The sequence below is a fragment of the Pinus tabuliformis genome, chromosome 8 (genome assembly GCF_031772625.1).
Source record: "Pinus tabuliformis cultivar Carrire ecotype Pingquan chromosome 8, CPIR1, whole genome shotgun sequence".
NCBI lineage: Eukaryota > Viridiplantae > Streptophyta > Pinopsida > Pinales > Pinaceae > Pinus > Pinus tabuliformis.
In genome coordinates, this window is record NC_142294.1 from 1,250,100,038 (window position 1) to 1,250,172,126 (window position 72,089).

Below are 72,089 nucleotides of genomic sequence, written 5' to 3' on the forward strand. Positions count from 1 at the left end.
CTCATGAAAGTGAACCTTAAGATTGCGTACATGCATATGAAACCTAACCAAATGAAGAGCAGCATTGTCTTTCTTTTCATCTTTGAATATCGGAAGATCCTCTAACCAATCAACCTTTGGCATAGGATTTGGAAAACCAGGGATATGAGACCGATTCATAGGAGCATACCTGGCATTCATTCTTGCAATGGAATTCATCTTGAAACTTCATCAAGCTACTGATCTTCTAGCAGTGGAGTCACCTTCCAATTTCTTATTCGATGTGTGGAGTCGCCAAGGTAGTTTTGCAGCCTCAAGTAGATGTCTGAGCTCCTGCTACCTTCAGAAGTTCAACCTCTTAATTTCGGGAATGAATAGACTTCAGGCTCCCGGCAGACACACCAAAATGTTATCTCAAAATCAGATCCTGATAGGCTGCTGGTCAGGTTGACTCTAAGTAACTATTTCAACCTACTTTAGGCTAAGGCTTAGCCTCCTCAACCTGAGAGGGCTCTCTCTTGATGGATTAATGATTTTGATTAAAGATAAGATGGCTAACTCTTATAGAACAACTGTGAAAAATATGAATGGTGGAAACACATTAAACAAAACTATCCATTGGGCTTATGGAGTCAACAACACCTCAATATAACAATGAACTCAACCCTACATGGAATTCAGGGCATTCAGCATTTAAACATTCAGAACATAAACTCATATGGGACCACACAGTTTATAAATGTATACAGGAAGTCAGAGCACATTCAGTGAATTCTGAGTGATTATACATCCATACCACTGTAAGAATTAAGAAAAGGACAACATCACATATTCTGAACATAAAAAATCCTTCATGAATCCTGAGAAGTAAAGTCAAGCATGTATTACTGAAATGAGTCTTACATAGGCCAAATACAAGCTTTTCCATAAAATTTCCAACCCTGATTACATTTCTGTTTCAGCTATATATAGAGCTCTTATTCTAACTGATCGAGATTCCTCCTCCAGCATGAGGGGAATTCGAAAACTACTTCTATTAGTGACAACTCTTAAACTCTAACTACTTAATAAATACAACAAAGTGTTGACTGGAGTTTTTAGAGATCGAAATCAACTATGACTCTAACTCCATATTACATGCATGATGGCTATAATTAAGATGATTCCTTTCTATGACATCTGGTTCTCTTTCAGTTTGGCTGAGATGGGTGTTTAATGCTCCATGTTAACCTTGGATGTTGTATCTTCTTCACTGTCCAGAAAAATTAGGAGACTATCCTTGCTTCTCGGCTGTATGATCTTCGAATCTTCATAAGTCGGTTTTTTAATTGCTGTCCCTCAAAATATGACGGTGGCCACGTTTTGATGTGCTGTCCGCTGTTATGAAACCTGTGTGATGACAAAACCTTTCAAAAATATTTGCCGCTTTGTCAATCATAATTGATCAACTGAATTGTAACATGCAGCTACAGCAGTTTCGTAGCGCGCTACGAAATTGCTGTGTAATTTCAAAAGCACAGTCTTCCTTTCATAGCTAAATGATCGCCACTGTTCATGGCTTAAGCACCCTACTCCCTTGATCACTTTGACAAGATTTGCTTGCAACTTTTCAAGAAACAGATATTTCTCCTGAGGAAGAGATGCAATGACACCAATAACACCATTGACTGTTCCAAATATAACTGTATGAATCTGGTTAATACCTCACATCCAAATTGTATAGGCATCTTCTCTTCAGGTGCAAGGGGATGTGCTAATATAGTTCCCTCTGGGATCTCCCCAAAGAAATAGTCCATTCCTCCATGTAATACTTTCTTCCATGACATTCTGACATCAATATCATTCTCTCCAGGTCTAATCACATCAAACTCAAATCCTAATTTCTTCCCTGCCTTTAAAAATTCACTTCGCATAGTTGATGCTTTAGACAAGGTTATGGGAACAACCTGTAAATGAGCATGATTATTAGCCTCAACTTTTCTGCACAGCTTTTAACAACATTTACGGCTAGTGCAAGGGCAGCTGGTGAAGCTTTTTGCTTGTCTCTTCTCGTGAAAGCGCCCGCCTATGGTTTCGTTCCTCCTCCACCTTCCTCATATAGTTTAACACCTTTTTGAAACCATTCAGATGTTGAAGCTCAGACAGATATTGCCATTGACAGTGCGTATATGACTGTCCTTTCCACTTAATCAAGAACTCCATTTCACTCCAATCTAGCTCCCCATCCATTTGCATGTTCAAGACAACCAGCTCAGGCTGTTCTTTTTCTGCTGGTCTGCTTTAGTCCATTCCAGAGTCTTTGTCAACATCAGGCAATTCTCGGTGCCATTTGCTTTATGAACCATAGGACCTGCACCAAGAACCCACCGAGGAATAGACATGGCAAACACACCCTTGTTCTACATCCTGATTAAGAAATTGTCTTTGCGCATGATACGCATTATAAGATCATGAGCTGAAAGATCTTTGACAACACAGAGTCGCTGAATGCTTTGAAATTGAACGGCCTTTTCCAACACAGATGACCAGGAGATAGTTTGCATTTCCCAATCTGTAATTTTGAGGCTGTTCTTATAAAAATCGCGGATCTCAAGTGTGTCTTTCAGCTGGGTGAAAAATCTCAGAAAACAGAATATCCAGTACAATGAGAATATCCCTGAAAACGGAGCTCAAGATTGTTTACAAGGAATAGTTTCAGACTGCTCCAAATTCAAAGAATAGAAGCAAAACCCACAAGAACATTTCCCCGATTGCTCTGATACTATTTTGAAAACCTTGATTGAATGACCAAAACCGCTGAGTAAAATACAACTGCAAACATGTGCCAGTACCAAGACACCTAACGACCTAATGATGAGGATAAGCGGTCGGATATGATAGACGAAGTGTATAGGCTGACAACTGTTGATGGATTTTGATGGATATGACAGCTGTGAAAGAATGTCTATGGATTCAAACAAATCCCCAATTTCGTAGCGCAGCCAGTGCAAAATATGAATTATGCGCTACGAAATCACCTAGACAATTTCGGCTTTGAAATGAGTTTGGACATATGATATCCATGTGAGATGTGAGACCAATGATAGACTAAAACAGAGAATTGACCCCTTTATACATACCAACAATACTCTTAACAAGACTCCTATTCAAACTATTTAGACTCTAAAACCAGATGAAAAGACTAGACCCAAAATTGACACCAACCTTTTGGCAAACAATCGAACTGATGTGAACAATTTTGAAATTTTTCTTGAGTGATAACACATGTATAGAGGAAGAAATTTTTTTGCAGTCATTTCAATAAGCGTAGATATCAAAGACCCACATTTTGGAACCTTCATCCAAAGAAATGACTGAAGGACCAGCAATAACCTTATAAGGCACCTTTCAGTGAAGAAAATCAATGATAATGTCAGCTTCAAGAAGAGAGTCCACGAAGCTAGTTGGGAAAGATATTGGTAGTATTTTTTTGTAGTTGAAGAAGGCCACATTTATAAATGGCATTTTAGAAAATGACTACAACTATCTATCATCACTTATGAAAAGAAACATGAGGATATTTTTGGCCCTTTAAGTTTATAGATTTGGTATTATTTTATATTATGGTTTGATGTAAACTTGACCAAAGAGTGTGTTATAAATGCTTGGCGAGTATGGGATTTGCTTGGGTCGTGATGGGTCATGTAATTGAGCATGTATTTTGCAAATATGTAATATAGGTTTGTAGAGGACATAGGTGTGGGTTCATCACTTATGGCTCTGAAGAACAAAGGTGAAGAAGAAGGAAGTTTGGTATGTTAGGGAATTTATTATGTTGACAAGTGAGTATAAAAAATTGCAGGTCATGTTTATGGCTTTGGGGGACCAAAATCTCCTCAGTGAAAAGGAATAATCCAAGTGGCTCCAAGGTCAAAGGTGGCTTTGGGAAAGCTAAAAAATGAAAGTATTTAGATTTCTATGAAAACAATATCGGATCGAATATCTAGTCACAATCTTTCCAACGACAAAAATAATATCTCCATCTAAGTTCGTATGTCAAAGATTTGGTCAGTCAAAGTTCTTGTCAACTACCCACTAACTAAATTTAATAGAGCACCATTCAAACTTGGAGATTCACTAAATCTGTAGGTCCCACTAAATTTGGCAGCAACTAATGAGATGATAAATTGGCACTTAAGTTGGAGACCATCACCATTAAGTGGCAATCCAAAACTTCTTTCGAAGAGGTTTTGACCACTTTGTTTATATATATATATATATATATATATATATATATATATATATATATATATATATATATGGGGTGGTGGCTCCCCAACTCCGCTACCCCCACTAGCAATGTTATATTATCATTATAAAAATGGTTAGGGCAAGCGCTGGCCTGGGACATCACCCACAGCCCACGACTATTACAACATACAAGAACCACGTATGAAATATTGCTAGTCGGATTCGAACCCACCAAGCAGATCAGGTCAACCTGCACAATGGGCAGCCCCTCAATTCAGATCAAGACATAAAGGTGGTGAATGGAGGAGACCCACGGGCTTGACCCCAAGACTTCCACCCTTCAAATTTAGTAGTTTTTTCAATAGCCCAATGGGCTTCACATTGTAATATTTGCCCACAAAAAGATATTTAAGCCAAATTTCATTTTTTTGATGGGTAAAAGGGCCACAAAAACAAGTATTCCAACCATAGAAAAACTTTGAGTGGGAACATAGCATAAGAAGATGGAACCCTGACATAGAGAATATGAAAAGAATCTGCAAGAATCCTTTGGGGCCAAATGTTAATTGTGATAGAATTATGTTAAACTTATGCTCAAATCAACCAGAATTTCACCAGGAGTCTTACAACATGATCGTTTTTCCTATCTATTCATCGAATTTCTTAGAAGAATAATGTTGACGGTAGAACCATCAAGTTTTAACCTTCATGCACTAATCAAGATGGAAACTGGAAGATTCCCTTGAGGTCCTGAAAATGATAGTTTCAGTACTAGACCAAAAATATATTCATTTTTCTTAGTTTTTTTTCCTAGTTTCTTCATTTCAGAAATCAAATTTCAGTCAGTCTAAGGAAGAGAATATTTGAGGAATCTCTGAGATTCATGAGGAGCACAGATTTGAATGATTCATAAAGGGTTCAAGTCTACACTCAGATTTCACAATTTTTCGCCAAGAATTCAACCCTATAATCCATTTTTCAGCAATGCTATCCATTTTCAAGCCATATCCAAAAGTGGAGGTAAAATATGCATTGATGCCATGTACTTTTTTTTATCTTTGGTGAGAGAATGATTTGAGGTTGATATCCTTGTTTTCCATTTTGTTTCAAGACCCTTGTATGCCACTTCATGTGGCATTTTTTTATTTTGTCATCTTCAAGGAGAGCTTATATGAGTGAGAGTTCTTGATAGAAGAGCGTCTTGTGGAGAGACATGCCATCCTAGCTAAGGGAGTTCTTCCTTGTATTCACAAAGAATAAATCATGTACTCATCCTCATCGAAACAATCAATAAATTAGCCTCCCCACTCTTAACACCTGGCCCAAAGATGTAACCCACATTTGATGAACTCCATTATCAACTTGTTTTGTTCCTATGTATCTCATCGTAGAATTTTATTTCCACTTGTTTTATGTGATATGTTTCATGGTTACATTCCCTTCCTATATGTAAATTTGTATGTATCATTGAAGTGAAAAGATGCGGATCAAGTTTGGTATCAGAGCGGTCTTCTTAGTGAGGCGAAATTTGAGTGTGAATGATTGAACATGCAACAAGAAGGAAAATCAAGGATTAGCGAGATATCTATGAGGTCCACAAGATGGAAAGCATGGTAGGTTTAACATACGAAAATTACTAGGAGAAAATGGAAAAACAGGAGCAAGAAAATGAGAGAGCGAAGGATGATGCCTCATCTCCAGCTTCGAATGGATATAATTATTCATCTTCTTCTCATCACTCAAATGAAGAGATCAATGAAAGATTTCAAGACAAGAATGTTGAATTCAAGAGACTTCTTGAAGAATCAAAAAAGCATAAGCAGAGATTGGAGCTTCAATTACGATCCATGGAAGAATCCTTGGAAAAACTGAAGTGAAATGAAGACTTAGCAAAGCCATCATCACCATCTTCAGAATCAACAACCGACTTAAATAATGTTGATAGTTCTTTAGTTTTATTTTCACATGATGTTACTTCTATTGGAAGCAGGAATTACTCAACCATTGGAGGTTATACAAAGATGTTGATTTCCACGATTGGGGTACAGTGGAGGAGATTATTCAAAGGAAACAAAATATTCCAAGCCATTACCAAAACCATGAAGGAAATAGGATGTTGTAAGCATATCACAACATTCGCATGACCATGAGCATTGCAAAGGAACAACTAAGGAAATTTATTCTCACCAGGCTTGGACTAGACACAATCATACAAGCTATACATGGTCTTGGTATTATAATGTTCCTTTTGATTATAAGAAGATTGTTAATCTTGGAAATAATATATGCCATAGAATACCATGTAATTTTTATGACTTATATAACCATGTTGTTGCCAAGTTCTAGAAAACAATGGCAGCAAGAAAGAGAACATGATGTGAAATACCTTCTCGACATTAGGGAAAGAAGAAGGTTAAGAAGGTTTTGAGGAAGAAGAAGTTTTTCAGTCATTGCAACAAGCATGGAAATCAGGGAACCACATGTTGGGAGCTTGATCTAGAGAAACATTTGAAAGAGAGGAAATAACCTGATAAGCAAGCTGTTAGTGAACCAAATCAACAAGAAAGTAAACTACAAGAAGAGAGCCCATCAATATGGTTGGGTAATATACATGCAACATTTTTAAGTAGTTGAGCATGGACACATTTGTAAGTCCCGTGTCAAGAAATGATTGTGAAAGTAATGAATTATTTTTCCATCACTTATGAAAATCACCATGATGATATTTTTGGCCTTTGAAGTTGATAGCTTTAGTATTTTTTTTGTTATGTTTTTTTGTAAACTTGACCATAGAATTTGTTATAAACTTTTGGAAAGTATGGGGTTGACTTGGTTCATGATAGGTCATGGAATTGAAAATGTATTTTGAAAATATGTACTATAGGTTTACAGAGGACATAGGTGTCACTTCATTACTTATGGCTTCGAGGAACAAAGGTGAAGGTGAAGGAAATTGTTGAGATTTTCTGTTAGTTAAATTTGGAGAAAATCTCATGAATGTGACAACAATAGGATTTGTTGCTAAATTAACTCCATTTATTCCTGAAGAGGAGTTATTGCATCCTATATTTGTTGTGAGTAAATTTATGATGCAGTTTTCTACTCCCAGCTATAAAAATGTAAGGCCGTAGAGGATATGTGTGATGTGAAGGTGTGAGGAAAAAGAATCTCAGATGGGAAAATCTGGTGTTGTAATCTCCCATTGAGTAATAAGATTGCCGACGCCTTTGTTTGGTGGACGTAGCCCATATTGGTTGGTTTAACCACGTTAAAACCTCTGTTTGTTTCATGGTTGAATGTTGTGTGTGTCTTATTTGTTTTTAAATTTTCGTTGTGTTATCTCTAACACTTGGTATCGGAGGAGGTTGTGCTGCCTGTTGCAGTGATTCAATATGACAACGCTTTCAAAGGTGTTGTGGTGACAATCCTTGTGGTGTTGATCGGTGGCCCACTGTGGATACAGTGTTGAATTTTGCTCATTTACGTGGAAGTTGCTTGATCTGCAGCGTGAAGGAAAGAAGCGTGCATGAATGCTCAATCGAGTTTCATGTAGATGAAAGCAGTGACTACTGTTGTTTTTTATTAAAACATTACGCTAAAGCCAGTAGTAAACTATGAGCTGGAGGGTGTATGCCATGGACCATAAACTAGATAGTTGAATGACTCAGGCAGCGTCAATTTTGGGTTCATACGTAGGCTGAAGTGAGATCTGCATATCAAAGACTAGAGCTATGCAAAGAAATGTTTGGAGAAGGTTGTTAACTGGTGTTGAACTGAAGTAGCGGTGAAAGGTGAACTGCACGGTGATTTCACAGTGATTTTTGGCTGGTTAAGGCTGCGTTAAAAGCAGCGTTGAATGGTGAATTTTCATCGGTGAAAGGTGAGTTGCACAGTGATTTCGTTTTGCATTTAGCTGAGATTCAAATCGACTAGTGAATTTGTAGTGGTGAAAGATGAGCTGCACGATGTCTTCAAGTTTTTCTTTTACATCGATTATTAAAATGCCACGTTGAACCATTGAAAAATTGATATTTGATTTGGAACGTTTTTGAAATGGGTCTTTAAAAACGATTTCAAATGGGTCTCCTGTTTACATAAAAAAGTCGATTTGAAGTTTTTTATAAAGCTATTACGAAATGCCTTTAAAAAAAATGATTTGTATTATAGATGATATTATATCTTTATTAAATTTTTTTTTTTAAATGGTAATATGCCATGATATTATAAGGCGAGGGCTTTTTTAATCAAAACTAATTCATTTTGAAATTGGAGATTTTTGTGACATGAGCTACTAAACATGGCAAAAACACAAAGTGCTCGGTTTGAGATCGAGACGTTCAATGGAAAAAACAACTTCGAGATCTAGAAAGTGAAGATGTATGATCTACTCGTGCAACAAGGCATGACAAATCTGCTATTGGGAAAAGCCAAATAGCCTTACAACATGATAGATGATGAATGGAGCGACTTGGATGAAAGAGCAATGGGCGGAATTCAACTATGTTTGGCTGATGATGTTTTCTTTAACATCGTGTCAGAGAAAACTGTTGTTGGTGTGTGAAAAAAGCTTGGAAAGCTGTCCATGACAAATCCTTAACTAATAGGATTCTTCTGAAGTGATAGTTGTACAATTTGCACATGAAGGAAGGTACATCTATTACTGAGTATTTGAATACCTTTAATACTCTCTTGGTGCAATTAGAAAGTATAGAAGTAAAATTTGAATCAGAAGATAAAGCTATAACTTTATTATGATCATTGCCCGAGTCATGTGATCATTTTGTTACTTCTATAAGTCTTAGTTCATCAGAAAAACTTGATTTTGATGATGTTGTTGGAGCTTTGTTATCTGAAGAAGCAAGGAAAAGGTCAAATTTCGAAACCTCTACATCAGAAGCAATCATGGTTAGAGGTCATTCTAAAGAAAGATGCTTCAGTAAGCACGACAACTCGCGGTCAAAATTGAAAGGGAAGAAGAGTAAGGTAAAGTGCTGATTTTGTGGCAAAATAAGACATTTGAAGAAGGACTGTTGGAAGAGACAACAAACATCCAAAACAGACTCTTCGACAAAAAAGAAAGAAGCAAACATGGCAGATACAGGTTCAGCGTTTGTTTCAGGTATGAGTGATGAAGTCTTATCAATTAGTTTTTCTAATCATTATCAACATTGGTTGTTAGATTCTAGTGCGGCAAATCACATGTGCATTCATAGAGAATGGTTTAAAACTTATAAATCAATCAATGATGGAGTAGTTTACATGGGAAATGATGTCACATGTAATATTGTGGGAATTGGAAGTATCCAGATTAAAATGTTTGATGGGACAAATAAAATATTAACTGATGTAAGAGACGTGCCTGAACTAAGAAAAAACCTCATTTCACTAGGAGTACTAGACACTAATGGATATAAAACCTTTATTCAAGGTGGAGTAATGAAATTTTATAAAGGACTTTTACTAGTAATGAATGCAAATAAGATTGGAAATCTTTTTCAGTTAGAAGGAAGAACAGAGTCAGATCATGCTTCTATAGTATCTGAAAACGACAAGAATTCTACTCATCTATGGAATCAAAGGTTGGGCCATTTGAGCGAAAGAGGATTAAAAATTTTATTTGATCGTAAGTTACTTCCTAGTTTAAAGTCTGTTAAGTTAGATTTTTGCAAACATTGTATATACGGGAAACAAAGCAAGCAGAAATTTAAAACTGGAAAGTATATTAGTACGGGAATCCTTGATTATATCCATTCTAATGTTTGGGGTCCTTCTCCTACAAACTCATATGGAGGATCATCATATTTTGTATCTTTTATTGATGATTTCTATAGAAAAGTGTGGGTCTACATGTTAAAGAAGAAGTCTGATGTATTCACATTTTTCAAACAATTTGGAGCATTAGTTGAAAACATCACTGGAAGAACCATTAAATGTTTAAGAATTGACAATGGTGGTGAGTTTAATTCAAAGGAATTTGATAATTATTGCAAGGATGCTGGGATCAAAAGACATAAAACCACTTTATATACTCCTTAGCAAAATGGAGTTGCTGAACGCATGAACATGACTCTTTTAGAGAGAGCAAGAAGTATGCTTAGTAACGCTAATTTGCAGAAGGAATTATGGACAGAAGCAGTTTCTACAGCTTGTTACTTGGTAAATCGATCACCATCAACTGAAATAGGATGCAAAATTCCTCAAGAGGTATGGAAAGGTTATCCATGTGATTATTCTAAACTGAAAGTTTTTGGTTGTGATGCATATGCTTTAGTTCTGAAACATCAGCGTTCTAAATTAGATCCTAAATCAAAAAGATATATCTTTGTTGGATATGGTGATGGGACTGAATGATACAGGTTGTGGGATCCTACTACTCACAAGATCATCATTAACAGAGATGTTAAATTAAATGAATCTTCACTCAATAATCCAGATGTAGATGATAAATTGAAACAGGGTAACGTACATAAGTTTCAACCTATTCAGTTTGAAACCAGTTCAAATACTGATGGTAGTCAAGATGAACAAGTTTCAGATGCAGATCATGAACAAGTTTCAGATGCAGATGATGAACATGTTTCAGATGCAGATCATGAAGAAGTTTCAGATGCAGATCATGAAGAAGTTACTACAGATAATAATCAACAAATTATGGAAGTACCAGAAACATCTTTAAGGAGGTCCACGAGAATCAAACGTCCTCCTAAAAGGTATGATGATTATGTTACTTTAGTTTCTTTAACTACTAATGATGATGAACCTTTGTGCTATCAGGAAGCTATAGAAGGTTCTAGAAGTGATAAGTGGAAAGAAGCTATGAAGGATGAGATGATGGCATTAGTCAAGAATGCCACATGGGATCTGGTAGAACTTCCTAAAGACAGGAAAATTGTGGGATGTAAATGGGTTTACAAATTGAAAAGGGGTGTTCATGATACATAGGATAGGTACAAAGCAAGGTTGGTTGAAAAATGTTTTTCTCAGAAAGCAGGCATTGACTTTCATGAGATATTTTCACCAGTTGTAAAAATTGTTTCAATTCGAATTGTGTTAGCATTATTTGCTTTACTTGATTTAGAATTATAGCAACTAGATGCTAAAACTACATTTTTACATGGAGAATTAGATGGAAAAACCAAAAGGGTTTGTTCAAAATCGAAACAAGAAATCTGTCTGAAAACTCAAGAAATCATTGTATGGTCTGAAGCAGTCACCTCGACAATGGTACAAGAAATTTGATTCTTTCATGATGAGTCAAAACTATATACGAAGTGAATATGATCATTGTGTTTAGTTTAAGAAATTAAGTAATGGCATGTTCATTATCTTAGTGTTGTATGTTGACGATATGCTTTTAGCAAGAAAAATCATAACAAAGATCAATAGGTTAAAGGCTCAGATGGCTAGACTGTTTGATTTGAACAATCTAGGAGCAGCAAGACAAATTTTGGGCATGGAGATTTTTAGAGATAGGAGAAATGGTAAGCTGTGGCTATCACAACAGAAGTATATTGAGAAAATACTATTGAGGTTTGGTATGAACAATGTGAAGCTTGTTTCAATCCCTTTAGCTTCCCATTTTAAGCTTTCTTCAAGTTTATGTCCTAATACAGATGAAGAAAAAGAATATGTGTCTTGAATTCCATATGCCAATGTAGTAGGTTGTTTGATGTATGCGATGGTTTGTACTTGACCAGATATTTCACATGCAGTTGGGGTTGTCAGTAGGTATATGGAAAATCCAGGAAGAGAACACTGGTCAGCATTGAAATGGGTGCTTCGGTATTTGGGAGGCACACGTGATTATTGTATCACTTATATCAGAAGTAGTGAATTTGTTTATGGATATGTTGATTCTAATTTTGCAGGTGATTTGGATAAAAGAAGGTCAACTTCAGGATATGTCTTTACTCTTGCAGGTGGAGCTATAAGCTAGATGTCAAAGCTACAAAACATTGCTTCTTTATCCACTACAGAAGCAGAATACATAGTTGCTTCACGTGCTTGCAAAGAAGTCGTTTCCTTGAAAGGTTTGTTTGGTGAGTTTGGTAGGTTATAGGACAACATCAAGTTATTTTGTGATAGTCAAAGTGCAATTCACTTGGCTAAAAATCCAGCCTATCATAGTAAATCAAAGCATATACCTATCAAGTACCATTTTGTAAGACAGGTTATCACTGAGAGGGGAGTCTCTCTTGAAAAGTTGCATACAAAGGGAAACTGTGCAGACATGTTCACGAAACTAGTTTTGTTAGAGAAGCTATGATGGTGTCTGGCTTCTCTTGGCTTGCAAAAAAGATAAAAATAATAATGGAATAGGGTATTAGGCTAATTGTTGTCAAGGTGGAGATTATTGAGATTTTTGTTAATTAAATTTGGATAAAATCTCATGAATGTGACAACAATAGTATTTGTTGCTAAATTAACTCCATTTACTCCTGATGAGGAGTTATTGCACATCCTATATTTGTTGTGAGTGAATTTATGATTCATTTTTCTACTCCCAGCTATAAAAATGTATGCCCGTAGAGGATATGTGTGATGAGAAGGTGTGAGGAAAAAGAATTCCAGATGTGAAAATCTGTTGTTGTAATCTCCTGTTGAGTAATAAGATTGCCGATGCCTCTGTTTGGTGGACGTAGCCCAGATTGCTTGGGTGAACCACATTAAAACCTTTGTTTTTTTCATGGTTGAATGTTGTGTGTGTCTTATTTGTTTTTAAATTTCCGCTGTGTTATCTCTAACGAAAATGTGGTTTTTTCAGGAAATTATTGTGTTGATAAGGGAGTACAAGAAATAGGAGATCGTTTTTATTCTTTTGTAGGAAAAATATTTCTTCAGTGAAGAGGAATTATCTATTGACCTCCAAGATCAAAGGAGGCTTTAGAAAGGCTGAAAAATAAAATTCCTTGGATTTCAAAGAAAACTATATAATATCGAAGAGCACATTTCAATATTTACCAAGGCGTAAATAACACCTCAATTTGGGTTTGTATGCAAAATTTATGGCCAGTTAATGTTTTGGTCAACTAGGCCTAGTAATTAAATTTAGTAGATTCCTAGTTAAATTTGGAGGTTCACTAAATATGGAGGCCCAAGTAAATTTCCTGGAAATTAACGAGTCAAAAATTGGAAGTTAATGGTGATCGTTTATAATGATCGGAAAGGGAAAAATTTCTACCTACTTAAAATTTCCAGTGACCCCAAACTTCATGCTAACAATTTTTGAATGCCTTGTCCTTAAAATAATATATATATATATATATATATATATATATATATATATATATATATATATTGAAAAGGTGTGGCGGGTCCCCAACCCCTCCACCCCAACACTAATTTTATATTATTATTACAAAAAGGTTTGGGGCTCGTGGATGACTCTTGACCATGCACACGAACCACGACCATTACAACACACAGCAACCACATATGAAATAGGGATGGTGGGATTCGAATTCACTTGGCTGACCAAGCCAGTCCACCCAATGGGAAGCCTTCCAATTCTGATAAAAGCATAATGATTAGTAAATGGAAGAGGTTTACAAGCTTGACCTTAAGACGTCCACACTTCAAATTTAGTAGTTTTTGCAACAAAACAATGGGCTTCACTTTGTAACATCCGCCCACAAAAAGATATTCAAGCGTAATTTCATTTGTGTGTTGGGATAGAGGGTTGTGAAAAAAAACATGCCAATTGAGGTGTATCATCCTTGAGCGGGCATGTAGAATGAGGAGATTGAACCCTAATGAACATAATATGCAAAGAATCTTAAATATTCCTTTGCCGCCAAATTGACAGTAGCGGAACTATGAAAATTTTATCTCAGAGGAACTAGAATTTCATGAGTCTAATTACGCGAAAAATTTTATGATCTAAGAAACATATTTTTTAGAAGAATAATGTCGAGGGTGGAACCTTGAAGTTCGAACATTGATGCAAGAATCTGCATGGAATCTTAAAGATTCCCCAGAGGCCCGAAAATGATAATTTCAGAATTAGGACAACTTTATACTAATTTTTCTTAGCTTTTTCCAGCATCGTGATGGTGAGATCAATTTCTTCATCTATGAAACAAAATTTTAGTCAACCCACAAGAGTGAATCTTTAAGTAATATTTAAGATTCGTGGGGAGCCCAAATTTGATTGAGTCAAAAAGGGTTCAAATTACAATCAAATTTCACAAATGTTTGCTAGGAATTCAATATTGCAGTCCATTTCTTTAGTAGAGGTGTTGATTTTTAGGCCACATTCAGAAGTGGAGTTATAAGATGCATTAATTCCGTGACTTCTTTTTATTTTTTCTTAGATGATGATTTGAGGTTGAGATCATTGTTTTCCATTTTGTTGGAGGATCCTTGTATGCTATTTCAGTGAGAGTTTTTTCTTTTTTCATGTTGAAGGAGAGCTTATATTAGTGCAAGCTCTTGATAGGAGAACATCTCGTGGAGAGACATGCCACTCTAGTCAAGGGAGTTCTTCCTTGTATTGACAAAGAACACATCATGTACTCATCCTCATCTTGCAACAATTAATGAAGCGACCTCCCCACTGTTGAAGCCGGGTGCAAAGATGTAACCCGTACTGGGTGAACTTCGTTATGAACTTATTTTTTCCCTTTGTATATCATGGTTGCATTTTATTTCTACTTCTTTTATGTGATATATTTCCATGGTTATATGAAATTTTGTATGCATCATTGAAGTGAAAAGATTTAGATAACTAATAAGTCTCATATTTGGTCCCCTAAATACCTCCTAATTTTACTAAATTTTCCTTTCAGATGGATATTCGTATGTTGGATCTTGGCACGTGGATGTTCTCTAAATTTTTCTAATTTATTAATGTTTATTTTAATTCACTACCCTCTTTTCTTAATGAAGTTTAACTATTTTAGGATTAAACTTTACAATTAACTCTATGTCCCTCTTCCCCTATTTTACCTATTAAAATACTTATGTACATCATCTACGTAATATTTTTCAATATGGGAAGGGTAGACTTCTCAAGGTACAATATTTCTATTATTTCCTATTCTCCACTTACCCCAAGTTTTATTCTTTACTTAATTACCTTGGTTTTAACCTCATTTACCATATGATGTGAACTATTAAGATTTTTATATATTTATTATATTTAGTAGTTTCTTTTTTATGTCAAGGGTGTCAAGTTGGTCATGCCCTTCAGGAACTTCCTTTCGAAGTTCAAAGGGTGTCGTGTCTAACAATTTCTTCTTAATACCAAAAGTGTCAAGTTTGTTGTGCCCTTTAAGAACTTCCCTTAAATTTCCAAGTGTGTCATGTCACTCTCCCTTCAAACTTCCTGTGGCTATGAAGGGAAAAAGTAGGTGTTATGATAAAGACCGCTACAATCTCTTGTGTTTCTCACTATAGTGAGACTAATTTTGTTGGGGATCAAGGAATTTGCCTGGATGCATGCCCCCTAGTAAATCCTCATGACTGACACAATTTGGGACCTTCCCCCAGGGCATCATGATATTCAATGCAAAGGTATCCTAACCCTTCCATCCCAATTCATAGCGTCAGTGCTAGAAGGTGAAATCAGGGACACTGTCCCACCCCTACCATGTAGTTCCATCTGTTTATACAAATCCAATGCCCATGTCTGAGTCATTCATCCAGGGAACTAACTCATTGTTGTAATCACTAACATGTCATTAGAAGTTTTAGCGAGATTTAAAGTGACCTTCAAAATTCCAAAGACAAAATATTCATTTCCATCAAACCATGGGTTGTCAACTCATAACATGAAATTCCATCTAGTGATCTCTTATCATACTTGATATTTATGAGTAACAATGTTTCACATTGTTAGTCATTGACATATTAACATATGTTAATTCATCAACATGACATATTCATCCACATCGTTTTTTATTGTGAACCAAAATTAATGTAAGTAGCCAACATAAGGAATGCATCCATCACATTTATCATCATCATAACATCAGTGGAAAACATGCATGTCCATGAAATTTGTCATCATAATAGCAAAAATTAGGAAATAAACACATCCATCACATCCACTAATAGTAGATAAAGTGTGTGAATCCTCAACCCGGAAGACCCCAAAGAATAATGGCTCGTCCTTAAGGCTAAGTCAATGTTAATGTGATATCAATATCAGTCAACTAGGGTGGGGTACTACAAATGTAGTCAAATAAAGTCAACTTTTAGAGTCAATATTAAATAGTTAACCATGATAAAACTTGTTTAGCTATATTTAACACTAGTCAACCATGATTTTTCATCCATAGTGGTCCTCATTCAGTATAACCAAACCATATTCAATTATAGTCAACATGGCTAACAAAAGTCAAACATTGTAAACCTTAGTCAACTAAGGTCATTCTTGGTTGGTCTTAATCAAGATTTAAAAATATTTAATAATAACAATCTTTATAATAATAAAGTTAATTAATAATGACAATAATAATAATGTTATGTCCAAATAGTACAAATATCTAACCAACATTGCAATGGGACAAACATTATCGTAATGTTACATCACATTTCAATTTAACCAACATTGAATGCAGCATTACAAAATTAGTCAAACACTACGATTTATCTAAATTAATCAACCATACTTCCTAATGTTGTTGACTATGTTGGGTTGCTTGATTATTTCTTAGTAACAACGCTCATGAACTTTATTCAAACATGATCTCATTTTAATATAATTGATTAATATTAATAATCGAACATAGTCAACCACATTGGTCAATCATAGGAAACCATAGTCAAATAAATACAACCATTAGTGAAACACAATCAATCATAATGGTCAATCAAGGTCTATTTTGTCAACTTTCCTCAACCATGGTCACCCATGGTTAAGCATGGCCAACAATGGCTAACAATGATCAAACATGATAAGAAATGGTCAGCTAAGGTTAACCAATCTCTTTCAAGATGAAGGATCATTATAATGGTCAACTATGGCTGATGATGATTGACCATGGCTAACCAAGGTCAAGAGGGTTAGAATGGTAAAAAATGGTCAACGAATATCAACTATGGTCAACCATGATCAACCATAACAGGAAAGCAATATCTCTATTGTTATAATAGTAGAAGATGGTCGACCAAGATCAACCATGGTCAACCAAGCTCAACTAAAGTCAAGCATGTTCAACCAAGATCAACATGGTTAAAATGGCCAAAGATGGTCAAGAAAGTTCAACCATGGTCAAATATGATTAACTATGCTCAACCATGGTCTATGATGGTCAAGAATGGTCAGCCATGATCAACCATAAATGTCAATCAAGATCTCTATGGTTAGGATGGTCAAACATGGTCAACAAATATTAACCACGGTCAAGCATGGTCAAGTATTTTCAACCTTCTCCTGCAATGGTTAGACATGGTCAACCATGTTCAAGTAAGATGAACTTTATTAGAATGGTGAAAAAATCTCAACCAAAGTCAGTTGTGATCAACTATAGTCAATTATGATTAACCATAATGCTTAGTTAAAATCTATATGGTTAAAATGATCAAACATGGTCTACCAAGGTCTCTGTGGTTGAAAATGGTCAATTATATTGGTAAATCAATTTATCTATGGTCAATAATGGTCAACCATGATCAACCATGACCCACCATGCTTAACCATGATCAATCATTGTTAGTAATGGTCAACCATGGGAAAACATGTTTGAATATGGTGATCTGAACTTATGAAAGAACGCAACAGAATACACATATAAAAATATATAGAGAGATTCAATATAAATAAAACTTCATTTCATTAATATCAAAGAACTAAAATATGCTTACTTACATAATGGAAATAAACTAGCTCGGGCGAGGTTAGCTTATCTCTAAGATGAGATGTGGCAGCTACATGACTTTGAGTTGTGTTGCAATGAGACTAAAAGGCATATTTATTTTTAAGGAACAATGGAAAACCCTAAAAATAAAAAAACCTAAACCTAGGAGATCAAGCACCAAAACTATGGGCCATGTTGGGGTAAATTGGTACATCAACTTCCCAGTGTCGTAACTTTGCCATACGATCTCCATTTGACGTGCACAATACCTCATTGGAAATACCTATCCAAGGACTATAAATTTTGATAGAAATCATCAATTAAAGCCTCACATTTTCCTATTTTCTTAAAAAAAATCATTTACGGCCTCATACCTGCTCTAGAATTTCAGGACCCAAAAATAGCCAAAAATAGTAAACTATACAATTAAGAAAACTGAAAAACTAAGAGAAACAATGGTGGGGTCCCAGTGAAATAGGTAGGTAGCCACCAGTATCCACCTATATCAATCCTCCCCCATTATAAAGTAATGGTCTCCATTGCGTTGAGTGCCTCCATGAGATGGGGAAACTTTTGCTGAACTTGGTTCCTAGTTAGCCACTTTCCTTGGTGTAGGAGTTGGACAGCTTTGACAACCTGATACAACTTGATATTATAATATATTTCAATGATATGATAAGTTGTGGAATGTTACATGACGTCTAGGTTTAAATCTCTTGGTGCGAGTTGTTCAGAAATGTTTGGTGTGTCCAAAAATGGTGGAAAGTATGGTCAAATACAGTCCACACTAAGCACTCGGTGAAAGAAAATAAAAGAGCGAATGTTCAACTCAAAAGAACTATCTCCCACCACATTGGTAATGGTGTAAGGCCCATATTTGAGGGTTCAAAGATTTTGATGGGCTCCAGTAAGGTATTCTTTCTGTAAATGTAACCAAACTTTGTCGCCCACCTAAAACTTGTGTGGCACCTGATGTTGATCACGTCGCTACTTGTACTTTGCATTGGACTTCTCCAAGATGTCATGACCCTGTTGGCGAATGTGTTGGATGCATTCAATAAATCTGGTTGCTTTATCAGCCTTAGACAATACATGTGTGGATTTTGTCTGTGTACTCACATGGTGCATGGTAACATCAATTAGAGAGAATCGTTAAAATCCTACACCCACTTGAAAGGTATTGTGACCAGTCGAGTTATGGAGAGCTCCGTTATAAATATGTTATACATAAGGGAATTTTCTGATCCCATGTTCATGGATGTTTAGATTTGTACATGCGGAGTATGTCTACTATCATCCTATTGACGACCTATGTCTAGACATCAGTCTAAGGATGGAATGTTGTCAACTTGGTGATATTGGTGTCTAATAAAGTCCAAAGGCTTGACCAAAATGTGCTCAGTAACATGCTATCCCAATCTGACATATTGTTCTGTGGGATCCCAAAATATAATCACACTTTTTCTAACAAGAGTTTGGAAGTGTCCTTTGATGTGATACTCTTCTTGCCGGCCCCTAATACATCCATGTTAGAAAATTTGTCCACAACATAAATACACAGTCATTGCCATGCTTAGTAGGATGGAGGCTAGACATATAGCCCATGTGGATGGATTCCCAAGGCTAGACGGGAGTAGGCAGAGGAGTGTATAGGCCTTTCTTCCTGATGGTTTTCTTCGCGATCGCACAGACAGTGCAAGATCTAATATATTTCCCAACATCCTGTCCGAGTTTTTCCCAATAAATGTAGTTTTTCAGTACAACCACCAAAGTGTGATGCGACCCAACTCTAGTGCGCCTCCAAAATAATATTGGCACACTCACTTAAGGCAACACAAAGGTGGCCCAGGTAGCATAATAATGCTTCTTGGAGGTGAAAATCAAGAACTTTCTTGCAATATACTAGCATATGGTATGTGGAGGTGAACTCTAGATTAATTTTTTATAGTTGCAGCCATCTAGAGGTATCATGGCACAAGAGTTCGGAACACTAGTCAGTGCAGAAACTGGGTGTCGATTGAGGTAGTTTGCAACATTATTGGTGTTTCCTTTTTTATATTTAATTTTCAAGTGAAATTGTTGCATATATATTGACCACATCTGATGGTGATCGTTTTGCAACTTCCCTTTTGTGTATATAAACTGAAGAGGTCGATGATTAGTGTGAATGACCATCTCCTTTCACCAGAATGTAATGCTTCAATTGTTGGTGGGCCTGGATGATGGAATACATGTATTTATCATATGTGGGGTACTTTTAAATGGCATTGGAAATTGTCTCACTATGATAGGCCTCTCTATTCTCGTGTCGGGTGAGGACTACACTAATAGCATAGTTGGAGGCATATGTCTCAATTTCAAATGGCTTCTATAGTTCTGTGAATGTGAGTACCAATGCAGTGCAAAGGTGTCACTTCAACTCAATGGACAACTTTTGTTGGGACTGAAACTAGGAAAAGTTTTCTTTCACTCTACCCTTGGTAATCTTAATCAAATAACAAGTTATATGGGAGAATCCCAACAAGAGACTCTGATAAAAATTTGAAAGGCCCAAAAAGCTATGAAGCTATATTAGAGTGCTTGGGGCTCACCAATCCTAAATGAATTAGATCTTAGTCATATCCACATGCATGCCTTTCTAATCTATGATGTAACCCAGATATTGGACCTCACTAATGCCAAAGGTGAATTTCCCCAAGTTGGCACATAGTTTGTGTTGTTGTAGTGTTTTGAGGACCTGCCGAATGTGTTGCAGGTATACTTCCCAACTCTTATTTAAGATGAGGATGTCGCCTAGATAAACAACCACATGTGTTGGTGAAGGGCCGCAATATGTCATCCATTATCCTCATAAAAGAAGTAGGGAAATTTATCAACCGGAAGGTCATAACTAACCATTCAAAAAGGCCTTCCTTGGATTTGAAGGTGTTCTTCAATACATCGATAGGCTCTATTAGAACCTAATGATAGCCATACTTTAGATTAATCTTGCTAAAATACTTGGACCTCCTTAGTTAGTCTAGAATGTCATCAATCCATGGGATTGGATACTTGTTCCTAACAATGATTTTCTTTAGTACCCAATAATTAATGCAGAGCCTCCACGTCGCATCCTTCTTTTTTACAAGTACAATAGAGCTCCAAGAATGCGAGGAACTCTTGGATTTCTTGCTTGATCTGTTCATTTTCCATAATTGAGTGGCGATATATCGACCCATACGATAGAGGTGGTTTGGGTGCAAGATCAATCGAAACGCTGACCTGGCAGTGCACGGGTACCCCTATGAGTGAGGAGAAGATGTTCCTATATTCTTCCATGACCATATCCATAATATTTTTTGGCATGGAGGAACCCTTACTAAGGGTGATGAATGTGGCCACAATCTTCCACTTACTTTTAAATCGAATGAGAAAGAAAAAAAAAATCTCAGTCTCGAAGATGATCTTACTTCATTTCTTAGTAGAGATCAAAGAGATGGCAATAGGAAGGGCTACCTTTGGTATCCTGCATAACTTATTATCCAAAGAAATAATAATAGTCTAAGGCCTCAACTCATATATAACATGAAGCTTATGTAGGTATTGTTGGCCTAATAATACATCACAAGCTTCAAGAGGAGAAACATCACATAACACGTCATTTGTGAAGGGCTTGATCTTCTATGAAAGCTGGCACTATTGGCTGATGCGCAAATCTCATCCTTTGTGAGGCCACCCAATGTTGTATGGTTACAAGTGTGGTGTGGTTAGTAGGGTCAATCGCTTCATGAACCCTATTGAAACAAGGTTCGTTTCACTCCCATTGTCGAGAATGAATTGAAATGGTGAAGTTTTCACCCACATTTGTGAGTGAAGGAGATGCCCCCCTCCTCTAGATCTTTAGGCTCAATCTTCTAGATCTTGGTGGTGGAAATAGTGGCGCTGGGCTCTACACCAATAATCTGCTTCCCTTTTTTATTCCCCTTTTCGGGTTCTAACTTAGAATCAAAACATGCATCTAATTTTGAAAGCTTCAACTCGATGACCAATGACCTCTTAGCTTGACACTCACTAGTGTTTTGAGTATGACTCTTATGGAACTCACACCGGTTTCCTATATCCTTCCCTTTTTTTTGGTGTTGTTCTTTTCTTCCATCTTTGATGGGTTGTCTAAGGTCACCCTTCCTTGGATTTTTCTTTTCTTTTGTTGTTTAGGAGAACCTTTCCCTTCCTTGATATTTGTATATCCAAAGTATCACATCTTCTGTTTAAACTTCTACTAGATTTTGACAATGTATTAGTAGGCATCGCCAAGCAAGGATACGTCTAAGAAATCCATCTCATCTTCAATGTATTTGTATAGGGAACTGCAATACTTAGGTACCAGTTGTCGCTCAGAATTCTTCATACCAAACTTTGTGCATAGGGTATGAAAAATATTTGTGAATTATGGCACATCTTTGTCCCTTCCCTACCATAATGTGGTTTAATTGATGTACCTATCTTCATAGCTACCAACAGGGTAATACTTCTCCTTGATGGCATCATAGAAATAGTTCCAAGTTCATGTAACTCAAAACAGTGAGGGTTTTGTCTCATCCTTCTCCTCACATTAGGTTTCCCACCAGTCCTTGACGTTGGGGGCATCTTTAAGGAGTGAAAAATAATCTTTTCCCTATTGGAAAAATCATGAACCGAAAAATAATCTTCCAATAGATTTCACCACCTATCCTATGATGTATGCATCTGTATGGCCTTCAAATATGGGAATATCAAAGTTGACTTGTACCTTGGAGGGAGTGGTGCCTTCAGAGTCACTGTTGGATGAAGATGAATTACCTACGGACAACCGCTAAAGGATTTGGGAGAAGTTCTCCATCATTGTGTTCCATTGTCACTCAAAGGCTTCTTTGAGAAATATTTTGAAGGGATATCCTACTATCGAATCTTAATTTTCTTTCACTATCGAAGGTCGTCGGGGTTTGCGAAGATTGTCTTGCAAAGGTTCAACTAATTTGAGACTTAACTCTTTATAACGGGACCTCGTTTGGGACATGAAAATAAAAACAAAGAAAGAGCTGACTGCTATAATACCAATAATCCATACTTATGAACCAATGCAATGCAATACAAATATAAACATAAACCCATAGATTGAACACAAACAAAACTTCATTTCATTAATATCAAAGAACTGCAATATGCTTACATATGGAATGGAAACAAACTAGCTCTAGCGATGGTAGCTTATCTTTGAGAAGAAATGTGGTGGCTACATGCCTCTAAACTGTGCTACAATGAGGCTCGAGGGCCTACTTATTGCTCAGAAATAATGGAAAATACTAAACATTCAAAAACCTAACCCTAGGAGATGAACCACCAAAAGTATGGGCTCTGTTGTGGTAAATTGGAATATCAACTCCCTGGTGTCGTAACTTTGGCATTCAATCTCCATTTGATGCACACGATACCTCGTTATAAATATTTATCCAAGGACTATCAAAGTCTCATCTTTTCCTATTTTCCCAAAAAAACATAGCTCCGGGCTTCAAAATCGCTCTAGAAGTTCGGGTCTGAAAAACGGCCAAAAACAGTAAATCATGCTACAATTAAGAACACTGAAATACTAAAATAAAGAATGGTGGGGATCTAAGTGGAATACCCAAGTGGCCACCAATATCCACTTGGACCATATTGTTAACCATGGTCAACCACTATCAACCATGGTTTCATATTCTCATTCACCATGGTTGACCATCGTCAAACATTATCAATGAAAATATGTCAGCATCAAAAATTACTAACCATGGTCAATCATTTTCAACCACAATCAATCATCATCAAGCATCGTCAACTATTGTAAATCATTATTGAATATGGTTAAGCAGGGTAGAATATTGTCAACCATGATCAAACATGGTTGAATATCGTTAAGAATGATTAACTGTAGCCAGCCATCATCAAGGTATCTATTGTGGAATATGATCAACCGTGATCAGCCATTGTCAACCATGATCAGCCACAATCAAGAATGATCATCTTTCGTCAAACATAGTCAACCTATAACATTCCATGCTCTACAGACTCATAATGACCCACCATGGTCAACCATTGTTAGAATGGTTGAACATGGTCAACCAAGGTCTCTATTTTTGAATATGATCAACTGTAATGGTTAATCAAATTCTCCATAGTTGAGTATGGTCAGTCGTTGTCAACTCTCTTCAACCATGGTCAACTCCATCAATCATCTCAACCATTAATGTAACCATTTATGTAACATTAATGTAAGATTGACCATGGTCAAGTTCGTCATCCTTATCATTGTCATCAACCCATTAATAACCAACACAATAACATTTATTAATGCAATTGATAGTTGATACATGTTGATTGATGCCATTTTCAACCTCTTATATTCCCACTAACTAATAAAAATAACATTGATTAACATATATTAACCGCATTAATAACTTTGACTGTGCTAGTTTCATGTCACTTTATTCATGTAAGTGAATATTTATTTATTTTTCCATTTTATCCACTATAAATAATTGAAACATAATTGAAACAAATGTAGCTTCTATTACACAAATAAATTATCCTTTCTTACGGGTGAGGCTGATAGGTTGTATTTTATAGTATCCATTGATATCATGTTATCAATCAAGTCATACGAAATGTTTTATAAATTAGAATTTATATTTTTAATATTATTTTGATTGAATATAAATGAAGGTAGATATTTTAAAATTTTAGATTCAGGATATATAATTAAAGATTAATTTTTTGAAAATAGAAAATAATTAAGTTTAGTTTTTTTACTAGTAAAATAAGATTTTGGAAGATTATTAAAAAACTTTTCATGTTGTCCGTGATCTCATTCATATACAATACTCTGTAGGATAGTTTTTTTTCTAATATTTCCAGAGAAAAGGTCAAATTAATATCTCTCATACACCAGGACATATTGTAATTAACATCTCATGCTACCTATTTAATGTATAAGATTTAGAACAATATGATTTTGGAATAATAAATCAAATTAGTATATTTACGTCGTAAGGCGTTCCCCTCTGAAACAAACTCTCCTCTGAGGTTACGTGTCCATTTATGAGCACTTGATTTAATGGTTAGACGATTAAAATTGTTTGAGCCGTCGGATTGATTCCACCGAAACATTATCAACTGCTTCCTTTACTCGCCTGCTTCGTTATAAATTCTAACTTTACTCGCCTGCCATTCCATATTAATTCCTTTGTAAAATCCATTGATGAAACCTGTTGCATGCAGGCATTGAAACGAAAGTGGAATTGGGTTCAGATTGATTCCACCGAAACGTTATCAACTGCTTCCTTTACTCAACTGCTTCGTTATAAATTCTAACTTTACTCCCCTGCCATTCCATATTAATTCCTTTGTAAAATCCATTGACGAAACCTGTTGCATGCAGGCATTGAAACGAAAGTGGAATTGGGTGGGGAAAACTAGCTGCCATAGCAAATCTTGAGATCATTGCTTTGGGATTTCGACTTCTTCGGCTACATCTGTAGAAAGTAACTCCAGGTATGTTTATTTTTAAATCCATTTTGTTAAATACTAAAACATCATTGAGTATTGAACAAGAGATAAGATAAGAAAGGCTTCCCATTCCCTTCATACCTACCCTGAATGCCATTGCCCACCAGAGGTATAAATATAAATTATAATTTTACTTGCCTTCCATCCCATATTAATTCCCTTATAAAATCCGTTGATGAAATCTGTTGCATACGGGCATTGAAAGGAAACGAAAGTGGAATTGGGTGGAGCAAACTAGCTCCCATAGCAGATCTTGAGATCACTACTTTGGGATTTCAACTTCTTCAGCTGCGTCTTTACAAAGTAACTCCAGGTATGCTTATATTTAAAGCCATTTTGTTAAATACTAAAACAACATTGAGTATTGAACAAAAGATAAGATAAGAAAGGCTTCACATCCCTTCATACCTACCCTGAATGCCATCAACCACCAGAGGTATAAATATAAATTCTAATTTTACTCACCTTCCATGCCATATTAATTCCTTTTGTAAAATCCATTGATGAAATCTGTTGCATACAGACATTGAAACGAAAGTGGAATTGGGTGGGGCAAACTAGCTGCCATAGCAGATCTTGAGATCGCTGCTTTGGGATTTCGACTTCTTTGGCTGCATCTGTTCAAAGTAACTCCAGGTATGTTTATATTTAATATCATTTTGTTAAATACTAAAACAACATTGAGTATTGAACAAAAGGTAGAATAGCGTATAATTTATTTTTCTGAAGAAAAAAAACAGACTTTCTTTCCTTAACAGAGAAAGTTTACATTTTCACGGATCTATATCAGATCATACTGAGAAGATAACATTGAAATCTATAGATCATGACATCAAAAAATAGATTTATTACAATACTAACAGTAACGAAATTGTTAAATTAAGTAACGAAATTGTTAAATTAAGTGAACTATAGGAGCAATGATCTACGTGTACATAAGGTCCAATGCTACCCTTGTTACAGTGAAATGCACATTATATTCTTGAGTAATTTTAAGCAACCACAGAAAGACAAAAAGATCCACTCATGTCTTTTGAGTCTCTTTTTCAAGCTCATATTGACATATTGACAGGCGACACAAATTTGATATGTAGCCCTCTCAACAGCTAAACACTTCCAGCTACCCTCAAGTTATCCATCACATACAGATGGAACGCATTCAGTTTCTGCAGCAAACCCAATGACGGAAAGTTTCAAAAGAGAACCATGTAGAACAATATCTTTTTCTTGCACTACAAATTGTGGTGCGTGAGTGCAGGTCAGCCTAGCATGTGATAACTGTACGTGTGTTAATTGGTCTGTGAATTTAAGAATCTAATTTCTATCTATATATATGTGTCCCACAAAGTCCATTCAAACAAATAATATATCACCAAATATGATTCATCCACATAAAAATCACCATCAGCACCAAATGTATGAAAGTTGTATACACATCATGTGAAAAATCTTTTCGTCATTCATTGTACTATTCAAAGACTTTTTATAACAAATGATACTTTGAGCCACAATGAAAGGGAGCTTTTCCATAATTCTTCTATGCTTTTTTGTTTTCTAAGCCACAATGAAAGGGAGCTTTTCCATAATTCTTCTATGCTTTTTTGTTTTCTATACACATTTTTCTATACTGAAGAATTACAACTTGATCACGACTATAGTTGTTTTCTAAAAATGCAAGTCATAGCAATAGTAGCAGCAGTAGTTCACTAGACTAGGTAATAATTATTCCCTAGGTTAAAATACCCAACACTTTTCCTGTAAACTATACTTTTTTCGGCATCTTCTAAATTTTCTATAGTTATCTGTAGACAAATTTCCTAGCTGCCTGCTCAGTTTGAAAATCCCAATTCAGTGGGGATGCAGATCTCAGTCGGAAAAAACAAAATATAAATCAGGCCCCAGGGCAGAACCTTAATGTACCCCAGGGCACTGTGTACATTATCTGTATCTTCATATAGGTACAAAGGATTGCATTTGCACCATTTTCAAATTGTTTTATATTTTAGACCCGGTGCGATCTGAGAAATGGACCAAGCTGAGTATCATGATGTATATTTTGTATGACTACGACACATTTGGTGTGGGACTGGCTCTCTTTCCCAAGGGTAATAATCAAATTGTAAATCTCTCCTTGCAGAAAGTTTAAAGACCTGGTTGCCCTTGTGTTGCACACAGATAGGGCACTCCTCAGACAATTTAATTACCTGCACCAACAGAATTCACAGAAATGGCAGCCTGAATCAGTTATATATGTTCTTTCAAAAATATATTGATTTAATAGTGCAAATGAGTGCTTGGTTTATCTCACCTTTGGCACACATTTGAAACAAAATAAGTGGCTACACGCTAATTGCTTCGGCTCCACAACGGCATCTGCACATAGATTTATGGGTAGAAGTTTCAGATTTTGTTGTCTGTTGTTAGAATACAGATAAATCATTGAAATAACAATGTAAAGAAAACGAATATTCTAAGTACCCGACCTCTTTGGCTGCATCTGTTCAAAGTAACTCTAGGTATGTTTATATTTAATATCATTTTGTTAAATACTAAAACAACATTGAGTATTGAACAAAAGGTAGAATAGCGTATAATTTATTTTTCTGAAGAAAAAAAACAGACTTTCTTTCCTTAACAGAGAAAGTTTACATTTTCACGGATCTATATCAGATCATACTGAGAAGATAACATTGAAATCTATAGATCATGACATCAAAAAATAGATTTATTACAATACTAACAGTAACGAAATTGTTAAATTAAGTGAACTATAGGAGCAATGATCTACGTGTACATAAGGTCCAATGCTACCCTTGTTACAGTGAAATGCACATTATATTCTTGAGTAATTTTAAGCAACCACAGAAAGACAAAAAGATCCACTCATGTCTTTTGAGTCTCTTTTTCAAGCTCATATTGACATATTGACAGGCGACACAAATTTGATATGTAGCCCTCTCAACAGCTAAACACTTCCAGCTACCCTCAAGTTATCCATCACATACAGATGGAACGCATTCAGTTTCTGCAGCAAACCCAACGACGGAAAGTTTCAATTCATGTATGGCAAGGTTAATGAGAAGATGGACGTGTATTCCTTTGGAGTAGTTCTTCTAGAGCTAATAACTGGAAGAAAACCAATCAATGACAAGAATCCTAAAGGCCAAGAAAGCTTGGTTATGTGGGTAGGGCTCTAGTGTCCTTGCTTGTTTTGTATTTGATAATTTTGGATTCTTTTGGTTTCTTTGTCTTGGTTCAGAATCCTAATCTCTTGTAAATTTCAAAATTTAGGCAAGGCTGCTTGTTTTGTATTTGATAATTTTGGATTCTTTTGGTTTCTTTGTCTTGGTTCAGAATCTTAATCTCTTGTAAATTTCAAAATTTAGGCAAGGCCATTACTAGCAGCTGGCTCTGTAAAAGAACTTGCAGATCCACTTTTGGAAGATGCTTATGACATGAGGAAGATGAAGAGAATGGTCATTGGTGCAGCATGTTGTCTGAGACAAGCAGCTTAGTTTCGACCTCGAATGAACAGAGTAATTACTCTTATTCTCATTAGTTGCATATATATGTTTCAGTTTATGATCTTATGTCAAATTTAGTTGCTTGAAGACATTTCCTTTCCTGTGAGGAGTTAGTGCTAGAATTGTTTTTTCCCATAACGAAGAATGGAACATGAAATATCGAGTTGATATCCTTCTGACATAGAGTAAAGGGTGTTTAGACCTAGTGTTTAGGGTTGTAATCTAAACATTTCTTTAGTAGTTCAATTTGTAAAATCATCACCCTTAAACAGGTTAGCCCTAAATGCTGATGGTGGATTATGGCAAAATATTCAAAGCCTCAATTGCCAATAATCTATTTTTCCATTAATGAAATATAATATTCTTTGAATCACTATCCTAGCTGAAATCTGGATTGCAAGATTTGAATTGAAAGCTTTGGTTTCCCCAAATAAAGTGGCTTACCTTTGCATTAAACTGACTTTGTGAAATTTCAAACAATGGATAAATGTTAATGTAAGAACGTGAACTTATTCTTCCTCATTGTTTGTGTGTAACTTATTATTGCAGACTTTGAAATTACTACGAGGAGAAGGAGATGACCTACCTTGTTGGACCAAGAGGTAATTGACAATGTCCATGGAATTAGATGAATTGATTGAGGATGAATCTAGAGAAAACTCTGGGAGTTGTGACATCCAAACTCATCTATCACTTGCAATGCTTGGAGTTGATGATGATTTGGTATCAAACAGTAGTCCAGATCAAAGTGTAAATCTTGTACATGAGAGCAGAACATTGGAAGATTATTTCTATGGACATTATAGCCGTTCAACAAGCTTTGAAGATGCTTATGACATGAGGAAGATGAAGAGAATGGTCATTGGTGCAGCATGTTGTCTGAGACAAGCAGCTTAGTTTCGACCTCGAATGAACAGAGTAATTACTCTTATTCTCATTAGTTGCATATATATGTTTCAGTTTCTGATCTTATGTCAAATTTAGTTGCTTGAAGACATTTCCTTTCCTGTGAGGAGTTAGTGCTAGAATTGTTTTTTCCCATAACGAAGAATGGCACATGAAATATCGAGTTGATATCCTTCTGACATAGAGTAAAGGGTGTTTAGACCTAGTGTTTAGGGTTGTAATCTAAACATTCCTTTAGTAGTTCAATTTGTAAAATCATCACCCTTAAACAGGTTAGCCCTAAATGTTGATGGTGGATTATGGCAAAATATTCAAAGCCTCAATTGCCAATAATCTATTTTTCCATTAATGAAATATAATCTTCTTTGAATCACTATCCTAGCTGAAATCTGGATTGCAAGATTTGAATTGAAAGCTTTGGTTTCCCCAAATAAAGTGGCTTACCTTTGCATTAAACTGACTTTGTGAAATTTCAAACAATGGATAAATGTTAATGTAAGAACGTGAACTTATTCTTCCTCATTGTTTGTGTGTAACTTATTATTGCAGACTTTGAAATTACTACGAGGAGAAGGAGATGACCTACCTTATTGGACCAAGAGGTAATTGACAATGTCCATGGAATTAGATGAATTGATTGAGGATGAATCTGGAGAAAACTCTGGGAGTTGTGACATCCAAACTCATCTATCACTTGCAATGCTTGGAGTTGATGATGATTTGGTATCAAACAGTAGTCCAGATCAAAGTGTAAATCTTGTACATGAGAGCAGAACATTGGAAGATTATTTCTATGGACATTATAGCCGTTCAACAAGCTTTGATTGATTTAAATCTACTTCTCTGAGCTTCATAATTTTTCTTACTCCTTGCTTCTGTAAAATCTTAAATATTTTATACTTGGTGTATTACTGTGAGCCAATGCCACTACTTAGCTATGTTCAATTTCAATCACACTCCATATTGGCTGAAGTTGTGTCTGAAGTTGAGTGGAGTCCATGTAAAGTCCCTTGCCAATTCCTTGTATAAATGTGAAAGCCATTAGTGGTCACTCGTTTTGGTGACCCACTGGTGCTCACTAGAGCTGAAAATTTTTCTTGTCCTTGCCTTTGGAGAAAATGTATGTGTGTGGAAGGAAAAGCAATTATGATATCGCTATTGATATGCCAAACCATTGTTATGTACTTTTTTAGGTCTGAAGATGTTTAACTTGTGGTTTAGCTTGGTACATTCTCTTGTATACCAGTTTACTTTGAATTTGTCAATATCATAAGCCCAATAGCGATTTAAGTGTATGTCTGCATGGCAGAACTGCATTGCGGTTGAACGTTTTCTAAAATTAAGTTGTATTTAAAGAAATATGGTGTCTAAAAAGCATAGAACTCCAAACATCAAATATCTTTGCTCCTTGTAGGCTTGAACCAACATCTCTTCTAGAAAAATTCAACAATTCTAATTTAATAATCCTATCGGCCTCTCCTTGTACCTTTTGAGACAATTGCTAGTTCTAGATGGGACATATAACTCCAATGTGCTTTGTCCTCGTTACAGAGAACACAAAAATATTAATGCAGGGTATAACAACTATACCACTAGCACTACAAATCATTTCTGCTCAAAAAGGGGGATTTAAATCATGCAACAGCTTAAGAGGGGCAGGGTCCAGCTTAAGAGGGGTAGGGTCCAGTTTCAAAAAGAGCCTTACAATTGGACTAATCAAAATAAAATCTGATTCGCTTCATAGGTGTAGAGTAAATAGGTACCAATGAGGTAACGTGCAAGTGGACAATTAAATCATATTCAGCACAAGACCAGCCCTCGGCATACAATGCAATTGAATGTCTTGTGTTATGAGCTCCGAACAAGATCACAAATGATATATTATTCACCAAATTTTAATCTTCCACAAAGAGACAGATTGATCCTCTCTGATTTGTCAAACAAATAAAAAAATACCAAAATTATGCATAGAATCATCTTTGAACTGTAAACACTACAGTATATAGTAACCTGGGAAAGTGATGAAGCACTCAATACCATACAAAAATAAAATTCCTTAATAGAAGAAAACACCACTGAAAATTGTGAAAAGCTGCCAAATGAACTTTGCCAATCTTTTAGATTTACAGAAACAAAGTCAAAAAACCTCTTCAAAGCTAAGTGCTTACTACCAGCCACATCCAATAGAAAAGGTTTTATGGGGCCTGATAAGATCAGAACTTGCTTGACCACGATAAGATAAGCACCGTACCTACCTAATGTATAAAAGAAGACTCATAAGCTGGAGGAGGGGTAGGCAGTCTACTGCCAAAGTGATGGTTGCTGTAATTAGTAGAGGAATTGTAAGAATCGGAACCCAACAACGAAGGCCCCATGTTATCTGATGGATACATATATGGCCTTGAGAGCGAGACTGGAGTCCTATTTCCAACACCATAGCCTGCTCCATATAATCCTTGGTTTGATCTGTCATATGCATTTTGGCCTTGTAGGTTGTGGGATGTAACACCTGAAGCTGCACCAGAATATTGTACTCTATCCAAAGACCTATAAAAGCTTTTGTCTGCACCATTGGAAGAAGCATAAATAGTCGGAGTTCTTTCATCTGCACTTAACAAAGGCATATATACACCAGCGTTTCCTCCATTAGCACGAGGACGCTTAGGTTGAGACTTAACAGCACCTGGAGACCTTTTTTTGTCAGCCTTAGGTTTCTCTAGCTGAGCTACATGCTTTTGAAGAGGATCTGGTGAGAACTGCGATTCAAGTTTTTGCTCCTCAATGCACTTTATAACAGCTCTGTAAGCAGAAAGCTCTTTTGTATTTACTTCATTCTGTAGCAGCAAATAAAAATATCGGTCAAAAAAGGAACTTCCAATATAACCAACAATACTAAGCCAAAATGATCATCACATAACAAGACATTTTGTATAACAATAATACAATCGTACTTGTGCAACAGTAGAGTTATTCCCGCTTTTTAAACTTGCCTGAGAAGCTTTCTTAGCATCTTTCAGATATTCCTTCAACAAAGGAACAGGTGCAAACTTCTCTGTTAGCCCAAATGCATGAGCAAAGTTGACTGCCTCAATTTGTTTTCAACAAAGGAACAGGTGCAAACTTCTCTGTCAGCCCAAATGCATGAGCAAAGTTGACTGCCTCAATTTGTTTTCCACTATTGACCAGGGTTTCTACAACATCTGCATGAAATTGTCAAAAGAATTTCAGTTAATCTGAATATGCCACAAACATTTGAAATACCAAAAGGCAGTTTACTGTGAAAGAAAAAACAATACAGACAACTTCAACGGATTTGTCAATAAAGATAACAGCTATGCCAGCTTGAGACCATTTTCGTAAGTAAACAGTTCCCCACTCATGAAAGGCCTTATGACACTTTACCATAGCTGATCATCTTCAGGTGCCTTTATTAATATCAACAAAATAACTTACATACAACTTTCTACCTCATAAAAAGATGTCTACCTAGTAGAGGCCACTCAGTATCTGCCTTGCATATGAAATGTTGAGATCTCAAGAAAAGACTACCAACCCCGTCAACTTAGAAACCCGTTCACTGGACTAAACAAAAAATGATGGGAAGGTTTATTACAGCCAGGATTACCAAAATTTATCTTCAACTCAATCAGCCACAACCAAGTATACTGATAAAATCCACCAGTCCCTCAAAAAAACCAAGCTAGCCATGAATGCCAGAAAAACAACAAAAAGCCTATCTACCAAAATCGATGGATATTTTGCCAGCCTAGCCACTGAGGCTAACATTACAGAACACCAGCCAACCAACCTGGCATTTCTTATTCAAGTCCAAGGGAACGACAGAGTTCAGGTGTCTGCCTGCACCATGCAAATGCAAGAACAAGCTTGCATAAGTCATCTTTATCAAACTCTGATGCAATTCCAAAAGTAGCTAGAAGTTGCAAGAAGGCCTGGGCCTCCAACGAATTGCCATTGGAAACATCACCTTCAAGGTTTATCTTCGACTTCCATTCATGTGCAATACTTTTGGCTTGCTCCTTTATATTTAAGGGCAAAACTGGATGTTCAACACCCAAAATAGGATCTGCCAAAACAGGTACAAGAGATTCCAGTAATAATGTACAGGCCCAGCGTAGAGCCGGGAGCCCAGACTCTTTCTTGTCACTTGACTTTTGTTCAAGGGACTAAAACCCCTCCAAGGACTCCAACACTAACCGTGGTGGGTCAGTTGCAGAGTTTAATGCAGAGGGAACCTAATTGCAAAGCCCTATTTCCAATTGCAAAAGTCATTAAGAATGGGAAGAAAGGATTTAGGGATTATAATATCTGAAATTTTTATTTTTAAAGTATTATAAAATGAGTTTAGATATTTATATAACAATAATAAGTGGAAATCAGAAAAAGAAAAAGAAAAGAAAAGAAATTGATTGGAGATAAACTTTTTATAATTTTGTAAATGTTATTGAGTTCCAATGCTTAAAAAAAATATTTATAAAAGGTAATTCACTGGTCTATGGATGAAGCAAGCATTTGGAGGCTAATTCGTGAAGTCTGACAATAAAAGAGGTGAAATTAGAATGAGTAATGATAAGACAGACATCCTTGTATAGAAATTGCAATGAGGTTCTTCTTAAAGGTGACTTAATTGTATCACATTGATTTTGACATGACAACATCAGCAAAATGATATAAAAGTCATTGCAACTAGTACATCTGTGTTTGGTGCATTTATCACTATATGAGATTGAAGGAATCTGGCGCATTCTTGATCAAAACTATTGCTTGATTGACAACAACATGAGTCTTGTGTTGTACAACAATTGTATAATTGGTGCATTAATCACTGTATGATATTGAAGGAATCTGGTCGCATTCTCAATCAGAACTATTGACAACAGCATGGGCCTTGTGTTGTACAAAAATTGTATAATTTGATTGTGAAGGATTTAAGGAGAAGTAATGTTGTTTTTTCTGATCCTAGCAAGGATTAGAAAATATACTATTTATTGGTCCCTGTGGTATACAGTGTTTGGACCTTGTTTTCTCCCTTAATTGTAAGTGCATAAAAATATTAGATTCATAGGACAGGGTACCATTAATCATGTGATCCAATGATCTTGGACGTTTTTTATTGAATTCTTCAAAACTTATTTCCATTTGATCTTCCAAAATGTGAAGATAGTTTTATTGGTTGGAACAATGCTACAACTTACAAGTTATAATAACAGAGATTCTGTTCTGCATAATACTTTCCACTTTGCAATCTTTTTGTGGATATGGTTAAGCAATATTCTCTTCGAGTAAAGAATAAATTATTGTGTGTAGGGTCATTGGGTTTACTATAGTAATGATCGTAACATTTTGTAGTCTTTTGTTTGTTGTTATGTGGTTTAGTGGTTGAGATAGTGCATTACCATGTTAATGACCCAAAGTCAAACTTAGAGATCAGAGCCCTCAATTATAAGTTGGTTGAATTTTATGAGATTTATATGCAATATTAATTCAATAATTAAAAAAAATATAGACTTAAGCACCCTAAATAAACTTCAATTTATACATCTTTAGAATCTCATTTATGCTACATATCTGCATCTTATGTACATTTTCCCATTCCCATGTCGGAATTGTTCCTCAATTTATGCCTTACGGCGTTTCCTTTGCAACATTTGGTGCAAATGCTAGTTATTAAATTATAATTCTTCAAAATTATTAAACACCTATTAGCGGTGGTTGATCTCATTCTTACTAGAATGCTCTACCGCAAGTATATTTTTCTTTTCTTTGTCGAAATATGTCCAGGGAAAAGGGTAAAAAAAGTAATATCTCATACACACATAGGCATTTTATGATTTACAAACACATGTCTAAAGTAAATATTAGGTATACAAAACACATGTTTATTTCTTAAAACTAAAATAATTAATAAAATTAAAATAATAGAATTTTGGCGTGATAGATATCATATGTGGATGCATTTTAAAAAAAAATATCTACTACAAAACTCTCTGATCTTTTTTCTGATTTACCAAAGTGTAATGATTTTATTAAACCGAAACCTATAACCCTGAGAAGACCATTTCTTTGAAAGTAGTTCAATATTCCTTAAATAGAATTATGATTTATTTAACATTTTTTTTGTAATACTAAATTTAATATCTCTTTATTTAATATTAACTTTAATATTGATATATTAACAAATTTAGTTTTATTTATATTTTGGTTTTTTGTTTATGGTAAATAATATTTCTATAGGTGTCTTTATTTTAGAATAAAGTTTTTAGAATTTTACTTTAATGTTAAATAATTATTAAGTTGATAGTAAGGGTCTAACTTTCATGGAATATTGTAGAATATTCATAGTGGTATAAAAAGCAATTGTTGAAATTTATCTGTAGAGTAGTTATCTTCATTTTTCTTTTTTAAATTGATTAATTAATTAAAAGAAGATTAGATGAGCAAGTGTCATATGGAGTGAGATATTTTCTTTTTAGAACATGGTATATGTTTAATAAATTCTTTCCATTCCCATTATATTTAGATTAAGAATATTCATAGTCAAGTGGAAGTAAACCTCCATGATTAAAAATGTTATTCTATTTTTTTCAATGTATATATGCTTAACATTTAGATTAATTATTTTTATAAATAATAATAATAATAATAATAATGATAATAATAATAATAATTTAAAATGGTTCATATCGGGTAGCTCAAGTGACGATGGCTGTGGAATGGAGTCTCACCGAACGGGTTCTCACCCAACCTGAGATATTGGGTTTGAACCATGTGAGTGACGATGGCTGTGGAATGGAGTCTCACCGAACGGGTTCTCACCCAACCTGAGATATTGGGTTTGAACCATGTGCTACCCTCTCACGGACATGGAAACTCGAAAAACTCAGAGTCCTACTAAGCTTACAAAAATAAAATTGATTTTGTTTTCATAATTTAGATAGTGTTATGGTGTTTTTAATTCTAGCAATCTGAGATATATCATAAAGTGTTTTGATACTTATTATGGGTTGATGCATATAGTTGTTTATAGTACTAGTGCACTAATATAAGTTAAATGGATGGAAAATATATTTAAGAATCAAAATACTAACTCCGTTATTCATCTCATATTAATAAAATTTAAACTCAAAAAAAATAATAAATCATAATTCTGAAAACATGTAATAAGATCTTCAACCATAGAAAATCAATCTCAGCTTACTATAAAGATTTTTAACATATAAATAAGATTTGGTTTAGTACCACATGCCATTACCATAACCTCCTAACAGGACATGTCTAAGAAGCTATAACTCATATTGATATGACATATGTTTATATGATTTTTTTTTAACTAATTAATATAATTGAAAGGAAGAAAACATAATTACTAATAAGAATAATTGACTACTATTATTTTATTTTTTTAATTATGAAAAAATTAAATCCTTACAACTTACTTATAATTATTTTTAATTGAACTATAATTAAAAGTGTACATCTATACAAATCCCATTGAGTATATATTGACCTGTTGTGTCTTGGCTAGAAGAGTAGGCGACCCTATAGAGGACGTCTCGGCTCTTGTTGAGGCATAAGTTACCTGCTATTGTGCGGCTTGCAGGTTGTTGCACGTAGCCTAGGTTTATAGTGGCAGCCAGTCAGATTTGATCTTGGATCTGTTCAGGATAACTCTCACCAATTATCGATTATCCTAGATTCAAAAAAAAAAAAAACACATCTATAAATAGGAAGCTAAACTCATTTTAACCTTACAAATTTAATTATAAAAAACAATAAAAAAATCTCACATGGTTGATAGTTGGGATTTATATTAATCGAGTAAATTGACTTGATGGCCAACTTTGATGTCAGAAGAAGGAAGACATCACATAAATCCAGCAGGAATAACATTAAAGCAGAACACATAACAAAATGAAAATGCATATAAAAAAACGAACACTAAGACATCCATTACATTTTTTGGAGACCAGGTAAAGAAAAACAAGACCACGTAAAGAAAAACAAAGTTAATACTAAATACATGCAAAATAGTGAGCAGGGCATCCAACATTAAACAATCTGAGCAGATTACGTACTATCAGCATCCATCTCCGTACTGGTAATTGACGTCCCCATCCGAGATTTAAAGTTCATTATCATATGATGCTTAAGAAACACTTTTATTTCCCCAGCATTTTAAGGTTGGCCTTAAAAGTTAAAAGTGAATTGTGGTCTCAGGATCATGTATGCATCGATATTTCTAGCATTAGAATATCAGTCCTAGCATCAGTAAAGGAGTAGTTTAGGGAGAGGACCAGATTAAAAGGGATTGGAATTTCGGTAAATTTTTTTTAAAAATCTTATAGATGTGAATTGTGTTTTTGATGGTTGAAATAAATTCAGCATCATCAAAAATGTCTAAAAACATTTAAAATTATAAATTTTAACAACTTTTACTTAAATTTACAAAAATTTCTATCAATTTTTTTCAAAATATATCAAGAATTATCATAACTATCGAGACAACTGCATCAGTAAATATACTTATTTCTGTCATTCATATTTCAGTGAATGTGTTTTTAACTGTAGTAATGTTCGTGAGTGCCATGAACAAAGTGACCAGACATCATTTCACAGGCATGTCTGGTGTCGCGCCCCCTTCGTGAAGATAAATAGATTTTGCACAAAACACGTCAATAGAAACAAATTCAGGTGGACAATTGGGGAAGAGGCTCATCTCCTTATTCTAAAAATACACATTATTCTATACCACATCATTGAGGTACACAATTTTTTATTATATCTTCTTAGATCTTATGTTACATGTGTTATATTTGTCTTATATATATCCTTTTTCTAAGCTATTAAACTTATTTACACATTTACAGTACGAGAAATATTTTAAAAGGAAATAATAATTTAGGCAGTGAAACTTCAACGTTTCAAATAGAAGAATCAACAATTCGGCCACTCATAACACTGGATCTATTTCAACAATTACCATTATTAACCTCTCGTCAACTAGAAATACTCCACTTTTAGGAGTGGTCCACGGGAAAAGTGGAGACTTTAACCATTGACGTACTCACACTTATTACATCATTTAGTGTCTATGTTAGAAACTGCTATTAGAAACAGCAAAAGGCTCATTGCTTTTTAACGTTAAGGCAGTTTCTAATCTTAATGTGACTCGATCTAATCTTAAAGCATTTAGATTTTATCCTAAAGTAGTTTCTAATCTAAAGCATTAGATCTTAAGCATTGAATTGGTATATGATGGACGTACCAGATTAGAGTTAAATAATATATAAAGGATTGGGTCCTCTCTCTCCCACACACAAGAGTTGCATTCTTCTCCATCAAGAAGCACATAAAGAAAGTGAGGGCAAGAGGAGAGAAACCGAATTCTGAAGAAGAGGAACAGTCAGGAGTCAGATCAAAGTAGATGGCAGCCATTACATCTTCCGTTGTTGATCAAGGTATGTCATCTCATATAAAGTTCTGTTTGTGAAATATTCGGTATTGATGATCTTTGGGCTGTAAGTTAAGACTTTTACATTTGGTATCAGAGCGCGTGTTACTGTCTCTTATCATGTCACTAAGGTGGTCATTGCCTTGAGCTTCTCCATTGTAATTCGTTTGATAGCCCGGAGCACGCTCAATTTAATTCGACAATCATCGCCTCGAAGGAAAACTCATCCTTGGAACTGTATCATTGTTCTGTTGTCACAACCCTATTGCATGTCACATAACCATAACGTCGGAGCCTTTAGCTTCCATACATTGCACAAATTCTTGCTTGGACTAGAACTCTGAATTATGCTCCGCGGTGATCCTTGGGTTTTGATGCTCTTTGTATTTTCGAGATGCCATATAATGATGGATCCAGGTCACCTAGAAAATTGCCGCATCATTGTGTGTTCGTTGTGTATGTTGGAATGAATATGTGGTGAATATAAGTTATTGAATCCTGGTAGATAGTCAAATTTGTGCACTGTAAGAAGACTAACAAAGCAATCATTTTTGTACAGAGTTGAGTAGAACTCCTGTAGGAAAGTTACAGTTTCGATTGAATTTGAAATTTGGGCATAAAAGTAATTGCTCTATGACTGATTGTTTTGCATAAGGTATGTGCTATAAATTATTTATGCACATGAGATTTATGATCACCAAAGTGGTCAAAATCAGAATGTTGTTTCGCATCAAGTATGTGTTATAAATCATTTATGCACATGAGATTTATGATTTTGTTAATCACCAAAGTGGTCAAAATCAGAATAATCATTTAGTGCATAATTGACATAATGATTATTGATAGAAATTGCCAGTTATAAAAATACCAATTAAAGCTGGCATCACTAATGATAGAACCTGAGAACTTACCCAAAGGAAAGTCTTGTTCTATAACTAGTTGACATGATGAGGTTTAATAGATATTTTGATTAAATAAATATTGATCATCCAAAGATGTCAGTTCTATTTGATTGAATATATTTATTACCTGCTTATGTTTTGGTATTTAAATTATGTTAAGTATAAGATAGTATCTACCCAAAGGAGTGCTATATTATACTATTATGTCTACATCTGAATCGCGTTAGTTATGAGCTTATAGTGATTTCATTTTTAATTTGCAGGAGTTACCATGAATACACATGCTTCATCTGTTACATTGTTCACTGGTGTTAATTTTTCTGAATGGAAAGAACAAGTCAATTTCCATTTAGGTATTCAGGATCTTGACTTGGCACTCCTTGTGGATAAGCCTGCTGCTCTTACAAGAGATATAACTGAGGCAGAAAAATCACACCATAAAGCATGGGAACGCAGTAACAGATTGAGCCTTATGTTTATTAAGATGACTGTTGCTAACAACATCAAGTCAACAATTCCACAAACAGAAAGCGCTAAGGAATATATGCAGTCTGTGGAAGAGCGTTTTCATTCAGCTGATAAGTCACTCGCTGGTACTCTTATGGCAGAACTCACGACCATGAAGTTTGATGGGTCGCGAAGTATGGAAGAGCACATTATAGAGATGACTAATATTGCAGCAAGGTTAAACTCCCTGGGACTTACAGTAGAGGATTCTTTTCTTGTCCAGTTCATCCTGAACTCGCTACCTTCTGAATATGGACCTTTTCAGATTAACTATAACACTATAAAGGATAAGTGCAATGTTAATGAATTGGCCAGTAGTCTTGTTCAGGAAGAAGGACGTTTGAAAAATCAAGTGAATCACTCAGTAAGTTTTGTGAGTAATAAAGCTGGTAAAGAAAAGAAAGGAAAATCAAGTCATTTCAAGAAGAAAAAGGCACCTGCTAAGAATGGGCAGGATGAGGAAAAGAAGGAACTAAAGAGTGTTCAATGTCGTATCTGTAAAAAGAGACTTATCGTCTAATTCTAGAAAGTGGATATGTATTAAACTTATACAGTACCCTTTATGTACCTTCATTATCTAGAAACCTTATTTCCGCAAGTAAATTGGATATTTCTGGTTTTAGATGTATGATTGGATCTGGTTGTTTCGATTTATATAAGAATGCTGATAATGTTGGTTCTGGTATTCTAATTGATGGTTTATATAAATTGAAACTGAATGACACTTATGCGAATTCCTTGTTGAATGTAGTAAATAATGTTGGATGAAAACGTAGCATGTTGAATGAAAATTCTGCTTTCTTGTGGCATAAACGACTAGGTCATATATCCAAAGAAAGAATGATGAGATTAGTAAGTAACGAAATTTTGTCAAATTTGGACTTTAGTGATCTAGAATTATGTGTGGATTGTATTAAAGGTAAACAAACCAAACATAATAACATAATAAGAAAGGAGCCACTAGAAGCAGCCAGCTTCTTGAACTAATACACACTCATATTTTTGAATGTCCTTGAGACGTTTGTAAATGAAGTTGAGAGGAAATTAGAAACTGGTAATGCAAGATTCATTGAGAATGGTGAAGTCAGTGGGAGTACTAGAAGAGAAATAGTAGAAATAAAGGAAACAAGGGTAAATGTTACATTACCTAGAATAGTTCCTCCATCTACTATTACTCCAAATGTTGTTCCAGCTGTTGTATAACAGCATGATGATAATGAAAAACATATAAATGAAGAAGTACTTCCTGAAGGAAATGACTTACATAATGCTGATATGCATGAACCACAACAAGTAGCATTAAGAAGACCTCAAAGAAATAGTAGGTCAGCTATTTCTAATGATTATGTGGTTTATATGCAAGAATCAGATTATAATATTGGAATCAATAAGGATCCAGTTTCGTTTTCACATGCTGTAGAAAGAAAAGAGTCAAAGGAATGGATTAATGCCATGAAAGAAGAACTGAAATCCATGCAACAGAATGAAGTTTGGGATCTCGTTGAGTTACCACATGGCTGTAAAAGAGTCGGATGCAAATGGGTTTTTAAAACCAAACACAACTCTAGTGGTAATATCAAACGGTATAAAGCTAGACTTGTTGCTAAGGGTTACACTCAGAAAGATGGTGTTGATTACAAGGAGACGTTTTCTCCTGTTTCGAAAAAGGACTCACTAAGAATAATAATGACATTAGTAGCTCATTATGATTTGGAGTTGCATCAAATGGATGTGAAAACAGCTTTTCTGAATGGAGATCTTGATGAGGATGTTTATATGGATCAACCTGAGGGTTTTTCTGTAGAAAGTAAAGAACAATTGGTGTGTAAACTTAAGAAGTCAATATATGGGCTTAAACAAGCATCCCGGCAGTGGTATATTAAGTTCAATACCATTATTACATCTTTTGGTTTTAAGGAAAATACGGTTGATCACTATATATACCGAGAGATCAGTGGGAGCAAGTTTATTTATCTGGTCCTTTATGTTGATGACGTCTTGCTTGCTGCAAATAATTTAAGTATATTGCATGAGACTAAGGAATTTCTCTCAACGAAAGATTACATGCTCATCCAATGAATCGGAAGTGATTGGATATAGCGATTCAGATTTTGCTGGATGCATCGATACTAGAAAATCGACTTTTGGTTACCTATTTATGTTTGCTCAAGGTGCCATATCATGGAAAAGTGCGAAACAGACTATCGTTGCTTCATCCACTATGGAGGCAGAATTTGTGGCATATTTTGAAGCCACAATTCATGCGTTATGGTTGCAGAACTTTATTTCAGGACTTGCGGTTGTCGACACCATTAGCAAGCCGCTGGAAATTTATTGTGATAACTCTGCAGCAGTAATTTTCTCAAAGAACGACAAGTACTCTAAAGGTGCCAAACATATGGAACTGAAGTATCTTGTTGTGAAAGATGAGGTTCAGAAACAAAGAATGTCAATCATGCACATCAGGACAGAACTTATGATTACAGACCCTTTGACGAAAGGGTTACAACCAAGACAATTTAAGGAACATGTTCAAAGAATGGGTCTTGGTTGTATTAATGATAATTGATGTGTGACATTCTGAGCTCTTTTATGTGTTTCTGATATACAATCATGTGTTTCTTGTTTTAATGTAGTAATACGTATTTTATGTAATTTTAAACAAGAAAGAGTCTTATAAAGATATTATGTTTAATCATTATGATATAAGACATTATGTGGACCATTATGCTGTTTTATATAAATTATGAGTATGAATTGATGGATTGCTGGTATTGTAGTATATGGAAGGGAATGCATTGAATTAATAGTGCACAACCGCCATAACTCTCAGCAATTTATCATAGTATGATGTTCAACACTTAATATTATGAATAGTCGGGTCAAGTGGGAGAATGTTAGAAACTGCTATTAGAAACAGCAAAAGGCTCATTGCTTTTTAACGTTAAAGCAGTTTCTAATCTTAATGTGACCCAATCTAATCTTAAAGCATTTAGATTTTATCCTAAAGCAGTTTCTAATCTAAAGCATTAGATCTTAAGCGTTGAATTGGTATATGATGGACGTACCAGATTAGAGTTAAATAATATATAAAGGATTGGGTCCTCTCTCTCCCACACACAAGAGTTTCATTCTTCTCCATCAAGAAGCACATAAAGAAAGTGAGGGCAAGAGGAGAGAAACCGAATTCTGAAGAAGAGGAACAGTCAGGAGTCAGATCAAAGTAGATGGCAGCCATTACATCTTCCATTGTTGATAAAGGTATGTCATCTCATATAAAGTTCTGTTTGTGAAATATTCGGTATTGATGATCTTTGGGCTGTAAGTTAAGACTTTTACAGTCTAGACAACGATGATTAGCGTCTAGAGATCCTGAAACTTTTAATAATAATCTATTAATAAAGAAAGATAAATCTAATCCTTTATATCCACTTTTTATATCTCGATTAGTTATGTTTTAATTTACTCTTCATTTATGAAGAATTAAGTTACCTAAATCAAGTAAAATAAAAGGTCATTCAAATCAATATAAACCGTAGATCAAATTCCACCTGCACTTGCACTTGCACTGACATTAGAATTTTGCGCTCATACGTATTTCTAAAAGAGATCGATTTCTAGATTACTTTACTGTAAAATGGTTTTCTGGGCTTTTGGAGTTGTTGACAGATGTATGTTTGGATCACATTGACAGGTACTGTAAATATGATGCAAGGTTGCAATATGTTATTGTTGATTGATGTGGCGTCCACTTACGTTGGGGAGCAGGTGAGTTCGGTATTATTAGCTGATAAAAAGACCTATAGTAGGCAAAATATGTGCAACTCACGTAGTTCTGCAGGTAGATTTTGTTATTTAGGAGACCTGCGTGAGTCGTGGGGAATCGGGATTAAAGCTGAAGCCGATTTTAAGAATCCTCACGATCATTTTCTAGTTATTCGGACATGTTGACTGATATGTATTTTTATATTACATTGCAAGAAAGAGTGGGTAAAGGTCATGCATGGAAGTTGAACATGCAGGGAAGTTGAATATGGGATTGTTGAAAGAAATTGGTCAGCAGGCGAGGTTGATATCATTGGTCATTAAAAGACAGCTTCATTTCATTACCGACAGATTGTATGGATCTCGTTTAGTTCGACACGTTGAATCTGTTATTTAGTACACTTGTTTAAGTCGTCTGGAATCCCAATTAAAGCGCATGCCGATGTCAATGATCCTTTACGACTACATTAAAAGAATGTCAACAAAAGTGTTCACGGGGCAGCTAAATTGGCAATCGGGGGCAGCTCACATACACGCATCGTGTTACTATTATCTACATTAACGGTATTCAATGCAATTAAATAGTGTAAGTGAGAAATCCAATCATTCACTATGTAAATATTTTTCAATTTTTAATTTAGAAAAAATAATTTTTAGTGACTTTCAAGTGATTTACTAAATTAAGAGTTGAAATAGATTTACATTCTTTCATTATATATAAACTTACTTATTACATGCCAACTTCCTATGATAATAATGTTTTTTTAATTTAAAAAGATGATTTTGCATATGGATTTGACTTTTATAATTTAGATAGTAATATATAATTTATATTTTTTTAATTTGAGATCATCATAAATTGGGCACAATCTCGAAAGGGAAGGGGACACATATGAAAACTTGTCTTGTCCCATAATAAGCTTCCTATTGAGAAGGATTATGGTAAGCAAATTTCAACAAACGGGGCACTTAGAGAAATGACACGGCCCACGGGGTTGTCCCATTATGATTCTATCCCTTAAGAGTAGGGGCCTTGTCAGCCCTCCTAAGCAACTGGCCCTTCGAAGGTTGGTAGAGCTACATGATGCAATTGTCTAGATAATGAAATTGTCCTCTTGTTACAAAAAACAATGGGCTAAGGGATGTTATATATAAAGTCCAATGGAAAGGCTACTGGTTGGATGGAACTTCACCAATGCTCAGGTAGATTGGAGGTTGGTAGAGCTACATGATACAATTGTCTAGATAATGAAATTGTCCTCTTGTTACAAAAAACAATGGGCTCAGGGATGTTATATATAAAGTCCAATGGAAAGGCTACTGGTTGGATGGAACTTCACCAATGCTCAGGTAGATTGGTAGGTCTGCCAACTTGAGGGTATTCATTAAAACTGTGAATGTTTGAGGTATGGAATCTATTTTCTACTTAGACTTTCACAATGTGGAAGTAGCGAAAATTTTAAGCATGGAAATTTATCTTAAAACTTAGGAATATTGGAGAATCTTATTATTTTCTAATATGTAAACTGTAAAACATTTGGTAATATTTTTGCAAGAGTATTGAAGGTTCTTAATATTTTATACTATATTTATAATGTTTTGGCAATTTTTAAGAGAAAATAATTTCATAATATAAATTTGGGCGAATCATTTTTGAAAAAGATGGAAATTAGGGAATCTTTTTTTTTAAAAGCATTGAAAATTATCCCACTTGTGAATAATAGCCCCTAACATTTTCCCTATGTTGAAGTACTATCTTATTTTTTGGTTCCCAATATCTACGGGTCGTGCTAACAGAAGATTCCTTTTAGAAAGACTATATCCCAAAAAGCTTGCTTTACTGATGGAAATCTCATCATTGTTGGGGACTTAAATTTCTCTCTTCATGTTGTGGAGAGGTAGAGACCACGAGCACAAGTCAACCCCAATATGGATTTCTTGACACGTCTCCTTAATAAGCACAATCTTATGTACATACAACATTTAAGGCTCAAACCTACATGGAGGAATAAGAGAATGGAAGAGGAAAAGGTCACCAAGAGACTTGATTGCTTCTTATGTTTGGAATTGTTGGTGGAAAAATTTCCTTTAATCAAATAATGGATTGGGGATGGTGGGGACTTCGACCACTCCCCTATTATTCTGGAGACCAAGACAATGGGACATAAGCCACTAAATTCCTTTAATCTTAACTATATTAGGCTTCAAGATAAAAGTTTTTTGGAGCTATTAAGAACAAATTTGCGTCCCTACAATCCCATATCAAATTTTTTTTGTTAGAGTCCAATTCACATTGAACCTAAAAATTGTAAAAGAGGACACCATAAAGTGGTTAGTGAACAAATGATAGAGAGATAGATAGGAACTCAGAGGGCTAGATGAGGATCTCAAGGCCATATCTAAGGAAGCCACAAAAGGTTTTGAATTAGTGGAATCAAAATAGAGGCCATTATGTTTAGAATAGAAAAGGGAAATCCTTCTCGGAGATATCAAAGAAACTTGGAGACTCAAAATAAAGGCTATCTAGCTAGAGGACGGAGACAAGAACACCAAAATCTTTCAAAACTACACTAAATCCAGGGAAATATGCAACACAATTGCATGCTAAACGACTATGAATCAAATAATGTCTCTTCCTTCAAGGACTTTGTAGAGCTTAGGAAAAAAAAATGGAAATATTTTCAACGAGCCAGAGGGGGTTAACATAGTAGAGGTGGCCTAATTAGCCCTCAGTTTCCCTAGATTTACTTTGAATGCAAACAATTAACTCCTAGTGGAGGTTGTTACAATGGAAGAACTTATGAAGGTGCTAGGAATTTGTTAGAGGGAGAAAGCCCAAGCGTATATCAATGGTCTAGCCCCAAGGGATAGCTCAAATGGTCGAGTTCCCGTTGCTAAAGCACTTTCCCAGTTTGGGAGGTCACGGGGTCAAATCTCCTCGACGCCCTCGGGGTTAGGCTTGTTAAGATTGGCCGACGGGCAGATCCCTTCGGGTGGATCTACCCTGATATTTTCCCGTGGATGTATATCGATGGTCAGCTGAATTTTTTTTTGAGACTTTTTGATATCCTGGGTGACGACCCCCTTAGAGGTATTGAGGAATCCCAAACGTGAGGTTACATTCAGGCCTCAATTAACTCCACCTTAATTTCTTTAATTCCTAAAACAGGCAATCCCTCCATTTTTTATGATTTATACCTTGTCTGGATTTGCAGTTGAATTTGCAATGCCATTGCAAGAAGACTAAAACCATTCTCTCAAATTCAATCTGAAAGGGAAAGTTTTATTTCCTACAAGGGAGACAAACTTGCATTCAGATATAATGATGAGAGTCTGCATGCCCATGATAGAGGTTGCAGGTATGGAGGAGTTCATATGAAAATATAATGTTTTCATATTAACTCCCACCCCATTCCCACCCTTGTAGTTAATATGAAAATATAATATTTTCATATTAACTTCCCCCTACCCCCACCCTCATATAGTTTTCCAATACACAAATGGACTAGTGAATGCAAACCTAGTGATACTCAACACATCATTAACTCATGATCATAATAAAAATATAGGGCTTAGGAATATATGACTAACCTTGACTCAGGAAAACAAGGGTTGATACACAAATTTCTCTCTCTCTGGTTGTTATTCCAGATACTATACTTGGTCTTCTTTTTTCTCATAAAGTATACATAGGGACTATATCATAAGGTTAGAGACATGCATATGTATATAAACATTAAATAAATCATTCTATTAATACTTGGAATAAGTTATATTTATAGATTAATACATGGAGTCCTTCCAACATTCTCTCATTCCCCTTTTTTGGGCTACCTCTCTTTGATCTCCTTAGGCTCTACTCTCTCCCTTTTAGGCTCATATAAAGCTCTAACTATAAATACATGTAAAACTCGTATTGGCTTGAAAGTATCCTAACATAGTGAAAGCTAAAGTGGACATGTCCAAAAATACTAATAATTAAACTTGCTACCTATTTCTTTTACAAAGGACCCTTGGGAAAAACACCAACTCACAAAACAACCTCACCACCTATGTTCTTCTAAAATGAGGACACTTGTATTTAAATCAAATTGCCTAATTTTATAAATATTAGATTGAAGAGGAATGTCATTCCCTTTTGAGATTACATGACCCCCTTAGACTTATTGAAATGTATTTCATGGCTTGACATTCCTAGAACCTACATTAAATTCACTTGACGTTCCAGGACTAGCCAAATCCTAGAAAAGAAAGGACCCTTACACTCCCCTGAAACATAAAGTAAAAAATTTAGGCTATTCATATTTAAAATAAATTAACATTTGGGCTATCTAATACATTTATTCCAAACATTAAAGGACCCAATCAAAATGCACGAGGAGGAAAAGGAAAAAATGCAGGAGAAGAAATCAACAGATCAAAGAAGAATTTGGGGGAATGTTGGTTGAATTGGGACACATCAAATCGATTACCTATTTTTCCCCACTTCCAACATACCAACAACATGAAAAATATCTCTTGTATTATCAAAGGCCTAAAAAGTAAAAGAAAAAGAAGGTGTTTTGAAGATTTTCTTTTCTGTAAAAACCCTAGAGTTATGATGATTATGGAAACCAAAACTTCAAGTGAGGTAACTACCAAATTAACAAGAAAATGGGGAAGATATTTGAAAGTGATTTCCATTGATTCTTAGTGATAATTAGGCGGCCTTTCCATTAAATGGAACGCTTGATAAATGTACATTATTAACATATTTTTCACTTTTCAAATTCTTACCTTCCAATTTCAACTCATTGGCTCAGTTGAGATCTGCTACCTATGAAATTTATATCATCTATCCACACCTAAGGAAAAAATTGTCTTCCTCCAATCCATTTACAATGCTTAAAAAATCGTCTCCCATTTCCCTTTTATCCTTGGTCAAGATTTTAACCTCATCAAAACCTTTCAAGAAAAGTGAGCTAGCACAAGATGACTTGATCTAGAATCCATCGTATTTTAAGAAACAATTGCATCCTTCCACCTAGGTGATGTCAAGACTATAAATGGTACTTCACTTGGAAGAATATATGAGGAGGAGTGCAACAAGTTGCTTTGAAACATGATTGTTTCTTACTCATGGAATCCACTATGATCCATGATATATTTTTGAAGGATACATACTTCTGAGTCATGTCTCAAACTAGTGGTCTATATGTCTAAATATTTCCACAAAGCCTTAACACCATAACATGTCCTTTCACTTAGATAAGTTTTGGCTACACCATCCATAATTTAATTCTAACATAAATAGGTGGTGGGAGGAGTCAACAATATTGGATGACACATCAACGTACAAGCTCCAATAGAAACCCAAATACATTAAATTCATCTTATAATCTAGAATAAATCGAAATTTGGGAACAATTTGAAGGAAGAGCACATATAAGAATAAAATATGAAAAAAATATAATAGTAAGTAATCCTATATGTCTGATCATAATAATTATCTAAAGAATAGGTTTCCACTCTTACTGACATTGATGAGTGATATAAGCAATAAGAACTTATTCAGAAAGAAAAATTAAAGGCGTGTTGGATAAAATAACGAGAAATTAATAGAAATTTTTTCAAAAATATATATCCTTTAGCACCACAATCACAATCACATATCCTCCCTAAAAAATCCTGAAGGGGAAAAATCTATAGAACATCAGGAGATAACCTGGGAGCTGAATCATTATTATCAATGCATTTTTATAGAATTTGTCCCCAACAAACAACAAGTGATCCATGAAATCACTAATGGGATCCATTCCCTAAACACTCAAGAACAAAATGAGGCTTTTCTTAGGTGGACTCCCTTTTAAGAAGTGTAAGCAAAAATCAACACAATGCTAGGAAACAAATAGTGTGGACCAAATGGCTACACAAAAGAAATATTCTAGATCCATTGGTGTGGAGTGGGTCACAATGTTTGGTTGGTGGTGGATGAATCGAAGAAAACACTATATTTCCTAACAACCCTAGATGTCATTTTTTTCACATTGGTGAAAAAGAAAAATAAATTGTACATCAATTCATATATATCCATTGCTTTCTTAAATGTGATATATAAGGTCATCACTAAAATCCTAGTGTTACACATCATTTTGTCATTGTCCTTGTAATCCTTGTTCCTTGATCGTAAAGGACCTCTATGGTGACCCTCATGTGTTTTCCTAACATGAATAACATGTCCTTACATCCCTCTTAATCCGCATAACATTTCCCTCTTACATCATTTCCCAAGAATATTCCTTCAAACTCAAACTCATTTTTTCAAAATTGGCATTGGCACTTATTTTATTCCATGCACCAATTTGCAGAGTCTAATAATGGGCATAGCACTGAACGATGTTGGTAATCCATTCATGACTCGCACTGACCCTCTTTTGGCAAGTTTTTAAAAATGGAGTCGAAGTTTCAAGGTCTAGAAGCTTTGTGAACAGAAATCTGGTAGATGGTTGGGCAAGAGAGAGCTAAGAGATATTTTTTGGGCTCCTTTCCCTATTAAAATGCAAGAAACCAAAAGGGATAGGGCCTCTGCCATAATAAGAGGATCCATGTCCCATCTATCAAAGTTGTATAAACTCCTCGTTTTCCAACCTCGGCTAGCTAATGAAAGGGCTGGAATAATCTACAAATCTTGATAGCCATCTTGAGAACCTTAGCCTTCTAGTTTGTGTTTTTGAAGGGAGAATAAGCTTTTAGATTTTTTTGTTTGGATCAAAGATGAAGAAGCCTTGAATTTCCATTGTTTTGAGGGTGAATCATGAGATCCTAACAATAGTTATAGAACATGGACATGTCGAAGGAGACCTGCAATGCTAAGGCGAAGGTTGTAGATTCCTTTCTGTCATAATAAAACAATTGATATTTTGTTTCCTATATCAATTTCATATGTCATTTTGTAGATTAAGACTCCTTAGCCTCTTAAGTAGATTGAATATTTTTATGCTATCATGTGTGCTTTGGTTTCTTGTCTCATTGTTTGAGGTGCTTTATTCACACTAAGGAGCTAATCACTAGAGCAAAGACACAAGGAATTCGTCAAACAAGGATTAGCGATACAAAAGGAAGGATATTATCCATTCTCAATCTAAGGGAACTTATGTTAGCTTTTCTTGTTTGTGGCTATACCCTCTCCCTTGGGCTAGAGGGATTGTCTCTGTCTGTAGAGAGAATCTTCCTACTCCACACCTAGTCAACAGGTTCAAAATTCTCCTACAAAAGCTCAATTCTCTGAAGCAAACAAATTATGTCAAAGTTCACAAAATAATGGATGGAATAATTGTTTTGCATGACACCATACATTCTCTGGAAATATCCAAAAGGAATTTTATGATGCTCAAACTAGATATCCCAATATCTTTCAATTTATTGGAAATACCTCTTCATAATTATCAAATGTTTTGGATTTAATCAAGAATGGATATATGAAAATAGTAAAATGTTATTATCATCCTTCTTTTAAATTTTGGTAAACAAATCTCATACTACTTTATTCAAATAATCCTCAGGCATTCAATAGGGAAACCCACTCTAACCTTCCCTCCTCATAATAACAATGGAAGGGATATGTAGGGCTCTTAAAGTATTTCGTCAAGTAAATAAACTCAAAGGTATACGTATATTGAGAGAATATCTCCCATTGCCACATCAACAATTTGTTGATGATAGTATACACATAGGCACTACCACCATTCATGAAGAAAGAGAGTTGACACCAATTCTGAAGGAGTTTTCTCAAGCTTCAAGCATGGAAATCAATAAGAATGAGTCTTATGTATTGTTTTTTAATTCTCTACTCTCTTTTCATAGGAATATTAAAAGAATCTATGGATTCTAAATCAGAAAATTCCCCTCAAATAATATGGGTGTTTCATTAGTAGATAACTCCATCAAATAGAGCATATGTGAGGGAATATCATCTAAACTCAATAGAAAATAGGAAGGCTAGGCTTTTTGTTCCCTTAATGTTCCTAGGAAGCTTTTTCTTCTAAAGAAATTGTTATATTCCCTCCCCATATACCTATGTTCGACTCTCATGGCATTTGTCTCAATTTTGTAAGAACTTCATTAGATCTAGTGATCCTTCATATAGAGAGGTGCCAACATGGAAAAAATATGTTCAATGGTTTCTTGGGAAAAAAATTGTTTGCTGAAACTAAAATAAGTATTGGGATTGCGTAATCCCATTGTCTTGGAAACAATATTGGGAGAAATAAAATGGTGGAGGCAGAGAAAAGTAGGCTTATATCTCTAGAAATTCATATGGAATAAATTTACACTTCCAACATACCTCCACAAAACCTTCTCGAAATGTATTCTACACATTTTGGTTCCTCCATATGTTGATTAGATAATAAGGGAATTCACTTAATTTAGCAACATTTCTTTTGGGAAGTCAAATATTGTTGTATTGCATTATTCTGGGATTACTCACGACAACAACTCACTAAATGCCATGATCAACAAAATATAGATAACATTCTAATGGAAATGACTTCCCAAGGATTGACAAATATTATATATTACAAGATCTAGTTAGACATATGCCAACAACGGAGAAACTAGATACCATAAAAGGATTAGTATCCGAATCTAGAGGGTGAATCATGGCAGAAATTTTAGTGTAATATTCAACAAATATTAATCCCCTACCCTTCCCATTAAGAGAAGATGTTCTATGAATATACTTCGAAATAACCCTTATCTTTACATCAAGCCCATTATCTAGAAGTGGGGCATGAAGAAATAATAACTTAAGAGAATTGGTTCAAAATTAGGCAGAAAAACACATGGAAGAAAATCCTTCTTCCTATGGCTTCTAGTTCAAAATAATGCCCTAACGTGGAAAACATACAAAATTAAAAATACTAACGACCTTTTGTATGCCCCCTCTATATTCTCAGCTCAAAAATTTCTTAGCACTTACTCAACAGATGTGCCTTCTCCAACTTCATTTGTATTTGATCTAAGGATTATCCCACCTACTCTAATAGCGACCATTTTAGCATTCTTAAAACCATCACAAGCTGCAAAATTGATGCTTTCTCTAGCTCTATCCTCAACTGTATTTCGAACCTCTTTCGAGACTTCCTACTCTAGGCCCTTTGGAAGGTGTGAAACCATTAAATTTTGAGGGGATCTTCTATTGCCCTTGTCTCCCTCTAGAATTTAATTCTAAAAAATATAAAAGAAACCATTATTTCCCTCCTCTATTCTCCACAATATTTTTTAGGTTATGCCCAAGAATCTTAGCTTCAAAATAGGTCACACATTTTTCCTTCCCTACATTTCCTTTCTACGAAAGATGCTCATCCACCTTAACTTCATTTTCATAATTCCTATTATCCTCTACCACCCTACTCAAAGTTGATTTTTGACAGTTCCTTAAAAGGGAATCTAGGTCCAATTGGATATGGTATTAGTTTTAGAAACCATTGTGGTCTTCCACTATTTAGATACTCTAACACACTAAGCATTAATAGAAACAAAGTTGTGGAACTTACTAAAATTCATCATAGTATGAGAAATAACACAAATTTAATGCTTATCCATGTTATTCAGGGAAAGGGACTCATATCTTATCATTAACATGCTTCGTGAACTCTAGAATGGAAGAATTATTATGCAAGGTATCCTAAAAAATTATGAACATTTTGGTCATTATTCCTTTCAATTTCTACAAAATTCGAAACAAGGTTATTGATATGTTGGCTAACTATGGAAATCTAGATCCCTTTTGAAGAAATTCATCCACCTAGATCCTCTTGCAGGACACTCGTGTGAAGAAAATGTGTTAACAACTTGTACATATATACATGATACTCTCGGATGGGTGCATTCTGAGTGGGGGGAATTACCACCATCCCACCTCACTAAGATACCAAGGTACATGACAACATGATAACATAACATTTGTTAACACTTTAATATACTTGAGGTGACACCACTAGCAAACATTTACCATGGTAGTTAAATACCTTTTAACTCCACATGCCAATGAAATTTTCCTTCACTTCAATGCCACTATCATTTCTATATGTTGGAGCCTCTCCTATGTGAATAATCATTCCAATCTAACATTGAGCATTCAAATTGTGATTTTAGTTCAGGTATTTCACATTTGTAGCAACATGGTCATCAAAGGTTTCTATTCCACAAGAAAACTTTAACACTTGCAATATATTATTAAGCTCCTTTGCTGATTTATCTTCCTAAGAAGTAGCCTTTTGTCGAGCCATAAATTTTAGCTCATCTTGAAAAACAAAATAAGTAAGGTCCTCATAATGTCAATTTGGATTGAAATTGTGAAATAAAGTTGTGTGAGACCACTAGAGGGAATTTTTTTCAATCCAACACTTTTTACTTGTAAACTCATTGGGTACTCTAGTACATCCACCCATAGTTCTCACTGCATCTATGGTTATGGTACCTTCCTTTGTTAGAAACAACATTTCACCATTATGGAAGTGGTCCTTATGTATCAAAGAACCTCCTCTCTCTAGTTGATGTCAACTCTTCCACTTTCTTTCTTCTTATTCTTCTTCATGCATTATATCTTTGCCTAATCTATGAGCCCCAATGGTCATCTAGTGTTAGTTCCTTAGTGGATTCCTTATGTACCACCTCTCCTAGTTTCATTCTCCCCCGCGTCGCTTTTCTTCTCTAGAATTGAGTCTCCCTCACATCACTCTCCTTGGCTGGCTCCTATACTTATATTTTAACAATAAGTCACCTTTCCCTCTTGTCTTTTCCCTATTCAAGGTTTTGTCTTCATCCATTGATTGTCCTATGCTTACATGATTATTAGCATGTTTATTTCCTTCTACCAATTCTTTTGTCTTATTACCTCTCCTGTGATCTCAGCATGCCTCATCGACATGCTCATGTCTATAGACAAGTGAGATATTACTATCAACAAACTGATTAAGGTAACACACTTGCTCATTAATGATTGTACGAAATTACTCCTTGATTTAGAGAGTCTATGCAGACCCCATCCAAGACAAGGTCATTGATGCTGAAAGAGAGGGGACCTCCTAAGGGAATTACTTCTCAGATATTTAAGTTCTAGTGGATTTGAAAAATTAGGTCTAGACATCGGGCATATGTGTTGAAACTTCGACCACTACATGGACACAGTGGATTTTTATTAGCATATGAAGTTCCTTTTAGGAAAGGTTCTTATGGGCAAGTGTAAGTAGTGGGAAAATATCCTCCACTCCATGGAACACTTGCTTCACCACATGAAGGAGTCATTAGGGGAATTTTGAGGTCTAAAATTTCCCTCCTAAGGAAATTATAAAATAATAGTAGAAATAAGAAAATAAGATTAGATTACATCATCAAATTTGAGAGGGAAAAAGGAAAAACTATTTTTTCAACTTGTATTTTCAACTTATCTCCCTATGGGTTTACTCAAATTTCGGGTAGAGACACTGATTGCATGCCAAATTTGGTTTCTCATCCAATTATTACCCATATTTCATACTTTTGATGAACCCCTGCTACATGAAAAATGAGAAATACATGAAAAACGTGATTGCAATCACATTTTTTCATGTATTTCTAATTTTTCATGTAGCAAGGTCTATTTAAAGTATCAACCATGGGTACTCCATGGATGAGGAAGCACATTTTTCATCCAACGAGTACTCCCACTTAGAATTTGAGTAAAACAGTAGGGAGATAAGTTGAAAATACGAGTTGAAAAAGTAGTTTTATTATTTTATTATTTTTTAAACTTTTTACTTATTTACTCCAAATATGGTGAATCATCTGCCATGGTTGAAATCATCATCTTCAATCCTATTGGTTCTTATAAATTTAATTTTGGTTGTACATTTTTCTTAGGAGCCCCATTTTAGACCTCAAAATTCCCCTAATGCAAATTCACAACTGGAGCATATAGAGTAGCACCTTGTCATCCCTCCCCCTATTGGAGGCACCTTAAGAAAGAAGAAGGATCATTTCAAGGCCTCAACTACTAATTCATACTTCTTCAACTAGTGTCTAGTTATGTCCATGGTTAGTTTTTTGTTTTATTTGATATATTATGTCTCCCCATGGAGAGTAAAATTTTGGTTAGCATATCATATTCCTAGTGACCAACTCACTTAAAATTTTCAGTATTTTCATGTACAATCTTGTTTATGAGGAAATATATTATTTATGCACAAAAAATATGGTTATAAGTTAGAATATGCTTGTTATGATTTGATGCCTACAAGCCTTTACTAACCATTTAAATCATATAGTTTTCGTACTAGAACATCCTTTACAAATGCCTATATAAATCGTGATTATATATATATATATATATATATATATATATATATATATATATATATATAATTATAATTTTTAATATTGCCATACTTTGTATTGCTACCTTTCCATATAAATGGAAGTAATTTAGCTTGCATCATGGATTTAATAGAAGCAATAAAATAGATACATTGGTATAAAGTAAATAATATTATATAAATTTGGTGGTCAATTATTATATTTTATTAAATTATAATAGTAAATATTAAACTAAAATATATATTCTATTAAAATGTTTTTAACTTAATGATTTTAGAAGTATTTATTTATTTTTATTCTATAATAATTTTATCTTAGTAATTTCAATAAATATTTTTGAATAACACATATATTTTATTTTCCTTAATTTTTTTTGACATGGACAATTTTGTCAATTTTCTAATTGAATATTATTAAAAATCTTAAATTTTAAATTTAAGAAACTATATAATATTAGTTTATTGTGCCAAGGGACACTCTCCAACGTAATACGGAAAAGATATCGTAGTGATGTGTCCTTCAAGTATTTTGACTTTGTCAAACTATATCGAAAATTAAATTAAATTAGAAAAAAAATGTAAAATTAATAATGTAAAACATTTTTACTTTGTTAACATAAATAATAAAAAAATAACGTTAAAAAAAAATAATTAGTATTTTCCCATATTATTGACCTATGATATTCATGTGGAATTTAGCTTATTTAATGTGGTGAATTAAACCAACCTAAATTCCATCTTAACTTGGGGGTTAAGAAGCCCTTACAAGTATCAAAACACTTTTCACTTTAAAAGAAAATTTCATTTCAAGAGATTTAATACCTCTAGCTCAGTGTATCTTGTTTTATTATTTTAACATAAAACTTAAAAAAATCTTTAATTTTAAATACCAACTATCATTTCAATATATTTATAACATATAAATATTACTAATCAATATAATTAAATCACATAATATACTTTTTCGCATAAAATTCACACTATACAATAATATTGATCTATTTCCCCTATAGATTATAAAACATAAAATTATTATTGTAATATTATCTTCTACAAATATAATAATTTATTTTTTTTCCGAAGAAAGAGAATTCATAATTTCTATTAAAAGAAATTATATGCTGTTGATGCCATTGGCATATGCTATAGTGTGGTTTTCACCACTGTTCAGAAACAAAATTACATCAAAGTACCCGCAGAGATACGGTGGTTCTGTATCCCCCAGAGAAAGTGCAATGTCTCAAAACAAAATAAACAGTTCTGTAATAGTATAGCCGCTATACAGGTGCAAAAAGAAAAACATCTAAGCTGTGTTTGTTATATACAATAAATATCATAGAAGAGCCAAAAATTAGATGGGGGCATTTCCACCCTGTGGGAGGCCATCAATATATGGACGATGGAAAAATCTGTGCATCCCATTTGGTTGTGATCCTCGATCAGCCAATCTCCTAGAGAATGATCCGCTGCTTCTTTCGAGAGCCGGTCAGCAGCTGAATTTCTTTCCCTGTAAATGTGAGAAACAATGATCTGGTCAAAATGTGTTTTGAAAAAAAAAATTCTTCCAAGATATGTTTCAATGAATATGCATGACAGATGGATTTGTTGTTAACCCAATCAATCACAATCTTTGAGTCCCCAAAAATTTGTAGTTGCCGACAGTTTTTGGACAAAGCAAAATAGAGGAGATGTCTCAGTGTAATTAGTTCAACATGGTTGTTTGTGCCAAGACCAAGTCCCATTCTCAGGTGAAAATAGTGTGAGTCTGATAGATGAAAAAGTATGCCCCCCCCACAGCCTTGTCTCGGAGCTGCCCCATCAAAGTATGCCCACGGCATATCCCTGTTGATGATTTCTGGCATAATGTTCTTAGGGGTGTTCTGTTTATTTTCAAAGGGGATCTCCATATATGCCACACATATGGAAGGTGGGAGAAGGTTCCAATTTGCGATGCAGTCCTCAAAGATGATTGCATTCCGCCTATTCCAGATGTACCAGGACACCAAAAGCGGTAAGTTCCTGGACTTTTCTGAAGCCACTGCGTTCCACCACTGATCCCAGGCCGAAGGTATATCTTCCCCCTGCCAAGCTGTATTTATATTGAGAGCCTGAGTGACCTGGTTCCATATATCCTTTGTGACCTCGCAGGTAAGGAATAGATGTAGAGATGTTTCTTCCTCTTTCCTGCAAAGGACACACCATGTTGGTCCAGCAAAAGCTCTTTTCCTGAGGTTGGATCCGGTAGGTAATTTATCTGCAAGAATGTTCCACATGAGAAGTCGAGTTCTTGGTTGGGTTTGAAGGTGCCAGAGAGTTGACCACCAGCTTTTATGCAAGTCGGGGTTCTTTACCTCAATCAGCTTATAGTAGTCGATCTTTGGCGCATAATTACCAGATTTGGTAGCCGCCCAAATTAGCTCATCCCCTTCCTCTTTCAGTCTGATGTGCGATTCTGTTAGTGCCTGTATGTAATCTTTCCAGTTTGAGTTCCATTCATCCGTCAGTTGCCACTGTCGGTCTGTTAACCAAGCCTATGAGAAGATGGAAGTATGTTGCTGATCTCCAATCTGTGCAAGGTATTTAATGCCCCTGTTGTTAAGATATCGAACCAGCCCTTCCGGCAGTATGTGCGCATTCCCAGAGCCAGGCCAAGGATCTAAGCCTATGCGGACTTGAGAGCCATTACCAATACGCCATAAAAGATTGTATTATACATTAATATTTATATATTATTTCATTTTTTAATTACTTATTTTAATTATGGTCGTATGTATTATTGTAATATTATCTTCTACAAATATAATAATTAGTATTATACATTAATATTTATATATTATTTCATTTTTTAATTTCTTATTTTAATTATGGTCGTATGTTAAGATTTCTATGGAACATCATTAAATTATTTATCTCTCCTTTTGCTCTTATAATAAAATATTTAAAATTTGAAATATTAAAATAATTTTTTTTATATAAAATAATAAATAAAAATAAATATTGATTATCATTATTTTTAAAAATTTAAGAAAACAAAAATTTATAAAAAATTATCATTGAACATTTAAAATCTCTTGCTAGTTGGGAGGTCATGGGATCAAATCTCCTCGATGCCCTTGCGGTTAGGCCTTTCTTGTTTAGACGACGAATAGATCCCCTCAAGTTGATGGAAAAAGACATTAAAAATTTAAAAAATTTCCACTCTTTATTCCATTATGATATTCTTCCAAAGGTACTTCATTTCCCTAGCATTTTAAATTTAGTCTCCAACTTTAATATTTAAAGAAGAAATATATATTGAAATAATATTGATTGTTAAGGAAAGACTATCATTTTTTTCCTTTTTCCATCTTAAAAGTAAATTGAGATTAATTTTTAAGATTTCCATCTTAAAAGTAAATTGAGATTAATTTTTAAGAAATTATAAAAATTACTTGTTTATGACATTTCATATAAAAAAAATATATCATAATAGTTGATTATCTATCATTAAAAAAAATGGGAAGGAATTAAACAACTAGCTATACAAGTTTAAAGTTATCATTAAGAAGAAAAACAATGTTGATGAGATTTTTTACGAAAGATAGAAAACACTTGAAACTATTTTCGAATAGGTGTACACATCAATGCGATTATTAGCATCCTTACAATATGATGGTGCCTCCATTGGGTGTAGAGGTGAGTCAAGTTGACACTGACCATGCCACTTTCTACATTTATTAGCAACAATTTTTGAGTGATCTAGCTTCATGAGAATATGATCCATTGTTTACCTATCACTCATCAAGACATTTCATAAAAAAAAAATAATTGGACATATGTTTCCACATTGTACTGTTTTTGCAAACCTTTGGGGATTCCTACATGACGAATGTAGGTAGGTAAATTATAGAAAACCTTTGAGTCTAAAATTCCCTATCACTAGTGATAATTTTCTTCTGAGACGTTGTTCATAATTGAGTTTCAATCGAAGTGCGCATATGAAAATTATAACTTGAAAATTCAACAAGAAACCAAATCCACAAGCCTCCAATATTACCACTACTACCCTCCTGATGGAAGTGAGTGACCTAAGGCATTACGAATGTTGTAGGAAGGAAGAGACATGTACAGATAAATAGACTCAAGTCCAAAGAACAAAATGTTGGCAGGAAAAAAGGATTCATCCTTTTGAGAAATAAAAAACAGAATTGAAATTGATAAGAAGGGTGTTCCCAATGAGAGAGAATGGAAAACAAAAAATAATCAATCATTTATGAATGTGAGAAAGAACGACCCTACAAGGATGTGAGAAAGTAAAATACTACAAAAATGATTCCTGAGGGTAAGAAACAACATTAAAGGAGGAAAATGCAGAAAATGAAAATACATATAGAAAACCTAACTCTAAGACGTCCATCAAAACTTTTGCAGAGCAAGAAATTAACACAAACAAACAACACCAAATATCATCTAAAGTACTTAATAACGCATCCAACACTAAACAATATGAGCAAGCCAGACATTAATATACTATGTTACTTTGGACTGAAATCGTGTAATCAACATCAACCTCAATACTGGTAATTAACACCCTCATCCTAGATTTAAATTTCATTATGATATTTTGTCGTTAAAAATAGATTGCATTTTCCCTTTAAAGTTGGTCTTAATAGTTAAATGTCACAAACCTCTTCACTACTATCAACAAGAAAATTTGTTTTATTTTTTATTTTTTTTCTTTATACTTAACTTATACTTAACTTATCCACTTGCATTAGTAATAAAATATATTGATTGTGTTTACTTACATATTACACTAGTACTCCTTTCTTACTTAATGTATATATTATTTTCTTTTATTTGATTGAAAACATTTACAAAAGGAGCCAGCGGTTTTCCTCGCAGAGAGAAGAAATCTATGAAGTACTTATCTATGAAGTACTTTTCTTTTGTTTCAGTACACCTTACTCATGATATATATATATATATATATATATATCTACCACTAATATAAATTATCTGTATATATATATATATATATATATATATATATATATATATATATATATATATATATATATATATCTTCTACCACTAATATAAATTATCTGTTATGACTATAAAGAATCTTGTTATAATTAGTTTATTTCATTTCCCTTGTCAACATACTCCATAACCTTGTTAGTATAGTTCATGGTCTAAGACCTTACGCTAAGGAAAGGTTGTGACTTATGTGTGATGGTGGTCGAATCATAACATTTATAGAGTGAGTGATCGTCCAACGTTTCTCACTTATAACTAACAATCTTAGTGTTATTAGTCTGGAATGGTGATAGTGGCTTGTGTAACATGAATACTCCATACGTTGGTTGACCTCCACCATTTCACATAAACTTAACTCTTTATGCATGCCAACTGTATGGTGTAAAAAAAAAAATCATCTAGGAAAAAGAATGACCAACCATTGTGATCCAACTCAAGAAGTTCCATATTTCCATCAATTGAGTTTGTAGTGATTTATTCTCGTGAACGGCTACGATGCAACGAGGTGATCCAATGGCCCACCGCATAGTTATTAAAACCCTAAACCCCTAAACAATTTATCTCTCATTTATTGTGTTATGACTTGTTCTAGGAGACGCAGAGAGACTATTCACGAAGCCGACTAGCTGCCTAGTAAGTCAATCTTACCTCTCACTATTAGTAGTACTACAAGTGTGTTCATTGTTTATTGAAATTTTTTCATGGCTCGTAGAATTTCTATGAATACCATCCCTCGATTATTACGCAACAGGAGATTGTGTGGTTTTTAATTGAACTTGCAACCTACAAACCTCAGGGCACTTAGAAATTTTCCCTTCTAGAGAGATTTCAACCATGCACGAGAGGTAATTTTGTTTTCTTTGTTCAATTTTGTATTCACTATTATGAATTTTCCCTATTATTTTTCCATTAAGGTTCTCATATTAAACATTGTGGCTTTCGTTTACAGTGTCTATAGGGAAACGGCATATCAAAGGTGTAAAAATTTCCTTTAACAGCCCAAGATTATCAATACCAAATATTTCACTGACAAACTTAATATGATCTTTGTTTAAGATAACATACCTTGATTAACAACGGAAGAAGTAATGGCTGCCATCTTCTGTCTTCTATCTTCTGTCTTCAGAATTCGGTTTCTCTCCTCTTGCCCTCACTTCCTTATGTGTTTCTTGATGGAGAAGAATACAACCCTTGTGGGGAGAGAGAGGACCCAATCCTTTATATTTTTAACTTTAAATCTGGTACGTCCATCATATACCAATTCAACGCTTTAATGCTTTAATCCTTTAATGCTTTAATGCTTTAATGCTTTTAATTATGGAATGACTTAATTAGTTGGGTCACATTAAGATTTAGAAACTTCCATTTAATTTCTAACATTCTCCCACTTGACCCGACTATTCATAATATTAAGCGTTGAACATCATACTATGATAAATTGCTGAGAGTTATGGCGGTTGTGCACTATTAATTCAATGCATTCCCTTCCATATACTACAATACCAGCAATCCATCAATTCATACTCATAATTTATATAAAACAGCATAATGGTCCACATAATGTCTTATATCATAATGATTAAACATAATATCTTTATAATACTCTTTCTTGTTTAAAATTACATAAAATACGTACTACTTCATTAAAACAAGAGACACATAATTGTATATCAGAAACACATAAAAGAGCTCAGAATGTCACACATCAATTATCATTAATACAACCAAGACCCATTCTTTGAACATGTTCCTTAAATTGTCTTGGTTGTAACCCTTTCGTCAAAGGGTCTGTAATCATAAGTTTTGTCCTGATGTGCATGATTGACACTCTTTGTTTCTGAACCTCATCTTTCACAACAAGATACTTCAGATCTATGTGCTTGGCACCTTTAGAGTACTTGTCGTTCTTTGAGAAAATACTGCTGCAGAGTTATCACAATAAATTTTCAGCGGCTTGCTAATGGTGTTGACAACCGCAAGTCCTGAAATAAAGTTCTGCAACCATAATGCATGAATTGTGGATCCTTAATGATTCCAATATCATAATCTGATTCTTGCATATAAACGATATAATCATCAGAAATAGCTGACCTACGATTTCTCTGAGGTCTTCTTAATGCTACTTGTTGTGGTTCATGCATATCTGTATTATGTAAGTCATTTCCTTCAGGAAGTACTTCTTCATTTATATGTTGCTCATTATCATCATGCTGTTCTACAACAGCTGGAACAACATTTGGAGTAATAGTAGATGGCGGAACTATTCTAGGCAATGTAACATTTACCCTTGTTTCCTTTACTTCTACTATTTCTTTTCTAGTACTCCCACTGACTTCACCATTCTCAATGAATCTTGCATTACCAGTTTCTATTATTTCAAGAAGCTGGCATACAATCCACACATAATTCTAGATCATTAACATTATTTGCTACATTCAACAAGGAATTCGCATAAGTGTCATTCAGTTTCAATTTATATAAACCATCAATTAGAATACCAGAATCAACATTATCAGTATTCTTATATGAATCAAAACAACCAGATCCAAACATACATCTAAAACCAGAAATATCCAATTTACTTGCGGAAATAAGGTTTCTAGATAATGAAGGTACATAAAGGGTAGTGTATAAGTCTAATACATATCCACTTTCTATAAGTCTAATACATATCCACTTTCTAGAATTAGATAATAAGTCCCAATGCCGTCAATTGAAGATTTCATTCCGTTTTCCATTTGGATTTATGGTTCGGATCATACGAAATCCCTCTCTTTTCGAACCAAGCTTTCCTTTTCGGACAGTCACTTTGATAATGTCCTTTCTTTTTACAGAAATGACATTGAATATCCTTTAGTTCCTTCTTTTCCTTATCCTGCCCATTCTTAGCAGGTGCCTTTTTCTTCTTGAAATGACTTGATTTTCCTTTCTTTTCTTTACCAGCTTTATTACTCGCAAAACTTACTGAGTGATTTACTTGATTTTTCAACCGTCCTTCTTCTTGAACAAGTCTACTGGCCAATTCATTAACATTCCATTTATCCTTTATAGTGTTATAGTTTATCTGAAAAGGTCCATATTCTGAAGGTAGCGAGTTCAGGATAAACTGGACAAGAAAAGAATCCTCTACTGTAAGTCCCAGGGAGTTTAACCTTTATGCAAGATTAGTCATCTCTATAATGTGCTCTTGCATAGTTCGTGACCCATCAAACTTCATGGTCGTGAGTTCTGCCATAAGAGTGCCAGCGAGTGACTTATCAGCTGAACGAAAATGCTCTTCCACAGACTGCATATATTCCTTAATTTAATTCTTCATGATCAAAATAAATGTGTCAATAATTTCAATCTAGATTGAAGGGAAGACGCCCATATGAATAGTAACAAGGAATTCAAACCAGATATCTCTGTCCTAAACATTTCTGTCCTAAACATCCTTTTAAACATGTATTGCAAAAGCGGAAGCATAGACGATGCATGCAATGTGTTTGACAAAGTGCCTAAGAGAAATGCTTGGTTTAATGTTACACGGAGGCTTTGAAGCTTTTCATATAAATGCAACAAGAAATCACGAAGCCGGGTTTACATATGGAAAACGTGGAAGCATAGAGTAGGCTAACCAAATCATTTGCTAAAATGTTTGAGCCAGAGATGGTCACAATATCTGCAATGATTTCAACTTATGCATAGCATGGCAATATTGAGGAAGCCTTTTGGCCTGAATTGCTTTAATTAAAATCTCTTCTTCAGGGTTTCATAAGTGCGCAAGGTGGGTGTAAATGCCGAGATATCCAACGAAAAGGTTAAGGAGAATCAGTTCACCTTGACCAGCGTGAAAATGTTGGACGCCTCCATCACTAAAATTGGCCAGCACATAATACCTTAAAATTTGAAGAGCACGGCTTCACTTGCAATAAAAGGGTGGCTTCATACATTAGCGTAAAAGGCCGGCCGCTCCTTGTGATAAGACATACCGCCATCCGATGTTAAAAGATCCATGATTCATAATCAAAGGCGGCTAGATCCAGTCCATGCCATGTTTCAAAAGATAGCATCAATATGAGGCGGCTTGATTAAAAACAAATGGACCCTGATTTTACCATTCCGGACAGAGAAAGAAATTGAGACGAAATTCCCCAATGGGAAAACGAATCTCATTGGCATGGGTTGGGAACTCCGGCGTGCAGTGTCCAGGGCAATGTGCATGGCTATAATAATGACTCTAGGGTTATATAAAGCCCTTTCAGCATTTCATCATTTGCGAAAAATTCTTAAAGCAGTTTCTAACAACCGCAACAGCCAACAGTCAAGCAATCAGTTTAACTAATCACTGCTAGATAGTCAATCAACTGTTTTGTGTTAGATCGTTAAGTCCAGAGTTCTTATATAACGCTTTTGAGCATATTACAGGCAGGTTACGCATATTTCTCAGATTAATTTGAAGGAAAGGTTCCATGGCAAAATGCTACAGCTGCAGTTTAATATTTACACAACAAAACGTTCCAGGAAATTGCGCAAGATAATAATAACAAAGCCAACTTCGTTTTCCACAGAGCAGCAAGGCCGATCCATGCATCTTTAGAAACCCTTAGCATCTAAATACGATATCTTATCCAGATTATTAAAATAGCGTACCTTTTGCAGCCCCGCCTCCCACTCAGCCATTTGACTAACGAATTTACATAAATAAAAATTAATGCATGGCGTTTAGACACCGGCAGCGCAATTACATGGCTCGGTTTTTGAAGGCAAGAATTGAGCTTGAAAATTGAAACGATGCTGAGCGGGTAAGGGCGCTTACGGATTTAATTAACATCATGAGTAAAGCTCAATTGCAATCATAGGAAATATTTAGTTATTGATTTGCTCTGATACCACATGTAAAAATTTCCTTTAACAGCCCAAGATTATCAATACCAAATATTTCACTGACAAACTTAATATGATCTTTGTTTAAGATAACATACCTTGATTAACAGCGGAAGAAGTAATGGCTGCCATCTTCTGTCTTCTGTCTTCTGTCTTCAGAATTCGGTTTCTCTCCTCTTGCCCTCACTTCCTTATGTGTTTCTTGATGGAGAAGAATACAACCCTTGTGGGGAGAGAGAGGACCCAATCCTTTATATTTTTAACTTTAAATCTGGTACGTCCATCATATACCAATTCAACGCTTTAATGCTTTAATCCTTTAATGCTTTAATGCTTTAATGCTTTTAATTATGGAATCACTTAATTAGTTGGGTCACATTAAGATTTAGAAACTTCCATTTAATTTCTAACAAAAGGGTCCAGTATTTCGAGTTCTCTGTTTTGCAGTTTCTTTAGTGCTCAACCCACCAATTCCTCTATAGAGTAATAAAGCTTTGTTCCCACCCCACGTTATATTATCCCTTTGCTTAGAATGTAAAATATTTCTTGGTTTTTGTTCGGTGGATGCCAGTTTAAAAATTTATGTTCTTCTGTTACCTCTTCAACATATAGGAAAGGGGAAGACCTCAACATTTTTGCATGTAACAGGTAAAGATTTGGTTTGGGTCAGTGGAATTTATCCCGTGTTTCTATTAAGGCAACCTGTCTCATTGGTTTTTAATATATGTACTTCCCATTGTTGTCCCTTTCACAGATATGGAGGACATATTCATGCCTGACTTATTCCTATTATCACATCTTGAACAACGGTCCTTCGACTGACAGTGCTCACATTGCTACAAGTTGGTTCGATGTCTCTATTTCGGTGATGGGTCTATGTGAATTTTGCTAGATGAAACTTTTCTCCAACTTGAACTTGCAGGCATACGGATTAGATTCATTCCTTACTCTTTTTTATCCAAATGTTTCCTAGATATCCTATTAAAGGACAATTATATGATCTTATGATCTTGATCGATAGCCTTGAGGGGTTTTGTTCTACTTTCCTAAAATTTTATTTGAAAAATATTCTGATTGTTCAACAAACTATAGTCTATTTAATCTCTCATTTTCCAATTGCCGCTTTTTTGTTCGATGTTATGGTTTTTTTTTTTTCCCTTTCTGGAAAATATGGTAAATCTAAAGAACAAAATCCTAATCTACCGTGAAGCCAGTGGGCACAATTACTTTATTATAAATCGATGCCTTCTGGTTTAATATGTATTCAGTACAAACATTGGTTTTACTTTATTTTCATTTACAGAGGATATTCAATGGATGAATTACTAAAGGATGGTTAAGCTTGATGTTAAATTTCCAGATTAACTTGCATCCATCGTAAAGTTTAGAATAGCTAAAGATATTCCTAAGAATGTACTGATTAGACATTTCATCATCTATTTGTGAATGTGTTTGATATTAAAGAAAAATTGTTGAGTGACACAGATTTTATCTGTGTTTAATTAGTTCGCATCATTAAGTTCATCTTATGGTTTGAGTGTAATTTACCATTTTTCTTGTAATAATAGAGATGCAAATTCTACAGTTCTAACACTTTTCTAGGCTTGCCTCTGACAAAGTCATCTTTGTATGTATCTTAATCACCAAAATAAGCATACTATATTAAATTGTTGAATTAATTTACATTTTCCCTATCTTCTTAGCTCCTTCAATAAAATTTGTTAGTTTTGTCTCTTGTTCATTAAATGGAAGTGTTGGACACCTAATCCTCAATGGCTTAGTGTGGAATCTCAATAGAAAAAAGGAGTCCAAGAGACCTTGGGATGTGGAACCCAATGGTCAAACCATGTACTATAAATGTATATCACTTGTTAATAAAAATTGTATTTGCATGTTTTATTTTTCAGATTATGTTGCTGCCATGTGTATTTAACATGATATTAGAGAAGGCATATTCCAACCTTGCATAATTACTTTGAGTCATTTGTTTTATGGATTTTATGTGCAAGTAATTTATGCCATCACTTATGCATTTCATGAATATTTACTCAGCTAAATTCTAGTTGCAACCTTTGTTACTTCTCAAGCACTATTTTAGCATTCCTAAAATTAGTTGTAACTTCTTGTATCAGTCTTTCTGCCATAATTATTGTTTGTGCCATATTCCATCCTTTCCTTTTTGCATTCTCTAAGCTCTTTTCCATAACCATTGTCTGCCATATTCCCTCCTAATAGTTGGCGTGCCAGGTAGGGGCACGAACCCACAGTCGCCTGATTGAAAACCCTTTTGGTCCATCAAATTCAATGAACAAATTTCTAACTCCAAAAGCATGCGCTGAGGCATTTTGCACCCTATTATAGACATTTTTGTGCCCTACAACCTCAAGCATGAAATGTTTATAAACCAAGGGCTCCTAAGTCCCTAAAAGAGTTGTTCTAACCCCTAAAGGAACAAGGTCAACAGATTACAACTTCTCCCAGAAGTTCTCCATGAAAAACTATTCAAAATTGGTCAAAACAGGATCATTGCAGCTGCTCCACTAGCTAGGTGTGTTGCATCTCAACGAAATGCACTGTGAGGGTGCATTGCATTTCAAAACTCCCTTCTGTGGGGTGCGATGGGCGAGAAATGAAAAATTGCAGTGTCATTCCGCGAGGTGGAGAGGCAATGGAAGCTTCCAGAATCTTCTCCTGTGATACTTGCCTCACTGAATTGGACCAAGGATGAGTAATTGGCCCTCAGTCTCCAAGTGGAAGCAAGAACTGATAGAGAGAAGACACTAATCAAATCACAAGCTGACTCATCCCCATTACAGATATCTATATATGGATCCCTCAGCCCAGAGATACAGAGGCTGGAATTTTGCATATTGTAAGGAATTACTGTTGGTTTCTAGAGACAAACATCAGATTGTTGGGTGATCTATGCTTTGTTTGAGGTGAAGTGGGGCTTCTTTGCTGGGAGGTTGACGCTGGGTCAGAACAACTGCTTGTAACTCCTTTTGGATCTTTTCTTGTTTATCAATAAAAGCTATTTCAGTTTTCCTCCATGCTTGTGTATCGTTGATGCTTCTTACATTTGTATGGTCAATTTAAATCTGATCCTAAGTTGTTTATGAATATAGATCCATGTCTTCGTATAGTTCTATGCTTTTTTGATCTTACAGGTACTTTGTGAAGTTGGGCGTGCAAGGGAGCAGGTAGTTGGGGACTATCAAAGAAGAGAGGGATCGAATCAAAGGATTAGCGCAAGACAGAGGTTGGCCTTTCTATTCCTCTCTATCTATTATTCATAAAGGAAAAACATAAGTAGCTTTTCTCTATTTGTTTCTAAGGCAGCTGTCACACCTTAGTGGGATAGAGCAGTTCTATATAGACACTTTTCCTTGTAACAAAATGGCGACTCCACTGGGGAGCTAATTAGTTTGTTTGTTTATCATTATTTGTTGTTTGTTTCATAAACTTACAAGTAGCATTCGAACTGCATTTGCCATAACAACTGCTGCTTCAATCCATTCACTGGATCTATTTATGATTTAAACAACTGATTCACAAACTATTTGATTGCCCTTGTGATAGCTCTTAGATCCTCCTTAAATCTACCCCTAATTGTTTTTTACTCGGCCAAAAACCAAGGACTGAACTGCAAACTGTGACTTGGAACCCGAACAGAGTCTCGTTTCTAGCCCAGCACAGGTACTGTTCAGAGTTTTTGAATATCAGCGCACTTCCCGAAGGGACAACCTGCGCTGCATTTCAGATTCTTTGTGTTACAGGTGCACTGATCAGACTAGCTCTGTGCAGCTGTGGCTTCTGTGCTTCATTCTTTCTAGTTCTATCCCTGAATTTTGCTGCCTATGATCAATATATGTCTGTTTGAAACTCCTTTTCCTTGCTGTTATTTCACCTCCTTTGTACAAAAGAACTGTAGATGTTTTTGTGTGTTTGTTGAGTCATTTATAGTTTTCCTTTGCAAAAGTAGCATAGTCGTACTATCGTCCTTTGATTTGAATCTGTCGCAAGTGTCGATTTCGATCATAGGAGAAAGTTTGATTGTTGTTGATGGTCGATTATCCTGTTACTATTGCTTTTGGTTTGAATTTGTAATTTTCTAGTGTCAAAAACAAGTATTCATTTCACAATCGTAAGGTGTCGTAATCATCTCTATTTTTAATTTCGAAAAGAAGCCTGTTTATGTTTGTCACTTGAAAAGAAATTCAGATTTGTACATCAACTTTCTTTTTGTGCATTTGCATATAGACAGTCTGTTTGGCTTGATTTAGGAAAGTGCATTTACAGTGTGCTCTTTGCTCTTTGTGAAAAGATTCTGTCTTTCTTTTCCCTAGTAGCTAGGATTTTCATTGCACAAAAGAGATAAAAAGTTTGTTTAACATCTTTAGATTGCATTTTAGGAATTACATCTACATCTCGTGGTGAACCCAAAAGGCAAACTTCATAAGCAAGATCGACTTAAAATAAATTCAATCAATCTAACAACTCTTTGGAACTTAGCGCACAACATTTAGAGGTCTAGGCTAGAGACATATTCCAGCATCGTAAAGCCTGGTAACTATTGTTCTCACTGATGGTTGGGTGATTCCTCCACTTTGAGACGATAAGTGCCAGTACGAACTTGTGCTCCCACGTACCGTGGAGTATATTTTGGGAGACCCCTATAGGCTTAAATCCTTTATCCATAGGAAGCCGTGTCTGTGGCCCTATTGATCGCAATGCATTGAACACAGCATTCGGGAAGATTGCCTGCCGTACCATAAAAAGTATTATGCAGTTTTGCGATTGGTTTGGTTCTCCCTCTACCTAGATTTCCAGAGTAGTCCCTTTCGTTCCTTTTCAGACTCCTTAACGGAAAAGGTCCATCTGAGCACTTGTCACTTCAGGCTCATTAAAAATCAAAGGAGACTAGAGTCATCTTTTGTTTTTTCTTGACTCTTAAAAATTGAAAAAACAAGTTGTGTCAAGGCGTCTAAAATTTATTTTAAACAGAATATTCATTACCCCTTTCCTACATTGATCTTAGGTTGAGAAAATGGAATCCACCAACCAAGGAATTCCCCTTGGAGACAATTGGTTTGCCTGTATGGCTCTTCTCAACCTCTGTCGTTCAGAACACCACTATTGCAGAACAATCGAATCAGCAATTAGACGAGTCCAGAGTTACCCACCAACCTTCTACTTCCTCTAATTCTTCCTCTCCTCCTTCC

The 72,089-nt window shown here is 34.9% G+C and overlaps 1 protein-coding gene across 1 annotated transcript; it reads right to left on the reverse strand.

Annotated features, from left to right (window-relative positions):
* Window positions 1–32,256: 32,256 nt before the first annotated feature.
* Window positions 32,257–32,926, reverse strand: LOC149239910 (FRIGIDA-like protein 4b). Its single transcript, XM_089370004.1, has 2 exons — window positions 32,915–32,926; window positions 32,257–32,835 (listed from the first exon to the last, which is right to left on the reverse strand). The coding sequence occupies exons 1-2, from the start codon at window positions 32,924–32,926 to the stop codon at window positions 32,257–32,259; spliced, it is 591 nt and encodes a 196-aa protein (XP_089226130.1).
* Window positions 32,927–72,089: the final 39,163 nt, after the last annotated feature.